This window comes from Chelon labrosus, assembly GCF_963514085.1.
Source record: "Chelon labrosus genome assembly, chromosome: 1".
NCBI classification, from domain to species: domain Eukaryota; kingdom Metazoa; phylum Chordata; class Actinopteri; order Mugiliformes; family Mugilidae; genus Chelon; species Chelon labrosus.
Window position 1 is genome coordinate 30,790,253 of NC_140337.1, and position 71,129 is coordinate 30,861,381.

At 42.6% G+C, this 71,129-nt stretch overlaps 6 protein-coding genes and 1 pseudogene across 7 annotated transcripts in view; all 7 read left to right on the forward strand.

Moving 5' to 3' along the window:
* Positions 1 to 4,755: 4,755 nt before the first annotated feature.
* LOC311492446 (uncharacterized protein) lies at positions 4,756 to 14,732 on the forward strand (the record flags this gene model as incomplete). The annotated part of the gene is made up of 8 exons (XM_084550728.1): positions 4,756 to 4,786; positions 5,031 to 5,072; positions 5,252 to 5,509; positions 5,592 to 5,837; positions 5,954 to 6,079; positions 7,402 to 7,461; positions 13,135 to 13,262; positions 14,226 to 14,732. The coding sequence occupies 8 exons, from the start codon at positions 4,756 to 4,758 to the stop codon at positions 14,730 to 14,732; spliced, it is 1,398 nt and encodes a 465-aa protein (XP_084406854.1).
* A 2,316-nt stretch (positions 14,733 to 17,048) lies between these two features.
* Positions 17,049 to 19,915, forward strand: LOC311499533 (putative high affinity immunoglobulin gamma Fc receptor IB; the record flags this gene model as incomplete). The annotated part of the gene is made up of 5 exons (XM_084560548.1): positions 17,049 to 17,079; positions 17,320 to 17,361; positions 17,541 to 17,798; positions 17,881 to 18,126; positions 18,222 to 19,915. The coding sequence occupies 5 exons, from the start codon at positions 17,049 to 17,051 to the stop codon at positions 18,509 to 18,511; spliced, it is 867 nt and encodes a 288-aa protein (XP_084416674.1). The 3' UTR covers positions 18,512 to 19,915.
* Positions 19,916 to 22,137: 2,222 nt separating this feature from the next.
* LOC311492453 (high affinity immunoglobulin gamma Fc receptor I-like) lies at positions 22,138 to 37,284 on the forward strand (the record flags this gene model as incomplete). The annotated part of the gene is made up of 6 exons (XM_084550742.1): positions 22,138 to 22,159; positions 22,212 to 22,253; positions 22,432 to 22,689; positions 22,772 to 23,017; positions 36,172 to 36,417; positions 36,508 to 37,284. The coding sequence occupies 6 exons, from the start codon at positions 22,138 to 22,140 to the stop codon at positions 36,768 to 36,770; spliced, it is 1,077 nt and encodes a 358-aa protein (XP_084406868.1). The 3' UTR covers positions 36,771 to 37,284.
* Positions 37,285 to 46,444: 9,160 nt separating this feature from the next.
* Positions 46,445 to 49,137, forward strand: LOC311499449 (uncharacterized protein; the record flags this gene model as incomplete). Its single annotated transcript, XM_084560426.1, has 7 exons — positions 46,445 to 46,475; positions 46,719 to 46,760; positions 46,928 to 47,185; positions 47,267 to 47,524; positions 47,631 to 47,762; positions 48,038 to 48,094; positions 48,187 to 49,137. The coding sequence occupies 7 exons, from the start codon at positions 46,445 to 46,447 to the stop codon at positions 48,546 to 48,548; spliced, it is 1,140 nt and encodes a 379-aa protein (XP_084416552.1). The 3' UTR covers positions 48,549 to 49,137.
* Positions 49,138 to 51,754: 2,617 nt separating this feature from the next.
* On the forward strand, positions 51,755 to 56,236 carry LOC311492464 (Fc receptor-like protein 1; the record flags this gene model as incomplete). The annotated part of the gene is made up of 5 exons (XM_084550757.1): positions 51,755 to 51,788; positions 51,968 to 52,225; positions 52,308 to 52,553; positions 52,646 to 52,714; positions 56,229 to 56,236. The coding sequence occupies 5 exons, from the start codon at positions 51,755 to 51,757 to the stop codon at positions 56,234 to 56,236; spliced, it is 615 nt and encodes a 204-aa protein (XP_084406883.1).
* A 1,554-nt stretch (positions 56,237 to 57,790) lies between these two features.
* The window catches only part of LOC311492476 (high affinity immunoglobulin gamma Fc receptor I-like), a 76,043-nt pseudogene continuing 62,704 nt past the window's right edge, over positions 57,791 to 71,129 (forward strand). Inside the window, exons 1-2 of the transcript in view lie at positions 57,791 to 57,821; positions 58,056 to 58,097. The product of the transcript in view is annotated as a high affinity immunoglobulin gamma Fc receptor I-like (transcript). The remainder of the gene's footprint in view (positions 57,822 to 58,055; positions 58,098 to 71,129) is intronic.
* Positions 66,423 to 68,720, forward strand: LOC311493833 (high affinity immunoglobulin gamma Fc receptor I-like). The gene is made up of 4 exons (XM_084552617.1): positions 66,423 to 66,807; positions 67,039 to 67,080; positions 67,252 to 67,509; positions 67,592 to 68,720. Exons 1-4 carry the CDS (start codon positions 66,747 to 66,749, stop codon positions 67,921 to 67,923), a joined length of 693 nt encoding a protein of 230 aa, XP_084408743.1. The 5' UTR covers positions 66,423 to 66,746; the 3' UTR covers positions 67,924 to 68,720.

The window sequence follows — 71,129 nt, forward strand, 5'->3', positions numbered from 1 at the left end:
AAGCGGTTACAAAAGAATGAATGAACTGCTGTGTAACATTTTTGCAAGACACCCCTGAAGCAGTGCCAGCTACACCCTCCATGACAGTGTTAATTAAACTATCTTATCCTACTTTACCTTTAAAAAATGTGTGTTTCTGTTTATAGCATGTGCTTCTCAAACCTTAGCCTGGCCAATACCTGACTTTGATGAAGGTAAATATATGATATTATGTGAATTATATCAGATGCATGCACACAGAGGTCATGCTCTCTCTCGACAACAGAAGGCAAGAAGGGATTTGAACAGGATGAGGAGCGATATTACCACTTAATCATCATACCGGACACGCCAGAGAAACAACAAAGAGATCCAGCTACTGGTAAGAATAATCTATCTGCAAATTTTATTTTAAAAGTAAATAAATGGCATCCGGTTATATTTAAAATCCATCTCTCTTCATTCTGAAGAGTCCAGACCCGAGCCGATCCGAAGGGCGACACGGTCGACCAGAAGGAGAGGATGATTTGCTTCTGGACATTTGTGCCGACCAAAAGGAAAGGTTCTGTTGTGGCTTGGGTGCAGGGTGGTCCCAAAATGCAGAGAGAATGGTCGGCAGGTTTAACAAAGGTTTATTTTCAGCTTTCTCAAACAGGCAAAAACTACAAACTCAAAAGACCGCTCAAGGTAGCGATGTGCAGCAGGCAGCGGCAACCGGAGGCTGGCTGACGGCAAGGAAACTGATGCACCTTGACAATGGAATCATCCGACATTGGTGTCGAGGGTGAACCGGGCTTTTGTGGGGTGGTGATGGAACTCGGGTATGCTCTGCAGTGATCCTAATGAAAAAGTGGGTCAGCCACGCCTCCAAGACACCACCTGCACTGCTGGAGATAAAAAAAAAAAAGGAAAACCTGAACATGGCCACAAACTATGAACATAAGACAAAAACTCAAACCACAACAGGTTCTCAAAGAATTCTGGAAGAAAGTTTCTTCAGCTTGAAAACTGGTTTCAGCGTCAGCTAGATGGAGTTGTATGTTTTAATTAAGAATAAAAATGACCAAGGGGACGATTCGGTTACACAGTCAGTTCTACAGTAATTTCATTTGGAAATTGAAGTTTTAAGACAAATCCTCACTGGCATCTTGATCACCTGCACTGGCAAACTTTTCAGCAATTACAGAATTTAAACTTTCAAAGGAGTCATGTAACAGAGATGCAAAGTCAACAATAAAAGATTCCAGATTCAAAGAGTTTACTGTCATGTGTACAGTGTAGAAAAATTTCCAATGAAATGTAAACAGAAACTGGAAACGTGCATTGTATGACAAGTAGTCCATCATTCTAGACTCCTGTCAGCTGTTTAGGAGTCTGATGGCAGAGGGGATGAAGGACTTCTTCAGTCTCTAGGTCCTACATGTCACATTCCTGTACCTCCAGTCTGAGGGCAGAAGTGTGAACAGTCTGGGTGGGTGGGGTCCTTGGTGACGGAGGCAGCTCTCCTCTGCTCTGGTAGATGTACTGCAGAGAGGACAGTAGAGTCCAGGGGCCTCATGTACAAAGACTTGCATGGATTTCCTACTGAAACGTGCTGCACGCTCAGATCCAGAAGCACATTTCCCCAGTCAAAGTGGAATTGAGCGCACATGTTGTACCTGACCCCGCTTTTATACCAATTTTTGTGCAGTCGATAGCTTCGATTACATTCGGAAAACTGTCTCTCGCTGGAAATTGTGCTTTAATTTTGACCTGTTCAGATGCATTGTATTGGAATTTGATATACCTGGCTGACATGCAGATAATTCTGTCCGACACGGCTGGCATAGCTCTGCTCAGGGTCGACCGGCACAGTCCAGATTGGTCTGACTAATTGTTTTCACATTTATGACAGTTTCCCAACATCACCTCTAAGTGTCATCAAAGGATCAGCAGCTGTAGAAGCCAGCGTACGCCAGCCGTGACGTTGGTGTGAAGCTCATCCATGTTCGTGGTCATTTCACTCTTGATACATCTGAACTTTTCTGTGAACAAGAACGTACAGAATGTTTTTGTGCGCATGCACCCTTAATACATGAGACCCCTGGTGATCCTCTCAGCAATCTTCACCACTCTCTGCAGGCATCAGATGTCCATGGCTGTAGTGCTGCCATACCACAGAGTGATGCAGCTGGTCAAGATGCTTTGAACGAAGCAGCTATAGAAGTTGCAGAGTATCTTGGGCAACAAACTTCAGGGTGGTGTTAACCTTGTGGGAGGCGATACAGTCGTGGGTGAACAGGGTGGGGCTGAGGACACAACCCTGTGGGGTGTTCAGTATTCGTGGAGATGCTGGCTTAAGTCCTATTCCCAGTCCTGACAAACTGGGGTCTGCCAGTCAGAAAGTTCAGGTGCCAGTCGGATTGAAGACAGCTTGTGGGTGAGTTTGGCCATGATGAAGGCGGAGCTGGAGTCAATAAAGCACATCCTGATGTAGGAGTCTTTATTTTCCAGGTGAGAGGGGGAAATATGGAGGGTAGCAGCAAAGGCGTCCAAGGTGGACCTGTTGGGATGGTAGGCATACTGCAGAGGGTCCAGTGTGTCCAGTATGCGCCTCTGGATGTGGGCCAGTACCACTCTCTTGAAACACTTCATCATGATTGGAGTGAGTGATATTGGCCTGTGGTCATTCAGGCTGGTTGGTGGACTCTCCTTGGGGAGGGGGACCATCATTGTTGTCTTGAAGTATGAGGGTACAGTGAGAGAGAGGTTGAAGATGAAGTTGAGAAAGTCCGTCAGCTCATTGGCACATGCTCTGAGGGCTCTTCCAGGGATGTTGTCCTTCCCTGCTGCTTTGTGGTGGTTGATCCTCCTCAGGCCTTTGTGTACCTGAGCTGATGAGAGAGTTGGTGGTGGGGAGGGGTGTTCTGTGTTGCTGGTGTGTGACTCCTCTCCGTGCTGGGGATGGTCTCAAAGCGGGTGTAGAAGGTGTTGAGGTGGTAGTCCTGTAGTCTGTGATGTGCTGCAGGCCCTGCCTTATCTGCCTGAAGTCAGTAGTAGAATAGAAGCTGTACAGCTTCTCTCTGTACTTTAACCAGTTTGGTGAATGGGTTTGTTTGTTTGAGTCTTTGTCTGTAGACTGGGTACAGGAACAATGAGAACTGGTCCGAGTGTCCACAGTGTGGCCTGGGTGCAGACCTGTATGCCCCCCGTATGTTACTGTACACATAACCCAAAGTTTTTTTCTTGCACTGAAGTCACCGGCGATGATAAAAATGGCATCAGAATTAGCCGTCTCTAGGGCACTGATGAAATCACGGAGCTCCCTGAGTGCTGCCATGAAGTTGGCTCACACGGAATTCCAATAGATAGTAAGGGCAGCAGTTCAGCAAAAAACAAACAAACAAACAAAAAAAAAACGCTCCACATCTGGTGAAAATTGCTAGTAATCAGTCTGTATATTTCCACACCACGCATTGTTAACAAACAGACACACCCACACACCTCCCCCTTACTGGAGGCCGCAGGGTGGTCCCCTTGGTGTAAGGAGTCTCTAACTGAACGGCAGGTTCCGGGACTTTGTTAGAAAGCCAGATCTCAGTGAAAATTAGAGTGCAACACTCTCTTATTTCCCACTGTGTCGTAATCCTCGCTCTTAGTTTGTCGAGCTCGTTCTCTAGAGACTACACGTTAGTTAGCAAGATGCTTGGTAGTGGTGGTCGGATAGCACAGGCTTTTAGTCTGGCATGGAGCCCCCTCCGTCCATATCTCTCCTGGGATCAACTGGCTCACTCAAGATTGGTGTTTCGGGACCTTCCTGGTGGTGGTGGCTGCGGTGGAGGCTTAAGGAGCGAACAATGACTATATAATCAAATAGAACAGTATATGTTTAAATGTCTCAACATTTAAACATATACAAAAACAATTGTCAATAAATATTGTTTTTATTACCTTTTGTGGTCCATTTGAGCTGATTCACAGGATTCTCCATCAACTCTGCAACACATGGTGACCTGTCTGATAGAATCTGGGCCCTGTGCCTCAGTTTCATACATAGTAGTTTGACTACATCTAGTGGGCTAATGGTGGTACTATAGATAGTAAACACATTATATTCGTCTTAAAATGAGGTATTTAAAACAATGCACAACACACCTTGGTGACTTGTTTCAAAACTGTTATGGATTCTATATGTGCAAAATGTCAGAATTTGATCATGTACAGGGTAAATAAAATGACCAAAGGTTTAATTGTGTGTACACTGTCTCCTGTAGTGAGAATCAGTAGTATTTTGTACAAATGGAGATTGGGCCTGGTTCTATTTTTACTAGAACCTTTGTAGAATATGTGTGCTTTGTGGTATTTCTATAAACTCTTGATCCAGTTCTAGTCAAGGGGTTGCTGAATTAGAACAGAATGATATCATTGCTATCAGGGTGTTTCCTACTATCTAATCTCGAACACATTTTAAACTTTGTCCTTTAAGGCGAGTTTCATCTCCAGCACTTTAGGGACTCAGTGGTTAAATGTGTGCACTGTTTTCAAGATGACTTTCCTCTCAGTCTCAGTACTGTACTGTACTTTACACTTTGTGCTAATAAGTATATATTAGAATGCTAATAAACCACAAACCAATATGGAGGACAGCAAGTGAACGCACATTCGCACCACCCACTGATATTCAACTAAAGCACTGAGGCTATTTCCACTACAACAGTTCTCAGCAGTTGAACAGGAAGAGACCGCTTCTCACTTTACACTTCAGTCTGATGATCAGTCAGTCAGCGGCAAGACAACATGGAGGTCAGAGCTTTCTGCATCGCACTGTGTGAGTACTGGCTCCTTTCTAGATTAAAACTTAATGATAAATGATTATTTACAATTAAAAGCTCATGCACATGAAAGTGAATGTTTGAATGTTATTTTGTAAGTGAAATTAAATTCAACACTTTTAACTCAAGTTTTATTCTTCACCAGCTACGTCATTTAATAGCAAATATGATGAACATCTTGAGCAGCTGTAGGAGATGACAAATCTTTTATTGATTCATCTATTTTCTTTGCGTCTTCAGTGACTGTGATGATCCTGCTGTGTGCACAGGACCAGGAAGTTGGTGAGTAGATGTTTTGTTGGGCAGTTGTAGAAAAGAGGCAAAAATATCTTGAGATTGGTGTGTTTAACCATCACAGGAGTTCCTCTATTACTTTTCTACTTTTAAACGTTGTAGACGTCGTCCAGCGGTTCACAGGAGTAAATGTCTAAACGAAATTTCTCTGTTTTTCTTTGTCTCAGATGCAGCCTTTCTTCGTATCTCTCCAAACAGACTGCAGTTCTTAGAGTATGAGTCGGTCACTTTGTACTGTGAGGGAGTCTTTTACTGTGATGTTGAAGATAAATTGAATGGAGAGAAGCCCTCATGTTGCACCACTAATGACAGAACATCAAGAGGACCTAACTGCACCATTAAAAGTGTCTATGCAGATGACACTGGAAGGTATTGGTGTGAGGAAGGAGGAGAGAGAAGAAACATCATCAACATCACTGTCACTTGTATGTTTGCAGTGAGGCAGTGATATTTTGTGATTATCTCAACTTGATTTGAAGATAAATTAAATATGATCATGTTCTTCAGCTGGTTCTGTGATCCTGGAGAGTCCTGCTCATCCTGTGATGAAGGGAGAAGATGTGACTCTGAGCTGCAGAAGCAAAATATCTTCCTCCAACATCACAGCTGATTTCTATCAAGATGGAGTCCACAAGGGGAGAAGCTCCACAGGAAATATGAGACTCAAAACAGTCTCCATGCTTGATCAAGGATTCTACAAATGTAACATCTCTGGAGTTGGAGAATCACCACAGAGCTGGCTGTCTGTTGAAGGTGAGACATGTAGGTTTTTTCAAAATAAGATTCATAAAGTACTGATCATGTATGTGTTTATTCTCAGAAACAATTCCCATTTCCTTCAATTTCAGCCTTTCCTACCGTCGATACAGAAGATCACAAACACTCTTATCCTGCCTGCTCTTCCTCCACAAGCACACCATGGATCATCATCTCCGTCTTGTTGATGCTTCTTTTGTTGGTTCTTCTTCGCTTTGGCAGATTTCCCTATGGCAGAGGTGAAGAATACACAGTCAACTTTACTGGTTTTGCTTCGTCAAAATACGATTCTTCCATGTACACAAAAGTAATGGAGGAGTTCCTTGGGGTTAGATGCTAGGGCCGAAGCGTTTCACATTATAAATGCTTCCGTTGGGCAATAACTTCAGAAAACATGACACAATTTTCCAAATTAAATGAACTTCCCTCTTGAGTAACTATTGTAACTCAAATGAATGTCATTCATTCATCTTCTGTACCCGTCTATTCCTGTTAAGGGTTGCAGGGTTTGCAAGAGCCTATCCCAGCTGTTATCGGGCGAGAGGCGGGGATACACCCTGGACAGTTTATTGCAGGGTTAACACAGAGAGACAGACAACCATTCACACTCACATGCACACCTACGGCCAATTTAGAATCACCAATTAACCTAATGAGCATGTCTTTGGACGGTGGGAGGAAGCTGGAGTACCTGGAGAGAACCAATGCAGACACAGGGAGAACATGCAAACTACACACAGAAAAGCTCAGTTGGCCCATGGATTCGAACCCGGGACACGAGAAAATCATTGCTAACCACCTCGCCACTGTGCCGCCCCACTTAGAAAGTCAGTTCTCAGATTACTTTAGTTCCACCACCATATTCACTTTTTTTTTCTTACAGATATTTGTTCACAGTCATCGACTGTGTCTGATTCAGACTCATCAGAGCATCAGACAGGTAGGTTTAACGTTAGAGATTCAACATTTAGCAGAAAGGATATTAAAAAAAATATACACATATTAATTGCTTTGTTTTTTCCCAGTCTCTGTACAGGCACCTGAAGCAAGCAAAGCAATGTATGCTACTGTAACAAAGAACAGGAAGAATAAAGGTATTTCCTCTAACCATATATATATATATATATATATATATATATATATTTATTTTATTTTTTTTGGTGCTGGTCTTAACTTTAGTGTCCTGCATAATCAAATCCACAGCGTCAGCTCTAACGAGCCACACATAGGTGTTCATACAACTTGAGACTTATATTTAGTTACGTGTCTGTATCAATTCATATTTTTTCTATTTGAAACATTTTTGACCTCAAGCACAAGTTATTGATCCAAATTCAACAACTGATCATATTATAAAATGTGGAACAAGCCAAAGCTCCAGATGGTTATTGAAATTCTGGAGTTAGATGTTAAATCGAGCCTGGTGGTGTGTTGCTTAGTTTAGGACTAATACAAACAAATGCAAGATAATAAAGAAAAGTTGTGGATTTAAACAACTGCAATGCTGTAAAGGAGACGTTATGTTGATATGTTACAGCTGTGATTTTTTTCTCTCTGTCAGATGAAAATGGAGAGTTGCCCATGGACTACGCTTTGGGTCGGAGTGGCACTCCACAGCTGGGTCAGAATTAAAATTATTCATAACATTGTTAATCCCAATATCTGTGAATGATTTATTGTTCTAATTAAAAGGAGACGTGTAGTAGGGAATATTTCATTTGTCTTCAAAGCAGCAGAGTCCAGTGTTCCCTTCACCAGCCCGAGACCCCATTGACAAAGACGTCTACTATTCTACAATTGAGATTGTGAGTCAAATATAGTCTTTTATCTCCTCATTGCTACACAGTTGTCTTTCTATGAGCACGGTCTGATGTTGGCATCTGCTGGTATCGCCACATCTATTACCACCGCCTTCTTCTGCTCTTTGTCAACCACCACTATGTCCAGTTGGTTAGCCAGGACCTGTTTGTCAGTCTGGAAGTCCCACAGCACCTTGGCCCTGTTGTTCTCAGCCACCTTCTGTGGTGCGGCCCATTGGGATTTGGACACTTCTATTCCATACTGGGTACAGATGTTCCTGTACACTATTCCTGCCACTTGGTTGTGTCTCTCCATGTACGCTGACCCGGCTAGCATCGTACACCCTGCTATTATGTGCTGGACTGTCTCAGGGGCATCTTTGCACAGTCTGCACCTTGGGTCTGATCTACTCATGTAGATCTTGGCCTCTATGGCTCTTGTACCTAGGGCCTGTTCTTGTGCTGCCATGATCAGTGCCTCTGTGCTGTCTCTGAGTCCAGCCTTTTTCAGCCATTTATAGGTCTTCTCGATATCAGCCACTTCTTCAATTTGGCGGTGGTACATGCCGTGTAGGGGCTTGTCCCTCCAGGTGGTCTGCTCCTCTTCCTCTGCACTCTTATCGGGTTTCAGTTGCCTGAGGCATTCACTTAGCAGTTCATCCTTAGTGGCCATTTTTCTGATGTACTCTTGGATTTTTGATGTTTCATCCTGGATAGTGGCCTTGATGCTCACTAGTCCTCGGCCTCCCTCTTTCCGCTTAGTATACAGTCTCAGGGTGCTGGATTTGTGGTGAAACCCTCCGTGCATGGTGAGGAGCTTTCTTGTCTTGATGTCTGTGGCTTCTATCTCCTCCTTTGGCCAGCTTATGATCCCAGCGGGGTATCTGATGACTGGTATTGTGTACATGTTGATGGCTTGGATCTTGTTCCTGCCATTTAGCTGACTTTTCAGGACCTGCCTCACTCTCTGGAGGTATTTGGTTGTGGTTGACTTCCTTGCTGACTTCCTTCCTCATGGTTTCCATTAGCCTGTGGGATGCAGAGGTACTTGTAGCTGTCTTGGATATCACCTATGTTGCCCTCTGGTAGGTCAACCCCTTCAGTTCTGATCATCTTGCCTCTCTTTGAGACCATCCGGCCCGATCCGAATGACATCCCTATGACGTTGCTGTAGATCCTGGTGGTGTGGATCAGTGAGTCGATTTTTCGCTCATTCCTGGCGTACAGCTGCTCTATCGACCAGTAACTGGTGCTAAGCTCCTCTGGTGTTGCTACCAATTCCCTTTAGAGCCCCGCTCATACGTGCTTACTCATCTTAGCCACAGTGATGCCTGACAGGGCCTTCCATGTTGTGGAGAGACAGGTTATTGGCCAGTAGTTGGATGGGAAAGGCCCCTTGTGGGGGTCCTTCAGGATTAAAACCATCCTGTCCTGGGTTAGCCACTCTGGGTGGGACCCATCCCTTAGTAGCTGGGTCATCTGTGCTGCTAGGTGTTCATGGAGTGCCGTTAGCTTCTATAGCCAGTAGGCATGGATCATATCCTTCCTCGATGTCTGCCATTGAGATGGGTACTGGTTCTTGTTCTGGGAGGTTGCTGTGGTCTGCTCTTAGGTCTACTAGCCATTGGGCATATGGGTTGTGTGATGCCTCTTTTCCCCATATACCCTTCCAGTATTCTTCCACCTCAGCTCTTGGTGGGTCTGACCGGTTGTTATTTCCTCCCTGCCACTGAGAATACACCTTGGCTGGTTCAGTGGAGAACAGCTTGTTTATTCTCCTGGCCTCTGCCTCCTTGGTGTATATATATGTGTGTGTGTGTGTGTGTGTGTGTAAATCTCTAAGATGTCATTTATGTGGTTAAGGGCTTCAGAATACTTCCTGGTAGAGGGGTAAGGGTAGTGATTTTAAGTAATTATTTCCTTAGTAAAGTAGATTTCTGCAACAACTTCTTTTCTTTCTATAAACTACAACGTCCTTGATATTTGTCTTCTGTGTCCTATGTGTTACAGGTTGCTGAGTGCTGACTAAAAAGAGGAGCATCATGATCTACATGAAAACCAGCAAGTGACACAGTTAGGGCCAGTACTGTTGTTGTTACTGTACAAGCTAAAAAAGAAAAAAAAAAAAGGTCTCAGGTCTGTTTGCTGTGTTACAAATTTAAAATAGTTTCTGTGCAAAAACAAACATGTGGAGTTTGACAGCGTGTGCGCTTTAACCAACACATCAGAGAAGTTTTGGTTTATTTTCATCAGGCAGTTAAACCAACTTGTTCCATTAGCTCAGTCTGTTCACGCAGTTGCTCACCAGATGAGCACTGCTACTGTTTCTAAACTTGTCGCTGCGTGTCTGACGTTGTTGCATTGTTTTTTTTTTTTTTTGAAGTTTGAGGTCAGGAAAAAGACGAGAGTTTCTTGTGTTTCACTAATGAGAATAAAAGTCATGTCCTACACGTCAGAGTGTCTGAGTTTGTTCTGTGGTACAAAATGTCAGCGTTTTCTCGCATGTGTCATGATAATTATAACTATAGAAGAACATTCTTAGGTTTTATGAGTGAAAATCATGCACATCATCATGAAATAACCTGTGTTCACACTGACAATGGTCTTGAGGGTTATGTCTTCTTAAACCGAAGTGAGTCGATCTTCCTACATTCTGACAGGAAAGTCAGAGATGGATCCATTACTCTGAATTTCTTGGGTCATCAGCCTTGGTCAACGAAAAGGACATTCTTTGACCTCACTTCCTGTTTTATTTCTGACTGTTGTACTTCACCACCAAGACACCTCACCTGTGTCTTGTCAACTCTTCTTCCTTGTCTGTGGTTTGCTTGCTCCTCTGTTATAAGTTTCACTTCATTACTTTGTTTATTTAGATATAGTCCTGTCTTATCCCTTGTCACTTTGTTATGTGGAAGTACCTGTTGTGTTTTCCTGCTATTCCTTGTGTTCCTTTTCTTCTTGTGTCCTTGTGTGTGTTTGGTTTTTGGATTACTTTGCTTCTTCTGCTTCAGTTACCATGAATCCAAAAAAGATAGACTGGAACTTTTGTTGGACTTTAGCTAATGGACTTCCTGTCATGCCGCTGCAGTGCTTGTTGTTCTCCGTTATACAAATATCCATTAACATTATTTGTTTCCTCCCTTTCTCCCCTGCTACACCCTGTGACAATTTTAGTATCAACTCAAAAGCCCAGGCCAGTGATCTCCCCCTTATGGTGAGGAAATGTGTAATACAGACTGGCAGGGCCAAGTTAGGTTTAATCAAACCACTTATGATGATACATATTTCTCCTTCTGTCTTGCTGGAGACCCAAACTATGTACCAAAGATTTTGAGGCATGAAGTCTGGTTGTAGGGCTAGTTGGTGAAGAGAGGAGACCACTCCTTTCATCAGAGAGTCTGTCCCTGAAATCATCACATTGTCGATGTGTGGATCATCCACATCCTCTGGTGCCCCCACCATGATGGCTCTCAACTGTGACATTTACAGTAGCGTGGAAAGCGCCATCTGTCAGGCTTTCTGTGATATCACTGGAGGAGGCATCCCGTAAGAGTTACACCTGAGGTCACAGAGACCATAGTGAGAGAGATCATCAATGAGATCAACTCTTCCCTAACTCTGACCACACAAGATGCTAAAGTGAAAGGACGACGGTCCACGAGAACCTTGGGTGGAGCTATTTCAACCATGAAGATCTTCCTCACTGGACGTGGCTCTGCACTAAAGAAAAAGGTCAAAGAGACACTAACAGATCTTGAGCCTTTCAATGTAGAGCAGAGAATGAGGATCCATCTTGTCTCAAGTGAAGACTCTGGCCAAAGCAGAAAGAAAGTGATGACCAAAATACCACCTACCTGTCTCTTTAACAAGGATCTCACTGGGCCAGAGGCAGGACTCAACCAGGCTGCAAGCGGGTTTGTCCGCACTCTCGATAGTTGCCCCATCTATGAATGCCCATATGGGGCATAAGTGGGATCTAACTGGTTTTCAGGAAGTCCCCACCCATGAAGTATCTGGGCCCCTGGGCTGAGCTTTCACATAAACCCAGCCCCCTCTTCTTCTCACTTTACACTTCAGTCTGATGTTCAGTCAGCAGCAAGACAACATGGAGGTCAGAGCTTTCTGCATTGCACTGTGTGCACAGGACCAGGAAGTTGGTGAGTAGATGTTTTGTTGGGCAGTTGTAGAAAAGAGGCAAAAATATCTTGAGATTGGTGTGTTTAATCATCACAGGAGTTCTTCTATTACTTTTCTACTTTTAAATGTTGTAGACGTTGTCCAGCAGTTCACAGGAGTAAATGTCTAAACTGAATTTCTCTGTTTTTCTTTGTCTCCAATGCAGCTTTTCTTCGTATCTCTCCAAACAGACTGCAGTTCTTTGAATATGAGTCTGTCACTTTATACTGTGAGGGAGTCTTTTACTGTGATGTTGAACATAAAAAAAAATAAAAAATTGGGGAGATGCCCTCGTGTTGCACCACTAATGACAGAATATCAAGAGGACCTAACTGCACCATTAAAAATATTTATCGAGTTGACACTGGAAAGTATTGGTGTGATCATCAACATCACTGTCACTTGTATGTTTGCAGTGAGGCAGTGATATTTTGTGATTATCTCGACGTGATTTCAAGATAAATTAAATATGATTGTGTTCTTCAGCTGGTTCTGTGATCCTGGAGAGTCCTGCTCGTCCTGTGATGGAGGGAGAAGATGTGACTCTGAGCTGCAGAACCAAAATATCTTCCTCCAACATCAGAGCTAATTTCTATAAAGATGGAGTCCGCAATTGGAGAAGCTCTACAGTAACTCTGAGCATCAAACCAGTCTCCATGCTTGATCAAGGACTCTACAAATGTCACATCCCTGGAGCTGGAGAATCACCACAGAGCTGGCTGTCTGTTGGAGGTGGGATGTGTCAATTTTAAGATTTATATTGAATAGTGTATACATGATGTAAGTTCCTGTTCTTCAACTACACCATATTTTCACAAACCGATAAATGTTACCTCCTCACATCATTCATTCATTCATTCATTCACCTTCTATACCCGTTTGGTCCTGTTAAGGGTCACGGGGGTCTGCTGGAGCCTATCCCAGCTGTCACCGGGCGAGAGGCAGGGGTACACCCTGGACAGGTCGCCAGTCCATCGCAGGGCCACACACAGAGACAGACAACCATTCACACTCACATGCACACCTACGGCCAATTAGAATCACCAATTAACATAATGAGCATGTCTTTGGATGGTGCGAGGAAGCCGGAGTACCCGGAGAGAACCCACACAGGGAGAACATGGAAACTCCACACAGAAAGGCCAGCCGGCCCATGGATTCGAACCTGCAATGTCTAATTGTGAAATCACTAAAATAAACTGGAAACCATCCTGTTGGATACAAGGCCTTTTGACACATTAATGGATTACTCTTTGCTTCTATTTAGTCACAACCACTTTATCAACAAGCGTGTCTCATAATGTCTTTTCTCTCTTCAGAAACTCTCACAGAACATCGTCCCTCCTCGGATCACGGCTGTCACTTCTACCCCATCCTAAGGACCGCGTTCACCATCATCATGGTGGTGGTGCTGCTGCTGCTGCTCGGATGTCTTCACTGTGTGATAGTCAGAGTTATAAAACATGACCCAAACGTGTGGACTGTCACAGTGTGTCACCACCATTTGGTGTCTTGTCTTGTAAGTGTAAAAATCTAAATAAAAATAAACTTGCATTACTCTACTCTTTAATGTGGTCAAGTCTCCATTACTGCAGAGACACATTTGAACATATATGTTGTTTATGCAAAGTGTATCAGATTTTATGCACCCTTGGCTAGAAATATTTTGATTTGTAAACTGCAAATATACCAAAAGCGTCAAAGATTTATTTGTCACAGTTTTTCAAGGATAGGTAGGACCCAAATGCTGGACAATAGGTGAGGAGGCAGGAGTAGGCAAAAGCTGAATTTAATTAAACAAAAATGAAACACGATCAAAGAGAAAACACAGCTGAGACAGCAGGTATTCCAAAAACAACAATCAAAACTTTCAAAAAGACAAAAAAAAATGTAACATCACAAGACTTGAAATCAATAACACTGGGAGCACAGCAACGATAAAAAAGAAACAGTATGATGCGGCAAGCAACAAAGGCGAAGGCAGGGCTATATATACACACAAAGGGAAGAGGGGGTGATGAGACACAGGTGAAACAAATCATAACACAAGGAGAAAGCAATGACCTAATCATTCATTCATTCATTCATTTTCTATACCCGGTTATTCCTGTTAAGGGTCGCAGGGGTCTGTTGGAGCCTATCCCAGCTGTCATCGGGCGAGAGGCAGGGGTACACCCTGGACAGGTCGCCAGTCCATCACAGGGCATGACTTAATCAAAAGGGAGAAAATACATGGAGTAACACAACAGAAAATCAAGAACTTAACAAAATAAAACAGGAAAATGGAAAACATGACACATGAACGAAACTCAAAACATGAACACAGGAATCAAAAAAACAGAACCATGACAGTATTTTCTCAAGGGATGGATCCCAGACGTCCCTAAAAAAACAAAATCCTAAACAAAAGTCTAAACTCGACAGGGCTGGTGGAGGTGGGATCCAGGGTGACTGGGAGGCTGGGCAGACAGGGCCGAAAGTTCTGGGGGACGGCCGGGAGGCCAGGCAGACAGGGCCGAGAGTTCTAGTGCCAGGACAGGAAGGGCCTTGGGAAAGGCCATGGGAGCCGCAGTCCTGGGGGGCGGCCGGGAGGCCAGGCAGACAAGGGCTGAGAGTTCTGGAGCCGGGACTGGTAGGGCCTCGGGAGTCCTACCCACCTTGGGAATGGGAGCAGAAGCCGGAGTCCGAGCCACCTCGGGAACAGGAGCAGGAGCTGGAGCCCGAGCCACCTAGGGAATGTGAGCCAGAGAGGAGGCGGCCCTCGGAGCCGGAACAGGAGCCAGAGCGGAGGCAACCCTCGGAGCTGGAACAGGAGCACAAGGAGCCAGAGCGAAGTCCACCCTGGGAGCTGGGACAGGAAAACAAGGAGCAGGAGCACAAGGAGCACAACCTGAGGCCTTCCGGGGGGCAGGCATAGAAGCACGGGAACAGGTCACTGGAGGTTGGCTGGCCAATGGTCACCAGGCCAGAGAGCCACCACTGGATGGCTGGCAGACCATTATGCCAGGGGCTGACGGCCTGCAGGCCTGTCTCCATGGTGTCCATGAGGGCCTGACCTCCCTGTCAGGACCCTCATGGCTAAACGTGTGCCCGAAAAAAAAGGCAAAAAATCAGTCCATATATTTCCACACCACCCGTTGTTGACAAACAAACACACACACACACACACACCTCCCGCTTCATCCTTACCGGAGGCCACAGGCTGGTCTCCTCGATGTATGGAGTCTCTAACTGAACGGCAGGTTCCCGGACTTTGTTAGAAAGCCAGGTCTCAGTGATAATTAAAGTGCAACACCATCTTATTTCCCACTGTGTCGTAATCCTGGCTCTTAGCTCATCAAGCTCGTTCTCTAGAGACTACACGTTAGTTAGCAAAATGCTTGGTAGTGGTGGTCGGCTTTTAGCCTGGCATAGAGCCCCCTCCCCCTTTGCCTCGCCTGAGGTGCCATCTCCAGAGCGCTCTCCTGGAATCAACTGGCTCACTCAAGATTGGTTTTTCGGGACCTTCTTGGTGGTGGTGATAGCTGCGGTGGAGGCTGAAGGAGCGAACAATGAGTTGACCATCAGCTCTGGTGGTATCAAGCCAGTAAATTCAAAATGACTGTTCGAGCTGTTGATGTTCACCACTGCCTGCCTGTTGTATGTTAAGAGTGCTTGACATCAGCACTGCAGGAAAAAAAAAAAAAAAAAAGCACACAAAATAGAAGAAAATGCCGACAGTCAAGAGCAAAGCAAGCAAACATGTCCGCCTCATGGGGCACCATGGCTATATAACCACATGGCTGAATTTCTCAATATTTAAACATATGGAAAACAATTGTCAACTAATTTTGTTGTGTTTTTTTTTTATTGTCGTTTGTGGTCCATTTGAGCTGATTCACAAGATTGTCCATCAACTCTGCAATAGTTGGTGACTTGCCTGACAGAATCTGGGCCCTGTGCCTCAATTTCATACATGGTTCTTTGCCTCCGTCTAGTGGGTTAATGGTGGTAGGCTACCATAGATAGAGACCTATACAACATGCGACACACCTTGGTGAATTGTTCTAATATTTTTATTGATTCTGTATGTGCACAATGACAGAATTTGATCATGTACAGGGTAAATAAAATGACCAAAGGTTTAATTGTGTGTACATTGTCTCCTGTAGTGAGAATCCATTATAGAATATTATAGAACAGTGGTTCTCAAACTTTTTACACTTGGTACCACCTGAGAAAATACTTGGCTCTCCAAGTACCACCTAATGACCAACATTAAAGTACAGTAGCGGAGTAGGCCAAAGTTTTCATGAAAAACATTTTAAAAGTTTTATTTAACAAGTTTATTTAATATTGTTGGCCACGGTAACAATCATACACAGATGGAACACTGTGTTTAAAATTGGAAAATCATAAACTTTACTTAAATAAAAAAATCAATTAAAATGCACTGCATATGAAAATTAATCATTGTAATAAAATAAATATAAAACAAATCTTCAATGTTATTTGAAACTGTACTTAAAATTTAAATAAAACTGTGCTGTGCTGAAATGTTACTGTACTTGACTTCAAAAAACAAAACACAAAAATCAAAACAGGCTATGCCTAACTGCAGTTCTTGTTTCTCAGCTTTAGTGACTCCTTTCTGAAACAGAGACACCTTTTAAATGTATTTTATTTTATTTTAGTATAAGTATTATTTTGCGTACCACTAGAGGGAGCCCGCGTACCACTAGTGGTACGCGTACCACAGTTTGAGAAAGGCTGTTATAGAATATGTGAGCTTTGTGGTATATCTGGTATATCTAGAAACTTCTGGTCCAGTTCTAATCAAGAGGTTGATGAATGATATAACTGCTATCAGGCTGTTTTCTACTATCTAATCCATAAAATAGTTTAAACTTGTCTTTAAAGCGAGTTTCACCTCCAGCACTTTGGGGACTCAGTGGTTAAATGTTTGCACTGTTTTTAAGATGACTTTCCTTCCAGTCTCAGCTGTGCCTTGGACTTTGTGCTAATAACTATATATTAGAATGCTAATAAACCACACACCAATGTGAAGAACATTAAGCAAGAATAGCAGTGAACGCACATTCGCTCTGCCTTTGCTCTGAGCACCACCCACTGATATTCAACTAAAGCACTGAGGCTATTTCCATCACCTCTGCTTCTCAACAGTCACACAGGAAGAGACCACTTCTCACTTTACACTTCAGTCTGATGTTCAGTCAGTCAGCGGCAAGACAACATGGAGGTCAGAGCTTTCTGCATCGCACTGTGTGAGTACTGGCTCCTTTCCAGATTAAAACTTAATGATAAAGACTTTATTTATTATTGAAAAGCTCATGCACGTGAAAGTCTTTGAACATTATTTAGTGAGTGAACCTAAATTTAACACTTTTAACTTAAGTATTATTCTTCACCAGCTACGACATTTAATAGTAAATATGCTCAACATCATGAGCAGCTGTAGGAGACGACAAAACTTATTGATTCATCTATTTTCTTTGCGTCTTCAGTGACTGTGATGATCCTGCTGTGTGCACAGGACCAGGAAGTTGGTGAGTAGATGTTTTGTTGGGAAGTTGTAGAAAAGAGGCAAAAATATCTTGAGATTGGTGTGTTTAATCATCACAGGCGTTCCTCTGTTACTTTTATACTTCTAAATGTTGTAGACGTCGTCCAGCAGTTCACAGGAGTAAATGTCTAAACTGAATTTCTCTGTTTTTCTTTGTCTCAGATGCAGCTTTTCTTCGTATCTCTCCAAACAGATTGCAGTTCTTTGAATATGAGTCGGTCACTTTTTACTGTGAGGGAGTCTTTTACTGTGATGTTGAAGATAAGCTGTCTGGGGAGATGCCCTCGTGTTGCACCACTAATGACAGAACATCGAGAGGACCTAGCTGCACCATTGAAAATCTTTATCGAGATGATTCTGGAAAGTATTGGTGTGAGGAAGGAGGAGAGAAAGGAAACATCATCAACATCACCGTCGCTTGTATGTTTGCAGTGAGGCAGTGATATTTTGTGATTATCTCAACGTGATTTCAAGATAAATTAAATATGATCGTGTTCTTCAGCTGGTTCTGTGATCCTGGAGAGTCCTGCTCGTCCTGTGATGGAGAGAGAAGATGTGACTCTGAGATGCAGAACCAAAATATCTTCCTCCAGCATCACGACTGATTTCTATAAAGATGGAGTCCACAATTGTACAAGCTCCACAGGAAATCTGAGCATCAAAACAGTCTCCATGCTTGATGAAGGACTCTACAAATGCCACATCTCTGGAGTTGGAGAATCACCACAGAGCTGGCTGTCTGTTGAACGTGAGATGTGTAGGTTTTTTCAAAATAAGATTCATAAAGTATTTATCACGTATGTGTTTACACTCTCAAACAATTCCCATCTCCTTAAGTTTCAGCTTTTCCTACCGTCGCTAAAGAAGATCACAAGGACTCTAATCCTGCCTCATCTTCCTCCACAAGCACACCGTGGATCATGATCTCTGTCTTATTGATGCTTCTCTTGTTGGTTGTTGGACTACTTCACTTTGGCAGATTTCCTTGTGGCAGAGGTGAAGAACATAAAGTGAACTTCAATCAATGCACTCAATGGTTTTGCTATGTCATAACACAATTCTTCCATGTACACAAAAGTAACAGAGGAGTTCCTCAGAGTTGCGTGCTAGGGCCAAAGTTTTTCACATTATAAATGCTTCTGTTGTTTAATAATTTCAGGAAACACTTTCCAAATTAAATGAACTTCCCTGTTGTTTAACTATTGTTACTTAGGAAATCAGTTCTCAGGTTACTATAGTTCCGCCACAACGTTCAAAATATCTTCTTTTTTTACAGATATTTGTTCACACTCACTGGCAGTGCCTGATTCAGACTCATCAGAGCATCAGACAGGTAGGTTTAATGTTAAGAAATGTAACATTTAGCTGAAAGGATGTTAAATATATATATCTTATTGTTTTATTTTTTTCCAGTCTCTGTACAGGCCAGTGCAACTGAAACAAGCCCAGCAATGTATGCTAATGTAACAGAGAACAGGAACAAGAAAGGTATTTCCTCTAACTTTATATTATTTTGGCCCAGATCACAGTTAGCATGCTACTCAGCATTTACATTGTTTGGCGTGACGGTGCTGATGATAAAAGTCTTGGTGCTGGTGTTAACTTTAGCATCCTGCATAATCAAATCAAATCCATATATTTCAGCTGTGATTGTTTCTCTCTCTAAGATGAATATGGAGAGTCATCTGTTTACTACGCTTTGGTCCAGAATGTCGCTCCACAGCTGGGTCAGAATTAAAATTATTCATAACATTGTTAATCCCAACATCTGTTAATGACTTATTGTTCTATTTAAGAAAACACTCAGGTAGTAGGGAATATTTCATTTCTCTTTAAAGCAGCAGAGTCCAGCATTCCCTCACCAGCCCTTGACCCCGTTGACAATGACGTCTACTATTCTACAATTCAGGATGTGAGTCAAATACAGTCATTTATCTCCTCGTTGCTACACAGTTGTCTTTCTTTGAGCACATTCTTGCTGTCCACTTAGAGTTGCTGAAAGAAAAGTCAAAAAGCAACTCAAAAACCCTGAACCATCGAGCTCCTCATCTTCTGTCAGTGCAGTGTCTACACATCTTGTATGAATGTCCAAAACTAATTAGGATTAGCCTGTCTCCAAACACTGATTCTAGTATTATATATATACATATGTAAACCTGTAAGATGGTGTCATTTAAGTGGGTTAAAGATTTTAAGTCATACTTTGCTTAGTAAAGTAAATTTGTGCAACGACTTCTTTTCTTTATCAACAACTACAACTTCCTTGATATGTGTCTTCTATATCCTGTCTGTTACAGGTTCGTGAGCACTGACTGAAAGGAGGAGCTTCATGATCTTCATGAAAACCAGGAAAACACAGTTAGGGTCACAGTTGTTGTTGTTATTGTACAAGCTATAGAAGAAAAAAAGAAAAGTTAACATTCTTTTGACCTCACGTCGGTTTGCTGTGTATCAAATTTAAAATAGTTTCTCTGCAAAAAACAAACGTGTGGAGTGTGACAGCATGTGTGCTTTAATCAACACATCAGAGAAGTTTCGGTTGATTTTCATCAGGCATTTTAACCAACTTGTTCCATCAGCTTTTTCTATTCACACAGTTGCTCACCAATTGAGCGCTGCTGCTGTTTCTAAACGGGCTGTGGTTAGCTGCATATCTGACGTTGTTGCATTGCTGTTTTAAGTTTGTGGTCAGCACTGAGACAAGAGTTTCTTGTGTTTCACCAATGAGAATAAAAGTCATGTCCTACACGTCAGAGCGTCTGTTTGAGTTTGTTCTGTGGTACAAAATGTCAGCGTTTTCTCACGTGTGTTATGATAATTATAACTACAGCAGAACGTTCCTTGGTTTTATGAGTGAAATTCATCCACGTCCTCATGAAATAACCTGTGGTACAGTCACGTTTACACTGACAATGGTCTTGAGGGTTATGTCTTTTGAAAGCACAATCAGTCGATCTTCCCACGTTGTGACAGCGTTTTAACCGGCAACCGGCTTCTAGACGCCGTTCTTTGTTCAGGGATTCGCTGTGGTCGTGACGCGCTCCAAGTAAAACAGTCACTGCCTCTTTTGAGTCATATATGGCGTTTTATTTGCGTCTGGTTCTCAGTGTCCACAATCATTATCAATAAGAAGAAAAAACAAGAACAAAAACAAAAAGGGCGGTCAAAAAACATTATGGCTCTCCCCTGTCTCATCTGAGACACCTGTGCCACTCTCCAATTTTGTCCTCATTTCCTGGGAGGAGGCATCACAACTATGCATAATCAAAACAGTCAAATGAAATTGTAAACTTCATCTAAACAGTTATGCTCCAGTTCAAATGATAATAATAATCAAACCAAATATACAAAAATGTCTCTAATACACGTTCTGACAGGACAGTCAGAGACGGATCCATTACTCATCTTTTTTCATCTTTTGAATTTGTACGGTCATCAGTAGTTTGAAGATTCTCCAGCCTCGGTCAACGAAAAGGTCATTCCTTGACCTCACTCCCTGTTTTATTTCTGGTGGGTTTACTTCAAGACACCGCACCTGTGTCTTGTCAACTCTTCTTCCTTCTCTGTGGTTTGCTTGCTCCTCTGTTATTAGTTTCACCGGTCTCTCATTACTCTGTGTACGTATATATAGTCCTGTCTTATCCTTTGTCACTTTGTCTGTCCAGTTAATGTGGAAGTATCTGTTGTGCTCTCCTGCTATTCTCTGTGTTCCTTTGCTTCTTCTGTTTCTCAGCGTCCTTTGGTTTTTGGATTACTTTGCTGCTTGTGCTGCAGTTACCATGAATCCAACAAAAGATAGACTGGACCTTTGGTTTGACTTTAGCTAATGGACTTCCTGCGATGTCGGTGCAGTGCCTGTTGTTCTGCGTTATTCAAATATTCATTAAAGCCCCCCCGCTACACTGATGTCCTCTGAACATCTGATGGAGTTTTCAAACACAATATTTACAGTAGCGTGGAAAGCTAGGAGCGTGGGAACCTTGGGTTGAGCTATTTCAACCATGAAGACCTTCCTCACTGGACGTGGCCATGCACTAAAGAAAAAGGTCAAAGAGACAGATCTTGAGCCTTTCAACGTAGAGCAGAGAACGAGGATCCATCCATCACTGAGTCAGAGGCAGGATTAAACCAGGCTGCAAGTGGTTTTGTTTGCACTCTCCATAATTGCCCCGTGTGTGAATTTCCATAGGCATATCAGTGGGGGAGCTGTGAAGTAGTGGCTAGAGATGCAGCTTGAGACCAGTGGGTCCTATGTTCACTTCCCCCCATGTCCATGCCTGAGGCACCTTGAGCTGCACAAGTGACTGCTCTGTCCTCCATGGAGGTATACACCACTCAGTGAGTGAACGACTGGATGGGTCAAATGCAGGAAAAAATAAAAAATTCCCATGCGGGATCAATAAGGGAATAATAATTATTAATTATTAATTAATTGTATAGTCCCCACCCATACATTGAAGTAGCTGGGCCCCTGGGCTGAGCTTTCACATAAACCCAGCCCCCTCTTCTTCTCACTTTACACTTCAGTCTGATATTCAGTCAGTCAGTGGCAAGACAACATGGAGGTCAGACCTTTCTGCATCGCACTGTGTGAGTACTGGCTCCTTTCCAGATTACAACTTAATGAATACAGACTTTATTTACAATTAAAAAGCTCATGCATGTGTAAATCTTTTAACATCATTTAGTGAGTGAACTTACATGTAGCACTTTTAACTTAAGTATTATTCTTCACCAGCTACGACATTTAATAGTAAACATGCTGAACATCGTGATCAGCTGTAGGAGACGACAAAACTTTTTTTGATTCATCTATTTTCTTTGCATCTTCAGTGACTGTGATGATCCTGCTGTGTGCACAGGATCAGGAAGTTGGTGAGTAGATGTTTTGTTGGGCAGTTGTAGAAAAGAGCCAAAATATCTTGAGATTGGTGTGTTTAATCATCACGGGAGTTCCTCTATTACTTTTCTACTTTTAAATGTTGTAGACATCGTCCAGCAGTTCACAGGAGTAAATGTCTAAACTGAATTTCTCTGTTTTTCTTTGTCTCAGATGCAGCTTTTCTTCGTATCTCTCCAAACAAATTGCAGTTCTTTGAATATGAGTCGGTCACTTTATACTGTGAGGGAGTCTTTTACTGTGATGTTGGACATAAAGTAATGAGAGGGAAGCCCTCGTGTTGCACCACTAATGACAGAACATCAAGAGGACCTAACTGCACCATTAAAAACGTTTATAATGGTGATACTGGAAAGTACTGGTGTGAAGAAGGAGGAGAGAGAAGAAACATCATCAACATCAATGTCACTTGTATGTTTGCAGTGAGGCAGTGATATTTTGTGATTATCTCAACGTGATTTCAAGATAAATTAAATATGATCGTGTTCTTCAGCTGGTTCTGTGATCCTGGAGAGTCCTGCTCGTCCTGTGATGGAGGGAGAAGATGTGACTCTGAGCTGCAGAACCAAAATATCTTCCTCCAACATCACAACTGATTTCTATCAAGATGGAGTCCACAAGTGGAGAAGCTCCACAGGAAAAATGAGACTCAAAACAGTCTCCATGCTTGATCAAGGATTCTACAAATGTCACATCTCTGGAGTTGGAGAATCACCACAGAGCTGGCTGTATGTTGGAGGTGAGACACTTCAATTTTATGATAAGTTGAATAAAGTGCATACATGTGATCTTAGTTCCTGTTACTGTGTTTTGTTTTAGTTTTTCTGTCTTCAACTACATCATATTTTCACGAGGAGATGGATCTAACCTCCTCCTGCAAGTGTAATGGTAAGAGGACTTAATCTGAACAACACTGTCTAATTGTTAAATAACGAAGAAATAATTTGGTCACTGTCTTGTTGGATGAAAGGCCTGTTGAGAGATAAATGGATTGCTCTTTGTTTCTTTCACTTCTATTTAGTCACAACCACTTTCTGACTCATAATGTTTTTTTCTCTCTTCAGAAACTCCCACAGAACATCGTCCCTCCTCAGATCACGGCTGTCACTTTTACCCCATCCTAAGGACCGTGTTCACCATCATCATGGTGGCGCTGCTGCTGCTGTTGCTCGGATGTCTTCACTGTGTGATAGTCAGAGCTATAAAACATGACTCATCTCCAACAGAAGAGAGAGCTTTCTGTTATATTAAAGAAAAAGATGGCCTGGACGACAACCAACAGAAGAATAAAAGCTAGCTTAGTCGCTGAGATGGTGGAGTTAATATTTCATCATACCTACTCTCACATTTCATCTAAAGTTAAGTCTGCTGCTATCAAGCCGCTTTCTATGCTTCTAGACACAGGGTTAGATGCTGTAACTGGATCAGGAAATGAGCGTCTTGCTGAGAAACTTGTCTAACGTGTCTGTAAATGTGGTTTTTAAACGTTTCACACTGGCCATAAATCTGACACATGGTGTTTAAAATATGCACAGCGCTTCTGTTAATTGATGCTGGATTGTAGAAACATGTTAGGTCTGACAGTGTGTCAGTACCATTTGGTGTCTTCTGCTGTTTGAAATTTGTAAAATCAAAGGAAAAATAAACTTATAAATGCATTTACATGATGGTCTTTAATGTGGTGTTTTTTTATTTTCATCTCAATGTCATTTTTAGAGTATTTAAAAAAAAATATATATTAACCTGAATGGTGCACAGGAGATGAGTGAGTAAGGCAGAAGTGAGGTAAAGACAAATGTTAAAAGAAGGGATGTAAGACAAAATGAAAATCATGATATTATTAATCAATTCAACCCTTTTATTTCAGACTAAGCTTTTATGGATGAGTCTAGACTGAAGACGGAAGTCTGACAAGTCTCCATTACTGCAGAGACACTTATGAACACGTTATTATATTTATGCAAAGCGTTTCAGTTTTTACACACTCTTGGCTAGAAATCTTTTGATTTATAAACTGCTGGGGTGTAACGAAATTATTTCCATACATGTAATATATACAGGAAATGGAGGCCTGTCCAGCAATCTTGACTGGAATCTTGACCAGCAAGGTATACAAGAAAGTACACTCATAAAATTAAATTAGTTGTGACAACAGGAGAAATAACCTATGTGGGCAGCTCTATTCTCTATATTCACCAAAAAGTCTGGGATCAAAATCTTCGCCTTCCCAACCGTATGTTTGTGCATGTTTATATTTCTCTTGTTTAACATTACTCTGAACACCATTGTTTATGTCGTTGCTTAGCTGCTTTTTTTGAAAACAGGTTTTTTAAACTCCTTCAAGCCTTCTTAATCACTTGTCTTTTTAGCTCTTACTCCAAACATCTTTATTTCACTAAAGTTCATATAGTACTTGGGTACATGTCTTTCTTCAACACAAGTTGTCTGTGTTACTTGTGCAAACAACTTAGTAAAAGTCATAATGTCATTTAATTTGTCTTATTCACAACAGTGTAATTTGAAACTAGAGAAGCTACTCTTTCCATTGGCATAAAGCATCACATAACTGGAGCTAAACACCTCGCCTCAGCCAACAGAGAAAACACCAAAACTTTGACTTGCAAAGTCAACATGGCAGAATTCTTCTTATGATATACAGTAAATGAAAAAAAAACTATCAACTAATATTGTTTTTATTACCGTTTGTGTCCATTTGAGCTGATTCTCCATCAATTCTGCAACACATGGTGACTTGCCTGACAGAATCTGGGGCCTGTGCCTTAATTTCATACATGGTCCTCTGCCTCCGTCTAGTGGTCTGTTGGTGGTACTATAGATAGTACATGCATCTTGTATAAAATGAGATGAATCTGATCTTTGTAGGTGCCCCTGTCCTGTCAATCTCTTCCCCTTCTCTGGAAAGTAAATTTAAGAGGTTGCCCTGCTGAAGAACCCTTCGTATCAACCAATATTTACACCTTAGCAGTTAAGGTGCCAGTTTCTAATGCAGGACTTGTTAAGGGTCCTCTCTGAAGTCTGGACCTCGACTGAGTCAAAAGATGTTGATTTACAAGTCTGTGGAATTTCCCACTCTTTTTTTCTGATCTAATTAGTCTTGAATTGAAAGACCATCAACAGAATCTCTGGGACGAAAAAGGACAGATGAGAGGAGTTACCTCTCCTATTTCATATGGACATAATCTTGAAACCTTAATGTTATACTGTTATACTCCATAACATTTTAAATTTGAGATTCATTTATTCTTCCTTTTCAGAGATACACATATGCCCTTCTCTCCCCCTCTCACCAGAGTGACCAGAGGAGTTAATCCAGATAAGGGTCGTAAATTGCTCACCTCCCAGAGCAAAATTCTGATATGTTCTCCTCTGTATAAGTCAAAGCTTGATACAGTGTCTATCGAAATTGTAATTATCTGGTAACTCATATATTTTTTTTCAGGAAGTACATAGGATCACAATAAGGTGATTTTGTTCCTTGTACGATAAAGTTTAGACGATCTAGCCCAAATTTAAATAATTTGCCACAGTAAAGATGGATGAACAGTGCCCTCAATCCTTAAAAACATTTTTTCTTTCTTTTAAACCATTGTTAGAATTAAAGTGTGGTGAATGTTCTTATACTAATAGTAGCTGTAACTAATGAAACTGTTATCACAACCTTTCCTTTATTAGCAAAATATCTCATATAAGGAAGAACCTGATGTTATTAACTTACTGATGCTTGTAAGTTATTTGATTTTGTAACATTCATGATAACATTCAGACATGTCATGTTGTAATATTGTAATGTTGAATATTGCTGCATCGGCAAAAACATTACTAACAAACCATGGTGAATGATTAAATTAGCTAATATAAAGTAGGTTAAGAAGATCAGGTAACAGGATATTTCAATTCAATTCAATTTTCTTCATATAGTGTCAATAACATTACAAATCGTCTCAAGACGCTTTACAAAACCCGGCCTGAAACCCCCAGAGCAAGCCTGAAGGCGACGGTGGCAAGGAAACACTCCCTTTTAACAGGAAGAAACCTTGAGCAGAACCCAGCTCACATGGAGGGACCCATCTGCCTAAGGCAAGCCGGGTACAGACAGAAGAAAGAGAGAAGAGAACAGCAAGATAAACATACATCTGTCATAGATACACATATCTGACTAAAGCGTACATGTGGAATCTTATGATAAAAACTGATGATGTTACATGACAGTTTGAAAATGTAAGAGGAATCACAGGCAGGTTGGAGAATTGTTCATTCAAGTCGGAGTGGATAACTGCAGGATTCCATGAAGACTGGGCAGGCTGATGAGACCACGACAACAGATGTAGTATAGAGCTCCACAGGACACACACAACTCCAGGCCAGAGACACTCACAAGAAGATGGAGGAGGGGAGGGGAGGGGAGGGGAGGGGAGGAGAGGGACACACAGCAGTGAACATTCTATACAGTAATAGCACAGAATAGCATGACTAGTAGTAGATAGGAAATTAGAGGGCACGAGCTCTGTGCCAGAGAAAATAAAGTGGAGAATGAGAGAGAGGAGAGAGAAGAAAGAAGGAGGACATGTGTTTGGCACATCGTCCCCCAGCAGCCTAGGCCTATAGCAGCATAAACTAAGGGATGGTTTAGTCCAGCCCTAACTATAAGCTTGATCAAAAAGGGAAGTCTTAAGCCTGACATTAAAAGTAGAGAGGGTGTCTGCCTCCCGAACCCAAACTGAGAGCTGGTTCCACAGGAGAGGAGCCTGATAGCTGAAAGCTCTACCTCCCATTCTACTTTTTGAAATTCTAGGAACCACAAGTAGGCCTGCACTTTCAGATCAAAGTGATCTGTTGGGATGATAAGGTACAATGAGGTCTTTAAGATATGATGGAGCTAGGCCTTTAAGGGCCTTGGATGTAAGGAGGAGGATTTTAAATTCTATTCTAGATTTTAAAGGGAGCCAATGAGGAGAAACTAAAACTGGAGTAATATGATCTCTCTTGATAATTCCTGTCAATGCTCTTGCTGCGGCATTTTGAATCAATTGGAGGCTTTTTAAAGAGCTATTTGGACAGCCAGACAGTAATGGATTACAGTAAACCAGTCTGGACGACACAAATGCATGAACTAAGTTTTCAGCATCACTTTGAGACAGGATGTTCCTAATTTTGACAATATTAGGCAGGTGAAAGAAGGCAGTCCTGGTTACTTGCTTTATGTGTGAATTAAAGGACATATCCTTGTCACCCATCCTTTTCACAGTAGTACTGGAGGCCAAGGTAATGCCATCCAAAGAAACCGCGTGATTAGAAAATGAATCTCTGAGATGCTTAGGACCAAATACAATAACTTCTGTTTTGTCTGAGTTTAAGAGTAGGAAATTACAGGCCATCCAAGCCTTTATGTCTTTAAGGCATGCTTGGAGTTTAACCAGCTGATTAGTTTCATCTGGTTTCATGGATAAATAAAGCTGGGTGTCGTCTGATAGATAGATAGATAAATAGGTTTTATTTGTCACATGCACAGTTATACATAGTACAATGCACAGTTAAATGTATTGTTGTACCTGCAGCCAGTAGTAAAAAAAAAATATATATACATATATAAGTACTACCTACAGTAAACAGTAGTTTGCACTCAAGGTAAGCAATATAAGTGTAATGTACACCTATAGATAATTAAAATATAAAAAAAATAAAAAAATAAAAAAAATAAAAATAATAATATAGACTGAATAGAAATATAGACTGGTAAAGCAGCTACATGAATAAAGTGCAGTGATATTTAAGTCCAGTTAAGGCTCAGAGTTGACGGATGGCATGGGGATAAAAACTCTTCTTCAGCCTCTCAGTCCTGACAGGTCCTGTGAGATGGTCACTCCCAGGTATCTGAAAGTGTCCACTCTTTCCACCTCAGAGCCACAGATAATAAGTGGAAATGAGGAACGCTTCACGAATTTGCGTGTCATCCTTGCACAGGGGCCATGCTAATCTTCTCTGTATCGTTCAAATTTTAGTATATATTCTACCGAAGTAACACTGCATAGCAATGAAAGTTTATGTCATGTTTTCTAATAATCTTGCCTAATGGCAACATGTATAACGTGAAGAGTATTGGTCCTAGCACAGAACCCTGAGGAACTCCGCAACTTACTTTTGCACAAGTAGAAGAATCATTGTTGACATGCACAAACTGGAATCTGTCAGACAGATAGGATTCAAACTAGTCTAATGCAGTTCCTTTAATCTTGATCTCACTTTCATGTCTCTGTAGTAAAATATTATGATCAATAGTGTCAAATGCAGCACTAAGATCTAGCAGAATAAGTATAGAGACAAGTCCACTGTCTGAAGCCATGAGGAGCTCATTGGTAACTTTAACCAGAGCTGTTTCTGTACTATGATGAACTCTAAAACCTGACTGAAACTCCTCAAACAGACCATTCCTGTTTAAATGGTCACACAACTGATTAGCAACAACTTTTTCTAGAATTTTGGAAATAAAAGGAAGGTTGGAAATTGGTCTATAGTTGGCTTAAACATCCAGATCTAGAGTGGCTTTCTTGAGTAAGGGCTTAATTACAGCAAACTTAAAAGACTGAGGCACATATCCTGTTAATAAAGATAAATCTATCTGGTTCAATATGGAGGTGTTAATTAATAGAAAAACTTCTTTGAGCAATTTAGTTGGGATTGGAATCTAGAAGACAAGTTGATGGTTTAGATGCTGCAAGTGTTGAAGAGAGCTCAAGAAGATCTACTAGGGAGAAGGATTCCAGATATTGATAAGGTCTTACAGAAGTTTCTAATGCCACTGTACTTACATCTTTAACAGCTGTTGGAAGGATGCCTTGAATGTTTTCTCTAATGCCAACAATTATATTAGTAAAGAAGCTCATGAAGTCATTACTACTAAGGGCTAAAGGAATAGATGGCTCAACAGAGCTGTGGCTCTTTGTCAGCCTGGCTACAGTACTGAAAAGAAATCTGGGGTTGTTCTTGTTTTCTTCTATTAATGATGAATAATATGCTGTTCTAATACTACTGAGAGCTTTTTTATAAGTTGTTAAACTATCTTTCCAGGCTATGCGAGCTTCTTCAGAATTAGCGGAATGCCAAATTCTTTCTAGCTTTCGGACTGCCTGTTTTAAACAGCGCAACTGTGAATTATACCATGAAGCTAGCCTCCTCCGATTCATCGCCTTCTTTTTCAGAGGAGCAACTAAGTTTAGAGTTGAACTAAGCAATGCTGCAGTGCCATCGACAAAATAATCTATTAGTGCAGGAGTTAAATTGTGGTTACTGTCGTCCACATCATTGGCACATGGCACTGAGGTAAATAAAGAAGGAATTAACTCCTTTTATCTAGTTACAGCATCATCAGATAAACATCTACTGTAATGAAATGTCTTTTCAGTTCCTGTGTTATCCATTATTGTAAATTCAAAAGTTATGAGGAAATGATCAGACAAAAGAGGGTTATGAGTAAATACTGTTAAACCTTCAGTTTCTATGTCAGGACAAGATCTAAGTTGTGATTAAAACAGTGAGTTGATCCATTTACATTTTGAGAAAAGTCAATTGGATCTAATAATGATGTAAATGAGGAGCTAAGGCTGTCCACTGACAACATCAACATGGATGTTAAAGTCACCTACTATACTCAGCTAATTCAGCTAAAAACTCAGAGTAAGGAGCAGGTGGGTGATACACCACAACAAAAATAATTGTTTTTTGTGTTTTCCAGTCTGGGTGAGCAAGACTAAGAGTGAGACTTTCAAATGAATTAAAGCTCTCCTTAGGTCTAGGATTAATAGATAAATCAGAGTGGAAGATTGCTGCCACTCCTCCTCCTCTACCTGTGCTTCTAGGAATATGATAATTGCTATGACTGGGTGGAGTAGACTCATTTAAACTAACATATTCATCATCCTGCAGCCATGTTTCAGTCAAACTAAATAGATCAATCTGATGATCAGTTGTCAAATCATTCACTAAAAGAGATTTGGATGAGAGAGATCTGACATTTAAAAGACCACATTTAATTTTCCTATTCTTCTGTTCTACCAATGAACTGGTACTGATTTGTATAAGGTTAAAATGAGTAACTCCTCTTTTGTTGTTTTTTGGTTTAAATAATCTGGGAGCAGACAGAACATCTATGGAGTTTATAGAGTTCTTGGTGTGAGACAATCCTAGAGAAGTGGCAGAGAAGTGTGTAAGACTACAACTCCGCCTCCTGGTCTGAACTCGGGGTTGTCATGGTTTTGGGGGGTTAATAAAATCGGCCATATTCCTAGAGATGAGAGCAGCACCCGCTAAAGTGGGGTGGATGCCATCTCGCCTAATCAGACCAGGCTTTCCCCAGAAAGTGTGCTAATTGTCAATGAAGGCCACATCGTTTGCCGGACACCACCTAGATAACCAGCGATAGAATGACGACATGCGACTAAACATGTCATCATTAGTCAGATTGACTGATGTTATTGTTCTTTAGAGAAAGAACTATAGGCATTGCCCTTCTCTTTCCGTATTTGGAAACCCGCACCGGGAAATGACATATAAAACTAGCTGGACGTCTCTTAGTTCCCCTCTCAGTTCCACTTGTGTCTCTTTCTATTTGATACACACATATGTACATATATCCTATTAGTACCTCATTTATTCATAGTTCATTCATTCACACTTGAGAAGTTGTCTGGGACGAATTAATGGTAAAAATTGTGTTAAGAATTAATTTATTCATTTCATTTAGTTATTAAATATATTTAATCGAGACTAATAAATTGACTTAAATCGTGTTCTTCCTACGAGAAAAAGGAGGCAGTGCCCTAACGAGACATTTAAAAGGTATAACAAACCCTACACCTTACTCTGGACACCATTAAACGGCACTGTTGTAGGTTGATGCCTGTTGCAGCAGCTACTGAATGTGTGCATATTTTTGTGTTTCTTTCATCACTTTTTGTTTTTTGTCTTTGACTCTTTGTCAGAAATATAGTGCAGGAATGGTTTCCGTGTGCCTTAAAACTTTATTTTACGTTTACTGCTACTTTAGTTACTTTTTGTAACAGAGTGTTACGCACAAGGTGGCATGGTCATTGTTTACACACATGACCAGCTGTTAGCACTATGTAAACCTGTACTGCCTCCTGGAGATACGGAGGAGGGCTGGAAAGAAAGTGAAGGCAAGGAAGAGGAGATATAAGCCTGCCGTTCCCGCGATTATCATGGGGAACATGCGCTCTCTCGCAAACAAGACAGTTGAACTGGCGGCGCCGTTCAAGACCCAGAGGGAATTCTGGGAGTGCAGCTTATTTGGTTTTATGTGACATGGCGGCACTCGCACATCCCGGACCACAGCGTTTCAATACCTGGCTTAGTGATTGTGCAGGCAGACAGAGACATGACTGCTAATGGTAAGAAGAGGGGATGAGCAGTGGTGCAATCTCAGACACATCTGTGTGAAGGTGCATATGTGTATATCTGAGTAGCCCAATGTGGAACTGCTGGCTGTAGGGTTGCGTCCCTATTATTTGCCAAGATACTTCATGTCCACCATTGTGATCACCATCAACATCCCCCCATCAGCTGAGGCCGTAGTTGCTGCTGATGTCATCAACACCGCCATCTCTTCTCTGCAGATGCAGCAGCCAGACACCTTTATTGTGATGAATGGGGACATTAAAGGTGCAGTAGGCAGGATTGTGAAGATACAGGACTTAGCCAAAAAATTTGAACATCGACAACTTCTCAGTCCCTCCCTCCTTTCCGCTAAAGCCCAAAACGGTCTCCCAAGTCCCTCCCCCCACAAGGTAGAGCTATGAAATGCGTGTGCATGAGCAGTGACTTACACTCTGTTAGATACACCCCTGGTCTTGATTGGTGCATCTGAATATGGAGTGTTGGATGTCTTGTAAATCGCGCTACAGGCTCTAGGTGGGGCCAGAGGAGCCGAATTTTTTTTAAAATGACCTGCTGCACCTTTAATCATGTCACCGTTGACAGAACTTCACCCAGTATGTGGATTGCCACACCTGTGACAACAAAACTCTGGACCTGCTGTATCCAGATGCACTCAATGCATACAATACCACTGCCTTTCCTGCCCTAGGCAGGACAACTTTGTCGTGTTCACTCCAAAGTATGTCCCTCTTGTTCAATGGCAGTCTGTGTCCAGAAAAACTGTAAGGAGGTGGACACAGAAGGCTGAGGAGGCCCTGCAGGACTGCTTTGAGTACACTGACTGGGAGGGACTCTGCCAGTCTCATGGAGAGGACATCAGCGGCATGATTGACTGCATCACAGAATACATCAAATTCTGTGAGAATACTATAAAGCCCTAACAGACTGCTCATTGTTTCTCCAAGAACAAGCAGTGGATCACTAGCGATCTGAAGAGTCTTCCAAGAGACAAGGAAGAGCTAAGGAGGGTACAGCACCAACGGCTGAGGGAGTGTAAAGACTACAGGAGGCAGCTGGAGGCCAAACTTCAGCAGAAGAACATTAGTAGTTTTTTGTTATATATTACGTACAGATCCTCTCATTTAATGTTTTTTCTTTATTTTCATGTCTATTTACATTGTAGATTCTCACTGAATACATCACAACTATGAATGAACACATATGGAATTATGTAGGAAACAAAAAAGTGTGAAATAACTCCATATATGATTCATATTTCAGAGTCCTCAAAGTAACCAACCCTTTGCTTTGTTGACAGCGCTGCAAACGCTTGGACTTCTCTTAATGAGCTACATGATGTAGTCACCTGAATTGGTTTTCACGTTACAGGTGTGCCTTGTCAGGGTTCATTTGTGCCTTCTTAATGGGGTTGGGACCATCAGTTGTGCTGTACAGAAGTCAGGTTTGACAACTGTTAGAATTCATATTATGGCAAGAACCAGTCAGCTAAGTAAAGAGCAGAGGTGGACAAAGTACACACCTTCATTACTTGAGTAAAAGTACAGATACTCCTGGTCAAATATTACTCCAATACAAGTAAAAGTAGCTTAGTCAAAATATTACTTAAGTAAAGTACTAAAGTATTTGCTTGAAAAAATACTTAAGTAAAAGTATTTAAAAAGTATCTCAGGAAATACAGGAAAGGAAAGTAGCTTTATTGTCATTATACAATCCACTCTACAATCCACAGCCTCACTCTTTCTCTTGCAGACAGCTTCTCTCTCTCTCTCTCTCTCTCTCTCTCTCTCTCTCAGCAATTTAACAAACATTAAGCTAGCTTACGTCAGTAGCTACTTTCCATACCGCGACGTGCTCTTTCAGGTTGGAAGACGAGTTATTGTAGGCTGTGATATAATTTGTTCGCGGTAAGCATAACAAACATTGAAACTGAAATGAATCAGTTTTTGTGGCAAAAATCTCAAACATGGGTCTGAGATAAGGCCGCGGGTGCTCGGTGGGAGTTTCTCCAGGTGTTTCTTCAGTTTCTTCCTGCATTGTATGGATTGTATATGGCATGACGTAGTACAGGTACGGCAATACGACTAAGACAAACCATATGCGAATCAGCAGTTTATTTTGTCAGAATTTTGAAAAAAATAAGATAAAATAAAAAATGTAGTGGAGTAAAAAGTACAATATATGTCCTTCAAATGTAGTGGAGTGAAAGTAAAAGTATCCCCCAAACATAAAACTCAAGTAAAGTACAGATACTCAAAAACTGTTCTTAAGTACAGTACTCAAGTAAATTTACTTCGTTACTGTCCACCACTGGTAAAGAGAAACAACAGTCCATCATTACTTTAAGAACTGAAGGTCAGTCAGTCAGACTTTGAATGTGCAGTTGCAAAAACCATCAAGTGCTACAATGAAACTGGCCCACATGAGGACCAGCCCAGAATGGGATGACCAAGAGTCACCTCTGCTGCTGAGGATAAGTTCATCAGAGTCACCAGCCTCAGAAATCGCAAGTTAACAGCACCTCAGATTAGAGCCCAGATCAATGTCACACAGAGTTCTAGTAGCAGACACATCTCTACATCAACTGTTCAGAGGAGACTGTGCCAATCAGGCCTTTATGGTCAAATAGCTGCTAGAAAACCACGACTAAGGAAAAGCAACAAGCAGAAGAGATTTGTTTGGGTCAAGAAACACAAGGAATGGACATTAGACCAGTGGAAATCTGTGCTTTGGTCTGAGTACAAATTTGAGATTTTTGGTTCCAACCGCCGTGTCTTTGTGCGACGGATGAACGGATGGTCTCTACATGCATGGTTCCAACCGTGAAGCATGGAGGAGGAGGTGTGATGGTGTAGGGATGCTTTGCTGGTGACACTGTTGGGGATTTATTCAAAATTTAGGCACACTGAACATGCATTGGTTCCCACAGCATCCTGCAGCGGCATGCTATCCTATCCAGTTTGCGTTCCAGTTTGATGCCTTCAGTGAGAATCTGCAATGTAAATAATCATGAAAATAAAGAAAAAACTATCTATCTATCTCATTCGACAAAAGGTTGAATTGTGTGTACATTACCTCCTGTAGTGGGAATCAGTCGTATTTTGTTGCCAGATTCCCTTTCAAGAGGTAAAAACTCAATGTGGGTACTTTGATTTTATCCAAATGGAGAGTCGGTCTGGTTCTAGTTTTATTAGAACCCTTGTAGAATATGTGTGCTTTGTGGTATTTCTATTAAATCTGGGTAAACTCAGTTTTAGTCAAGTCCACTATCTAATCGAGAAGACATAATACATTTTGACTTTTTAGGCAAGTTTCACCTCCAGCACTCTAGGGACTCATTGGCACAAATTCTAAAGTACAGCTGAGACTGAAAGGAAAGTCATCTTAAAAACAGTGCATACATTTAACCACTAAGTATATGTTAGAATGCTAATAAACCACAAACCAATGTAGAACAGGAAACTTCAGATTGTATTGAGCGCTCTTTGGCTGTTTCGCTCTGCCTTCGCACCCCCCACTGCTGTTTAGGCCAATTCCACCACTTCTGCTTCTCAGAAATCTGCCACACAGGAAAAGACCGCTTCTCATTTTACGTTTCAGTCTGATGTTCAGTCAGTCAGGGGCAAGACAACATGGAGGTCAGAGCTTTCTGCATCGCACTGTGTGAGTACTGGCTCCTTTCCAGATTAAAACTTAACGATAAAGACTTTATTTACAATTAAAACATGACTGTGAACATGAAAATGAATGTTTGAATGTTATTTAGTAAGTGAACTTAAATTTAACTCTTTTAACTTAAGTATTATTATTCACCAGCTACAACATTTAATAGTAAATATGCTGAACGTCGTGAGCAGCAGTAGATGACAAAACTTTTATTGATTGGTCTATTTTCTTTGCGTCTTCAGTGACTGTGATGATCCTGTTGTGTTTACAGGATCAGGAAGTTGGTGAGTAGATGTTTTGTTGGGCAGTTGTAGAAAAGATGCAAAAATATATTGAGATTGGTGTCTTTAATCATCACAGGAGTTCTTCTATTACTTTTCTACTTTGAAATGTTGTAGACGTCGTCCAGCAGTTTGCAGGAGTAAGTGTCTAAACTGAATTTCTCTGTTTTTCTTTGTCTCAGATGCAGCTTTTCTTCGTATCTCTCCAAACAGACTGCAGTTCTTTGAATATGAGTGGGTCACTTTTTACTGTCAGGGAGTCTTTTACTGTGATATTGAAGATAAGTCGGTTGGGAAGAAGCCCTCGTGTTGCACCACTAATAACAGAACATCAAGAGGACCTAACTGCACCATTAAAACTCTTTATCGAGATGATTCTGGAAAGTATTGGTGTGAGGAAGGAGGAGAGAACGGAAACATCATCAACATCAATGTCACTTGTATGTTGTCCCCAGTGAGGCAGTGATATTTTGTGATTATGTCAATGTGATTTCAAGATAAATATGATCATGTTCTTCAGCTGGTTCTGTGATCCTGGAGAGTCCTGCTCGTCCTGTGATGGAGGGAGAAGATGTGACACTGAGCTGCAGAACCAAAATATCTTCCTCCAACATCACAGCTGATTTCTATAAAGATGGAGTCCACAATTGGACAAGCTCCACGGGAAATCTGAGCATCAAAACAGTCTCCATGCTTGATGAAGGACTCTACAAATGTCACATCTCTGGAGTTGGAGAATCACCACAGAGCTGGCTGTCTGTTGAACGTGAGACATGTAGGTTTTTTTCAAAATAAGATTCATTAAGTATCGATCATGTATGTGTTTACACTCTCAAACAATTTCCATCTCCTTAAGTTTCAGCTTTTCCTACCATTGATACAGAAGATCACAAAGACTCTAATCCTGCCTCCTCTTCCTCCGCAAGTACACCATGGATCATCATCTCCGTCTTGTTGATGCTTCTCTTGTTGGTTGTTGGACTACTTCATCTACTTCATCTAATCTACTTTGGCAGATTTCCCTGTGGCAGAGGTGAAGAACATAACTTGAACTTTACTCAGTACGATTCTTCCATGTACACAAAAGTCACGGAGGAGTTCCTCAGGATTCTGTACTAGGGCCAAAGCTTACAATTTAAATGCTTCTGTTGTATAATAATAACCGCACAACTTTCCAAATAAAATGAACTTCCCTCTTGTGTAACTCCCACCACCATGTTCAAAATATCTTCTTTTTTTCAGATATTTGTTCACAGTCACTGGCAGTGCCTAATTCAGACTCATCAGAGCATCAGAGATGTAGGTTTAACATTAAGAAATAAAACATTTAGCAGAAATAATATTATATATATATATTTATTGTTTTGTTTTCCAGTCTCTGTACAGGCCAGTGCAGCTGAAGCAAGCCCAGCAATGTATGCCACTGTAACAAAGAACAGGAAGATGAAAGGTATTTCCTCTAACCTAATATTATTTTGGCCCAGACCACAGTTAGCATGCTACTCAGCATGTTAACTCAGCATGCTCACAAACGACGTTTGTCGTTACAGTGCTGGTGTTAACTTTAGCATCCTGCATAATCAAATCCACGTGGTGTGTAGCTCAGCTTAGCATAAATACCAACGACTGCAAGCTAATAAAGAGATGTTGTGGATTTAAAAACTTGCAGAACCAATCCTGTAAAAGAGATATTAAGTTGATATGTTTCAGCTATGATTGTTTCTCTCTGTCAGGTGAAAATGGAGATTTGTCTGTTTACTACGCTTTGGGCCAGAGTGGCGCTCCACAGCTGGGTCAGAAATAAAATTATTCATAACATTGTTAATCCCAATATCTGTGAATGATTATTGTTCTAATTAATTAAAACACAGTAGTAGGGAATATTTCATTTGTCTTCAAAGCAGCAGAGTCCAGTGTTCCATCACCAACCCTAGACCTCGTTGACAATGACATCTACTGTCCTACAATTCAGGATGTAAGTCAAATACAGTCTTTTATCTCCTCGTTGCTACACAGTTGTCTTTCTTTGAGCACGGTCTTGCTGTCCACTCATAGTTGCTGAAAGAAAAGTCTAAAAGCAACTCAACAATCTTGAGCCATCGAGCTCCTCTAATTAGGATTAGCCTGTCTCGAAACACTGACTCTAGTATTATATATATGTAAACCGCTGAGATAGTGTCATTTAAGTGGTCGAGGAGTTCAGAATTTTTTCTGGTAGAGGGGTAAGGGTTGAGATTTGCTTTGTAAATTTATTTTTCCAACGACTTCTTTTTTTTCTATACAGTAGTCCCTCGCTATAACGCGGTTCACCTTTCATGGCCTCGCAGTTTCGTGGATTTTTTTAGTGCAATTTTGCATGCTTTTTTTTTTTTTTTTTTTTAACAGCGCATTGTTTTCTGCGTCCTGATTGGCTAAGGGACTGTAGACCATTGTCAATCAATCTCCTCCGTACGGTGTCTCTTGTACAGTACAGAATGTGTTCAGCTTGCCAAATTTACATCTACAGTATCTTTGATCGCTGGCAGTGTGAGTGAAGTGCGGTATGTTTGCAAGTTATTGAGAAAAGTGTATAAAGTGTGTAGTGAGGGGTTTTGCAACCTTAAAACATTTATGATCATTGTAAAAAATAAAGCTGACTACTTCGCGGATTTCGCCTATCGCGGGTTATTTTTAGAACCTAACTCCCGCGATAAACAAGGGACTACTGTAATCTACAACTTCCCTGATATTTGTCTTCTATATCCTGTCTGTTACAGGTTGCTGAACGCTGACTAAAAGGAGGAGCTTCATGATTTTCATGAAAACCAGGAAGTGACCCAGTTAGGGCCAGTATTGCTCTTGTTATTGTACAAGCTAAAAAAGAAAAAAGAAAAGTTAACATTCTTTTGACTTCAGGTCTGTTTGCTGTGTATCAAATTTAAAATAGTTTCTGTGCAAAAACAAACATGTGGAGTTTGACATCGTGTGCGCTTTAACCAACACATCAGAGAAGTTTCGGTTGATTTTCGTCAGGCAGTTTAATGAACTTGTTCCATCAGCTTTGTCTGTTCACACAGTTGCTCACCAGATGAGCACTGCTGCTGCTTCTAAACGGGCCGTGGTTAGCTGCGTATCTGATGTTGTTGCATTGCTTTTTTTAAGTTTGTGGTCAGCAATGAGACGAGAGTTTCTTGTGTTTCACCAATGAGAATAAAAGTCATGTCCTACACGTCAGAGCTTCTGTTTGAGTTTGTTCTGTGGTACAAAATGTCAGCGTTTTCTGACGTATCTCACGATAATTATAACTACAGCAGAACGTTCCTCGGTTTTATGAGTAAAATTCATGCACGTCCTCATAAAATAACCTGTGACTCCTGTAGACTCATGTCAGCTGTTTAGGAGTCTGATGGCAGAGTGGAAGAAGGACTTCTTCAGTCTCTAGGCCCTACATTTCACACTCCTGTACCTCCAGCCTGAGGGTAGAAGTGTGAACAGTCTGTGCTGGGGGTGGGTTGGGTCTTTCGTGATGGAGGCAGCTCTCCTCTGCTCACTATCGCTATCTGAGTGATTCTCTGTTTAAGAACCCACAGTGGCATCTGAGTACGCCACATTGGCACCCAACGTGCTTCAACAGGAAGACAAAGACAAGACATGATGGAGCCGCAGCAACCTCGAACTACGCTCGCGCAAATGCTGGCAGAGGTGGCTGCAACGAACCGGGACCAGGCTGTGCTCAGCAGGCAACAGCTGGCAGCACTCCAGTGCCAGGCAGAGAGACAAACCCTGCTGCTGGAGGTGATGGTGAGGGGCAGGGGCAGCTTCACCAGCCCCCTCGCTCGCCGGTCTCACGCTCCATAAGGTGTCAGCACAGGATGACCCTCAAACGTTCCTGGAGATGTTTGAGGCGATGGCATGCGGCCGGCCTGGGACGGAGTGGGCCGTGCAACTGCTTCCCCTATTGTCAGGGGACGCACAAACTGTGGCGCTCGGCCTGCCTGCCCCCTCCCGAGGACAGTATGGAGAAGTCCGCAGGGCGATCTTCGATCGACTATGTTTCTTCGCAGAAGACCATCTCCACAGGTTCAGGGGGACCAAGCTTGGACCCGCCGATTGGCCATTCGTCTTCGTCTAGCAGCTGAAGGACGTGGTGACCAGGTGGTTGCAGCGTTGGGATTCCGCTGGCGAGGGGCAGCTGCTGGACAAGATTGTCTTGGAGCAGTTCGTGGAAGGGCTCCCAGCTGCCAACTCGGACTGGGTGCGCTGCCACCGCCCGGCGGACCTAGCTGTTGCCATCACCCTGGTGGAGGACCATCTGGCCGTCCTCTCCCGGGGCCGGACACATGAGGGGCGGCCAGCCTCTCCCACCTGTCCCACGCCGGCACCCCGCAGAAGACCCGCACCAGGTCGCCTGCAAATCACACCTGCTCAACCCTCCCCTCTCCCCCGCACTAATCCTCCTTCTCCCTCCTTTCCACCCCAGGTTCCAGCCGCTACAGGTGCTGCTCTCGACTCACAGAGAGTTCCTCAGGTGGCAGGGCAGGAGTGCTGGAGGTGTGGACAACCCAGACACTTCCACCGTAGGTGCCCGCTCATGGAGATCGGTCAAGTGATTCTGTTGTCGGCCCTCCAGCACCCTCCCCCTGGTCCACGAAGGACGTACAATGTTCCGGTAAGGATTCAGGGGGGTACACATCAGGCGATGGTGGACTCAGGCTGCATGCAGTCTGTAGTACACCAGAATCTGATCCAACCTGGGGCTTTGATAAAGGCAGGATGGGTGGATATAAGATGTGTGCATGGGGATATTCACAGATACCCTGTAGTATCAGTGGAAATTCGGTTTAAGGGTAAAAAGGCTTTACCAATCATTACCACTGATTGAGGTCCCGTTTGAATGTATTCGGATGGACCTCATCGGGAGCGCACGTGGTTATTGCTTTGTGTTAGTTCTTGTGGATTACGCAACGTGGTATCCAGAGGCAGTGCTGCTGCGCACCATCTCTGCAAAGAGTGTCGCGCAGGCACTGTTTCAAGTTATCTCCCAAGTTGGGATCCCGAAAGAGATCCTGACTGACCAAGGCACCTCATTTAGGTCACGAACACTTAGAGAACTATATGGATTATTGGGCATCAAGTCAATTTGAACCAGTGTTTACCATCCTCAAACTGACGGTCTTGTTGAATGCCTGAATAAGACCTTGAAGTCCATGATCCGTAAGTTTGTTCACGATGATAGTTGCAATTGGGATAAGTGGCTAGATCCTCTGTTGTTTGCAGTGCGCGAGGTACCCCAGGCCTCCACGGGATTTTCTCCCTTTGAACTGCTGTTTGGCAGGAAACCACGCGGGGTTTTGGACCTGGTTAAAGAAAGCTGGGAGGAAGGTCCAAGCCTCAGTAAAAACGAAGTTCAATACGTCCTGGACCTGAGAGCAAAACTCCACACAGTAGGACAGTTATCACGTGAGAATTTGCTCCGGGCCCAGGAATGTCAGCAGCGGCTCTATAACAGAGGATCTAGGTTAAGACAGTTTTCACCGGGAGATAAAGTGCTTGTATTGCTCCCATCGTCTAACTCCAAATTACTCGCCATGTGGCAAGGACCCTTTGTGGTCACACGGCGAGTGGGTGACGTTGACTATGAGCTTGTGTGATCTGACTGGGGAGGGGCGACACAGATTTATCACCTCAACCTCTTTAAAGCTTGGAGAGAGACTGAGTCTGTTTCTCTGGTGATGGCAATTACGGAGAGAGATGAGTTGGGGCCTAAGGCACCAAAATCAACCAATCCTGCCTCGCTCCTTTGCGAAAGCCATCTCTCACCGTCCCAGAGAGCAGACATAGTCAGGTTACAGCAGCATTACACTGATGTGTTCTGCCCCCTGCCAGGACGCACAAGCCTTATTCAACACCATATTGAGACTCACCCGTGCGTGACGGTGCATTCACGGCCCTATTGGTTACCTGAGCACAAGAGAAAAGTGGTTCAGGCCGAATCGAAAGCTATGTTGGAGATGGGTGTAATAGAAGAGTCCAACAGTGCCTGGTGTAGCCCCATAGTTCTTGTAGTCAAGAAAGATGGGATTGACCAAAGGCTACTGGCAGATTCCCTTGTCTCCAGAGTCTAGGCAGAAAACGGCCTTCTCCACTCCGTTTGTACCAATTTGTTACACTTCCGTTCGGATTGTTCGGGGCCCCAGCTACATTTTAGCGCCTCATGGACCGAGTGCTGCATCCACATGCTGCATATGCTGCCGCCTACCTGGATGACGTTATCATCCATAGTAACACCTGGGTGGAGCATGTGCAGCAGGTGGCTGTGGTGCTCAAGTCACTGAGGCGGGTGGGGCTCACGGACAACCCGAAGAAGTGTGCAGTTGGACGGAGGGAGGTACGGTATCTGGGGTACCACTTGGGCGGCGGGCAGGTGCGTCCACAATTAGATAAGACAGCAGCGGCAGTTCTGTCCCAGCAGGTACGGGGCGTCGACCACCCAGTTCTCTACATCAGCCAGAAGCTGTCTGAAAGGGAGGCTAGGTACAGCACAGTGGAGAGGGAGAGCCTGGCCATAGGGGCATAGGTTAGGTCGGACAGCTCCCCGGCCTAAGTCAGGCGGTGGAGGTGTGTGGGGGGGGCGTGGTGCATCAGCTGCAGGAGAGAGGTGTGGAGAGGGCTCAGGAGAGCAGCCCCAGGTGAGAGTGATTAGCACACCTGCATCCCGTTGAGCTAATCACTCTGTCCTTTTAATACAGTAGCGTGTTGGACCTAGAGGAGAGACCAGACACAACCGAGTGAGACACACACATGGCTGTCGGCAGTGAGAAAGCATCGGTACTCCTGCGAATGACACAGAAGGATGTGTGTATGTGTTGTGATTTAAAATAGAGAAACTAAACGTCATCGCTGGGCCATGGCTGTCTCCAACCAGCGCCCTGAATTACACTCAATTTACAGGCTATTTACCAGAGAAATGAAGCTGGTTTTCGATCACCCGGTCAGAGGCAGAGAGGCTGAGGGGCAGCCACTGGATCTGAGACAGGGTGACCAACCAGTGGCCCAGTTCACCGTCACCTTCCACATTCTGGCGGAGGAGTGTGGGTGGGATGATGGTGCTCTTTGGGCCATTTTTCGGAGAAGCCTGAGTGACCAATTAAGAGACGAGCTGGCGGTAAGGGACAATTCCACCTCCCTGGAGGATCTTATTCGCTAGCCATCAGTTTAGATAATTGGCTTAGGGTAAGGCGCAGGGAAAAATCCAGCAACTGATTGCAACTCCTCGACCCTGCTCCTCACCCCCAACTGGACAAAGGGCTGCCATTCGCTGCCACTGACTCCATGGAACCCGACTGCCAGCCTCAACCCACAGCGATGGGATCACCAGGGGAACCAAAGCAGCTAGGGCGCACCCGCTTGACTCCGGCGGATCGGCAGCAACGCCTAAGACAAGGTCTTTGTATGTATTGTGGCAACAGGGGGCACATAATGGTCAAGTGCCCGGAACTTCAGCACTCCGGAAACTCTTCCCCACGCCAGAGAATCCCGGTGGTCCGGTCCATGGCTACTTCGGCCAGAACTGGCTCCCGCACTTACCACAAAGGTATGTTGCTCCGGCCCCATCTTGCCATTCCAGTCCGTGTGCTGGTGGACAGTGGGGCCGACGAAAGTTTAATTGATTCGGGCCTGGTTCATGCAACATAATCTACCTCTGCGGGAATTAGACTCGCCCAAGGAGGTTTTAGCCATAGATGGCCAACAACTGACATTGATCGCACACAAAACAGAACCTCTGAAACTGTTGCTATCTGGTAATCATCAAGAACATATTGAACTTTATGTTATCTCCTCTCCTGTAACCCAGGTGGTGGTGGAGTTACACTGGCTGAAGACTCATAACCCTCATGTGGACTGGGGAACGTCGATGATACGGAGGTGGAGTCACTACTGCCACGGCCACTGCCTCCAGTCAGAAATCCCCGGTCCAGACTCCAGGAACCCCACCACACCGGAACAGATTAGCTTGGCCAACGTACCCCAGGAATATGTGTTTTTGTCTATTTAGATGATATTTTGGTGGTCTCCCGCAACCCCAGGGAGCATATCGAACACGTCTGGGAGGTGCTCCAGCGGTTGCTGGAGAACAGACTGTTTGTGAAGGCTGAGAAGTGTGAATTTCATGTCACCAAAATGACCTTCTTGGAGTATGTTATTGAGAAGGGGCAGCTTCACCCAGACCCAGTGAAGGTTAAGGCAGTGGCAGAGTGGCCTACACCCGAGTCTAGTAGTCGGCGATTCATTAAGGTAGCTGCCCCCCTTACTCAGCTAACCTCTGTTAAGTTTGGATGCCCAGTTAGCTTTCGATCGTTTGAAGAAAATGTTCATGCCACCTGCCACCCTGGTGCTCATTGGTTAATCTCTTTGGTCCGACAACAATTCTGGTGGCCCTCCATGTCTGCAGATATTAGAGTTTGTCCGCAACAAAGCCTCACATTGCCCCCCAGCCGGCATGTACATTGCCCCTCATGCACAGCAGTTGACTTTGTCATGGGTCTTCCTCCATCTGACGGGAACACAGAGAACCGGCCTACGATGGTCAGTATAGCTAAGGCTGTGCATCTGATTCCCCTTCCTAAACTCCCATCAGCCTTAGAAACCACTAATCTGTTAGTACAACATGTGTTCTGCCTCCACAGCATCCCTGAGGACATTGTGTCTGACCGGGGTCCGCAGTTCTCCTCTCAAGTTTGGCAGGCTTTTTGTCAGTCCTTGGGCACCACCTGCAGTCTCATCTCCAGTGATCATCCCCAGTCCAACAGACAGGCAGAACGAGCATATCAGGATATGGAGACTTCACTGCGCTGCGTGGCATCACATCTCCCAGCTTCCTGGTCCACTCACCTGCCATGGGTTGAATACGCCCACAACTCCCTGGTCAGCTCTGCCACAGATTTGTCCCCTTTCATGGTCACCCATGGGTTACCCCCGCTGTTCCCGAGCCAGGAGGCTGAAGTGGCAGTGCCGTCAGTCCAGGCTCAGTTCCGCCCAGCCTGACAAGTTTGGTGGGAGGCCCGGTCCGCTCTGGAACGCACCACTGCGGGATCATCGCATAGCCAACAGACACCGTGTTCCAGCCCCAGAGTACCAAGTGGGACAGCAGGTCTGGTTGTCGGCCCATGATCTTCCCCTCCAGGCTGATTCTAGGAAACTTGCTCCTCGCTACATCGGCCCCTATCCCATCGAACGGATCATTAACCCCAGTGCCATCTGATTAAAGCTGCCAGCAGCCCTCAGGGTTTTAGTTTCTTACCATCCAGTGCCTCCCAGTGAGAGCCAGAGTCCTGCCCCAGCTGCCGTTTTTAGTTCTTTTTGTCTGTTCTCCTGGAGTTTCCAGCGACTTTTTTCTTTGCCTTTATGCATTTTTTGTTTTTTGTTTTTTTGTCCTGGGTTTTACATCCCAACCGAGTTTGTGAATAAACTCTACTTAATTGACTTCAATAGGAGGTGTTGTCTCCTGCTTTGGGGTCCAGCCACCGGCTGGACAAACCCTCACAGCTACACCTCAAACACACTGCTTTCTTGTTTGACATCATGGAAAAATCAAAAGAAATCAGCCAAGATATCAGGAAAAGAATTGTGGTACTCCACAAGACTGGTTCATCCTTGGGTACAATTTCCAGATGCTTGAAGGTGCCACGTTCATCTGTTAAAACAATTATACGCAAGTATAGACACCATGGGAATGTCCAGCCATCATACCGCTCAGGAAGGAGACGGGTTCTATGTCCCAGAGATGAACGTGTTTTGGTCCGAAATGTGTGAATCAACCCCAGAACAAAAGCTAAAGACCTTGTCAAGATGATGGCTGAAGCTGGTAAGAGAGTGTCATTATCCACAGTGAAACGAGTCCTGTACCGACATGGGGTGAAAGGCCACTCAGCGAGGAAGAAGCCATCAGTCCAAAAGCAACATAAAAAAGCCAGATTACAGTTTGCAAATGCACACAGGGACGACGACCTTAATATTTGGAGAGATGTCCTGTGGTCTGATGAAACTGAAGTGGAACTGTTTGGCCATAAGGACCATCGTTACATTCCGAGGAAAAAGGGGGAAGCTTGTAAGCCTGAGAACACCATCCCAAATATGAAGTGTGGGGGTGGTAGCATCATGTTGTGGGGCTGTTTTGCCACAGGAGGAACTGGTGCACTTCATAAAATAGAAGGCATCATGAGGCAAGAACATTATCTGGAAATATTGAAGCAACATCTCAAGAAATCAGCCAGGAAGTTAAAGCTTGGGCGCAAATGGGTCTTACAACTGGACAATGACCCGAAGCATACTGCCAAAATAGTTACGAAGCGGCTTAAGGACAACAAAATCAATGTTTTAGAGTGGCCATAACAAAGCCCCGATCTCAATCCCATTGAAAATTTGTGGGCAGATCTGAAAAGGTGTGAAATTAATCTAGAAAATATTTTAAACTTTGTTTTTTAAGGCGAGTTTCACCTCCAACACTCTCGGGACTCTATGGTTAAATGTGTGCACTGTTTTTAAGATGCCTTTTCTTTCAGTCTCAGCTGACTTTGTGCTAATAAGTTTATATTAGAATGCTAATAAACCACAAACCAACATTGGAGAAGATTAAGCAAGAGTAGCAGTGAACGCAGATTCGCTCTGCCTTTGCTCTTTGCACCACCCACTGATATTTAACTCAAGCATTGATGCTATTTCCACCACCTCTGCTTCTCAACAGTCACACAGGAAGAGACCACTTCTCACTTTACACTTCAGTCTGATGTTCAGTCAGTCAGCGGCAAGACAACATGGAGGTCAGAGCTTTCAGCATTGCACTGTGTAAGTACTGGCTCCTTTCCACATTAAAACTTAATTAATAAAGACTTTATTTACAATTAAAAAGCTCATGCATGTGTAAATCTTTTAACATAATTTAGTGAGTGAACTTACATGTAACACTTTTAACTCAAGTATTATTCTTCACCAGCTATGACATTTAATAGTAATTATGCTGAACATCATGAGCAGCTGTAGGAGACGACAAAACTGTTATTGATTTATTTATTTTCTTTGCGTATTCAGTGACTGTGATGATCCTGCTGTGTGCACAGGATCAGGAAGTTGGTGAGTAAATGTTTTGTTGGGCAGTTGTAGAAAAGAGGCAAATTGGTGTGTTTAATCATCACAGGAGTTCCTCTGTTACTTCTCTACTTTAAAATGTTGTAGACGTCGTCCAGCAGTTCACAGGAGTAAATGTCTAAACTGAATTTCTCTGTTTTTCTTTGTCTCAGATGCAGCTTATCTTCATATCTCTCCAAACAGACTGCAGTTCTTTGAATATGAGTCGGTCACTTTTTACTGTGAGGGAGTCTTTTACTGTGATATTGAAGATAAGTCAGTTGCGAAGACGCCCTCGTGTTGCACCACTAGTGACAGAACATTAAGAGGACCAAGCTGCAGCATTGAAAATCTTTATCGAGATGATTCTGGAAAGTATTGGTGTGAGGAAGGAGGAGAGAGAGGAAACATCATCAGCATCAATGTCACTTGTATGTTTGCAGTGAAGCAGTGATATTTTGTGATTATCAACGTGACTTCAAGATAAAATTAAATATGATTGTGTTCTTCAGCTGGTTCTGTGATCCTGGAGAGTCCTGCTCATCCTGTGAACGAGGGAGAAGATGTGACTCTGAGCTGCAGAACGAAAATATCTTCCTCCAACATTGAAGCTGATTTCTATAAAGATGGAGTCCGCAATTCGACAAGCTCCACAGGAAATCTGAGACTCAGAACAGTCTCCATGCTTGATCAAGGACTCTACAAATGTCACATCTCTGAAGTTGGAGAATCACCACAGAGCTGGCTGTCTGTTGGAGGTGAGACACGTGGTTTTTTAGAAAAAATAAGATTCATAAAGTAAGGTTCACGTATGTGTTTACACTCTCAAACAATTCCCATCTCCTTAAGTTTCATCTTTTTCTACCGTTGATACAGAAGATCACGAAGACTCTAATCCTGCTTCCTCTTCCTCCGCAAGCACACCATGGATCATCATCTCTGTCTTATTGATGCTTCTCTTGTTGGTTGTTGGACTACTTCACTTTGGCAGATTTCCCTTTCTCAGAGGTGAAGAACATCAAGTGAACTTTACTCAATGCACTCAATGGTTTTGCTATGTCATAACACAATTCTTCCATGTACACAAAAGTAACAGAGGAGGAGTTCCTCAGAGTTGCTCGGGCCAAAGTTTTTCACATTACAAATGCTTCTGTTGTTTAATAATTTCAGGAAACTCTTTCCAAATTAAATGAACTTCCCTGTTGTGTAACTATTGTTACTTAAGAAATCAATTCTCAGGTTACTTTCCGCCACCACGTTCAAAATATCTTCTTTTTTCACAGATATTTGTTCACAGTCACCGGCAGTGCCTGATTCAGACTCATCAGAGCATCAGACAAGTAGGTTTAACGTTAAGAGATAAAACATTTAGCAGAAAGGATATTATATGTGTGTGTATATGCATATATATATAGTTTTTTTTGTTTTCCAGTCTCTGTACAGGCCAGTGCAACTGAAGCAAGCCCAGCAATGTATGCTAATGTAACAAAGAACAGGAACAAGAAAGGTATTTCTTCTAACTTTATATTATTTTGGCCCAGACCACAGTTAGCATGCTACTCAGCATTTACATTGTTTGGCATGACGGTGCTGATGATAAAAGTCTTGGTGCTGGTGTTAACTTTAGCATCCTGCATAATCAAATCAAATCCATATATTTCAGCTGTGATTGTTTCTCTCTCTCAGATGAAAATGGAGAGTCGTCCGTTTACTACGCTTTGGTCCAGAATGTCGCTCCACAGCTGGGTCAGAATTAAAATAATTCATAACATTGTTAATCCCAATATCTGTTAATGACTTATTGTTCTATTTAAGAAAACACTCATGTAGTAGGGAGTATTTCATTTGTCTTCAAAGCAGCAGAGTCCAGCGTTCCCTCACAGGCCCTAGACCCCGTTGACAGTGCCGTCTACTATTCTACAATTAAGATTGTGAGTCAAATACAGTCTTTTATGTCCTAGTTGCTACACAGTTGTCTTTCTATGAGCACATTCTTGCTGTCCACTCATAGTTGCTGAAAGAAAAGTCTAAAAGAAACTCAAAAACTTTGAGGCATCGAGCTTCTGTTGGTGCAGTGTCTACACATCTTGTATGAATGTCTAATTAGGATTAGCCTGTCTCCAAACACTGATTCTAGTATTATATATACATGTAAACCTGTAAGATGGTGTCATTTAAGTGGGTTAAAGATTTTAAGTCATACTTTGGTTAGTAAAGTAAATTTGTGCAACAACTTCTTTTCTTTATCAAATCTACAACTTCCTTGATATGTGTCTTCTATATCCTGTCTGTTACAGGTTGGTGAGCACTGACTGAAAGGAGGAGCTTCATGATCTTCATGAAAACCAGGAAATGACACAGTTAGGGCCACAGTTGTTGTTGTTGTTGTTGTTGTTGTTGTTGTACAAGCGATAGAAGAAAAAAGAAAAGTTAATATTCTTTTGACCTCAGGTCTGTTTGCTGTGTATCACATTTAAAATACTTTCTGTTCAAAAAAAAAAAAAAAAAAACGTGTTTGACAGCGTGTGTGCTTTAACCAACACATCAGAGAAGTTTCGGTTGATTTTCATCAGGCAGTTTAACCAACTTCATTAGCTTTTTCTGTTCACACAGTTGCTCACCAGTCAAGCGTTGCTTCTGCTGCTGTTTCTAAATGCTCCCGCGGTTAGCTGCATATCTGACGTTGTTGCATTGCTTTTTTAGGTTTGTGGTCAGCAACAAGATGAGAGTTTGTTGTGTTTCACAGATGAGAATAAAAGTCATGTCCTACACGTCAGAGCGTCTGTTTGAGTTTGTTCTGTGGTACAAAATGTCAGTGTTTTCTCACCTGTGTCATAATAATTATAACTATAGCAGAACGTTCCTTGGTTTTCTGAGAGAAATTCATGCACGCCCTCATGAAGTAATCTGTGGTACACTCACGTTCACATTGACAATGGTCTTGAGGGTTATGTCTTTTGAAAGCACAATCGGTCGATCTTCCCATGTTCTGACAGGACAGTCAGAGACGGATCCATTACTCATCTTTTTTCATCTTTTGAATTTCTACAGTCATCAGTAGTTTGAAGATTCTCCAGCCTCGGTCAACAAAAAGGTCATTGCTTGGCCTCACTTCCTGTTTTATTTCTGGTGGGTTTACCCCTCACCTGTGTCTTGTCAACTCTTCTTCCTTGTCTGTGGTTTGCTTGCTCCTCTGGTATTAGTTTCACCGGTCTCTCTTTACTCTGTGTATGTATATATGGTCCGGTCTTATCCCTTATCACTTTTTCTGTGCAGTTAGTACCTGTTGTGCTCTCCTGCTATTGCCTGTGTTCCTTTGCTTCTTGTGTTTTTCAGTGTCCTTTGGTTTTTGGATTACTTTGCTTCTTGTGCTCCAGTAACAATCAATGGGTCATTGAGCTCCCCCTTATGGTGAGGAAAGGTGTAATACAGACTGGCTGGGCCATGTTGAGTTTAATCAAACCACTTATAATGATGCATATTTATCTTTCTGTCTTGCTGGGCCCCCACACTATGTGCCAGAGATTTGGAGGCATGAAGTCTAGTTGTAGGGCTAGTTGGTGAAGAGAGGAGACCACCCCTTTCATCAGAGAGTCTGTCCCTGAAATCATCACATTGACGATGTGTGGATCATCCACATCCTCTGGTGCCCCCACCATGATGACTCCGATGTCCTCTGAACATCTGATGGAGTTTTCAAATACAACATTTACAGTAGCATGGAAAGCTCCATCTGTCAGGCTTTCTGTGATGTCACTGGAGGGGACATCCCTGTCAGAGTTACACCTGACTTCACATAGGCCATAGTGAAAGAGGTCATCAATGAGATTAACTCTTCCACAACTCTGACCACACAAGTTGCTAAAGCGAAGGGAGGACGATCCAAGAGAACCTTGGGTGGAGCTATTTCAACCATGAAGACCTTCCTGTGGCCGTGCACTAAAGAAAAAGGTCAAAGAGACACAAACTGATCATGAGCCTTTCAATGTAGAGCAGAGAACGAGGATCCATCCATCACTGAGTCAGAGGCAGGATTCAACCAGGCTGCAAGTGGTTTTGTTTGCACTCTCCATTATTGCCCTATGTGTGAATTTCCATGGGGATATGAATGGGGGAGCTGTGGAGTAGTGGCAAGAGATACAGCTTGGGACCAGTGTGTCCTATGTTCACTTCCCCCCATGTCCATGACTGAGGCACTTTGAGCTACACAAGTGACTGCTCTGTCCTCCATGGAGGTATACACTACTCAGTGAGTGAACGACTGGATAGGTCAAATGCAGGAAAAAAAAAAAGAAAATTCCCATATGTGATCAATAAGGGAATTATAATTATTATTATGTGGGATCTAACTGCACTTTAGATGGTGGCAATCTGGGCAATTTGAATTAGACCCATATGGGTCCCACTTGTGCCTTAAACAAGGATCTCACTGGGCCATAGGCGGGACCCAGACAGATTGCAGTATGGGTTATCAGTGGGTTTGTCCACAGTTTCCACAGCAGCCCAACCTGTGAATTCCCATACGGGGTATAAGTGGGATCTAACTGGTTTTCAGGTGAGGCTAATCCAGGTTTTTTTAACATCAGATACTTGAAGTCCCCACCCATACATTGAAGTAGCTGGGCCCCTGGGCTGAGCTTTCACATAAACCCAGCCCCCTCTTCTTCTCACTTTACACTTCAGCCTGATGTTCAGTCAGTCAGCGGCAAGACAACATGGAGGTCAGAGCTTTCTGCATCGCGCTGTGTGAGTACTGGCTCCTTTCCAGATTAAAACTTGATGATAAAGACTTTATTTATTATTGAAAAGCTCATGTACGTGAAAGTCTTTGAATGTTATTTAGTGAATGAACTTAAATTTAACACTTTTAACTTGTCAACGTGTTACTCTTTACCAGCTACGACATTTAATAGTTAATATGCTGAACATCTTGAGCAGCTGTAGGAAACGACAAAACTTTTATTGATTCGTCTATTTTCTTTGCGTCTTCAGTGACTGTGATGATCCTGCTGTGTGCACAGGATCAGGAAGTTGGTGAGTAGATGTTTCGTTGGGCAGTTGTAGAAAAGAGGCAAAAATATCTTGAGACTGGTGTGTTTAATCATCACAGGAGTTCCTCTATTACTTTCCTACTTTTAAATGTTGTAGACGTCGTCCAGCAGTTCACAGGAGTAAATGTCTAAACTGAATTTCTCTGTTTTTCTTTGTCTCAGATGCAGCTTTTCTTCGTATCTCTCCAAACAGACAGCAGTTCTTTGAATATGAGTCGGTCACTTTGTACTGTGAGGGAGTCTTTTACTGTGATGTTGAACATAAATTGATTGGAGGGAAGCCCTTGTGTTGCACCACTAATGACAGAACATCAAGAGGGCCTAACTGCACCATTAAAAGAGTCGTTGCAGATGACACTGGAAAGTATTGGTGTGAAGAAGGAGGAGAGAGAAGAAACATCATCAACATCAATGTCGCTTGTATGTTTGGAGTGAGGCAGTGATATCTTGTGATTATCTCAACGTGATTTCAAGATAAATTAAATATGATTGTATTCTTCAGCTGGTTCTGTGATCCTGGAGAGTCCTGCTCGTCCCGTGATGGAGGGAGAAGATGTGACTCTGAGCTGCAGAACCAAAATATCTTCCTCCAACATTGAAGCTGATTTCTATAAAGATGGAGTCCGCAAGTGGAGAAGCTCCACAGGAAATCTGAGACTCAAAACAGTCTCCATGCTTGATCAAGGACTCTACAAATGTCACATCTCTGGAGTTGGAGAATCACCACAGAGCTTGCTGTCTGTTGAAGGTGAGACGCGTCACTTTTACGAAGTTGAATAACGTGTATACATGTGATCTTAGTTCCTGTTACGTTTTTTTATTATTTTTTTTTTATTTCAGCTTTACCATCTTCAACTACACCATATTTTGACAAAGAGATGAGTCTTACCTCCTCCTCCAAGCTTGATGGTAAGAAAATAATCTGAACTACACTGTCTAACTGTTGAATCACTGAACAAATAACCTGGGAACCATCTTGTTGGATCCAAGGCCTTTTGAGAGATAAATGGATTGCTCTTTGCTTCTTTCACTTCTATTTAGTCACAACCACTTTCTGTCTCATAATGTCTTTTCTCTCTGACGAAACTCCCACGGAACATCCTCCCTCCTCAGATTACGGCTGTCACGTTTTCCCCATCCTAAGGACTATGTTCACCATCATCATGGTGGCACTGCTGCTGCTGCTGCTTGGATGTCTTCACTGTGTAATAGTCAGAGTTACAAAACATGACTCATCTCCAACAGAAGAGAGAGCTGTCTGTTATATTAAACAAAAAGATGGCCTGGATGACAACCAACTGGAGAATAAAAGCTAGCTTAGTCGCTGAGATTGTGGAGTTAATATTTTGTCAAGGCTACTTTCACATTTCATCTAGAATTAAGTCCGCTGCTATCAAGCTGCTTCCTATGCTTCTTGACACAGGGTTAGATGCTGTAACTGGATAAGGAAATGAGCGTCTTGCTGAGAAACTTGTCTAACGTGTCTGCAAATGTGTTTTTTAAACCTTTCGCACTGGCCATAACTCTGACATAGGGTGTTTAAAATAAGCACAGCGTCTAAGCGCTTCTATTAATTGATGCTGGTTTGTCGAAAGTGTGTCTCCACCATTTGGTCTCTTCCTCTGTTTGCAATTTTGTAAACTATAAAGAAAAATAAACTAGAAATACGTTAAAAACGATTTAATGTGGTGTTTTTTTCATTTTCATAAGTATTTTTTAAAAAAGTAAAAAAAAAAAAGTTTTTAACCTGTATGGTGCACAGAGGCAGATGGCAGAGTAAGGCAGAAGTGAGGTAAAGACAGATGTAAAAAGAAGGGATGTAAGAGAAAATGAAAATCATGATAGTCATAATTGACCCTTTTTTCAGAAGAAGCTTTAATAGATGAGTGTGGATTCAAGACGGAAGTCTGACAAGTCTCCTTTATTGCAGAAAAACATATATGTTATAATGTTTATGCAAAGCGTTTCAGTTTTTATGCAGTCTTGGCAAGAAATGTTTTGATTTATAAACTATTATCAAAGGCCTTCAAGACTTATTGCCGAGAGCTTGCAAAAGTGGAAATTCTTTGCATAAATTCTTTGCATATACAATATTTACATGTGTGTCCGCAGGAATGGAGGCTTGATTACAATCTGCATTTGGAACTTTGACTATTTATAAAAGGAAGAGACCAGCAGTGATGTGGCAACCAGATAATTCGTTAATACCGAGGATTAGATCTTACAATCCTTTGTGCCAAAATCCCAGGCACAACACATTTAGAGGCCCTGTCCAACTGAAACTAACCAACAAGAAGATATCAGATACCTGGTCTAGTCAACGGCAGTATGCAGCATGTAATTTCAAACCTCATACTTCATACTTTCTCCTGCACCTGGCCATTTGATCCTTGGTTTCTGACCACTGATTTTCTCCCTCTTTGGCTGGCTGGCCTCTCTGTCTGCCTCAGTGCTAGTACCTGCCTCGATGTTAGGGGTGCTGATTTCCTGTGAACTGTGGGTTACTTTCTGTCGCTGGACTTCAACCGAAGACTTTATCATCATCATCAGAAATTTATTTAATAGGATAAACCCCTTGAGAGGAATCCTCTCGTTTTCGAGGGGGTAAATGGTAAATGGCCTTGCTTTTATATAGCGCTTTTCTACCTATTGATACTCAAAGCGCTTTACAGTCAGAGACACATCTACCCATTCGCTCACACAAGCACTCACACATTCACACACCAGTGCCACGCACTGGGAACAACTGGGGGTTCAGTGTCTTGCTCAAGGACACTTCGGCATGTGGCACATTCCGGGGCTCGGACCGCTAACCCTCTGGTTCGTGGACAACCCGCTACCTACTGAGCCACAGCCGCCCTTTACTTTACACACTTCTTAAGAAGTAGCTATCAATGTGGGGTCCCTGTGTTCCCTCTGCCAAGCACTGTTTCCTCCCCTGATGGATTCTGAGGCCCTTTACTGTTGTTACCTTTTGCCAGCCACAAACCTGCTGCTTCTTCCCACCTAGATTTGAACTAGTGGCTTCCAATAACATGCTTTGCCAACTCAGTGTCAAATTTGTTCCAGAGTCAAAAACCGTATTAATCGTGAGAACCGTGAGTCATCTTTCGCCTGTGCTCTCGCTGGCTCTAGGGGTATTTTTTTTTATTTATTTTTTTATCAGTATTCAAGTTTGTAGTGAAGTAGGGTGTAGCCAATGGCTTACTAAAGCCTGGGCTGCTGCCACAATGAGCTGCTAACCCATTTTGGCCCCGGACTGTTCCCTCCTGTCAAAATACATTTTGTCTACAGGGACTATTAATATGAATGAAATTTAATTAGTTGTGGTGATGATAGGAGAAAATAACCTTTGTGCTTTTGTATAATGTGCACAATGACAGAATTTGATGATGTACAGGGTAAACAAAATGACCAAAGGTTGAATTGTGTGTACAATGTCTCCCTTAGTGGGAATCAGTAGTATATTGTAACCAGATTCCCTTTCAAGAGGTAAACATGGCATTTGCTGTCAGCTCTGGGCCTGGATGAACGGAGAAAGAAACAAGCAGCTCGTAGGATGGGGGAGGAGGCGGAGAGAGCCTTGTGTTGGATGTGGAGTAAGCGAGAGGAGGAAAGCTGATGGCCAGTAGTAGACAGTTGGCCAACACTGTCAGACCCTCCAACTGGAGAGAGTTGTGGTTGAGGACCGAAACGCTCTAAAAAGGTTGTATACCATCTGATGATATCTGCTCTTTGCAAACAGCAACAGTTACCTATTAAGGTACCCACATGTGTATGTCACATGTAGTTCCATTACAATATTCAAAATACCTTTTTTTTTTTTTACAGATTTTCTTTCACAGTCACCAGCAGTGCCTGATTCACACTCATCAGACCATCAGACAGGTAGGTTTAACTTTAAGAGATTAAACATTTAACAGAAGTCATATTAAATTTATATTTATTTATTTATTTATTTATTTTTATTTTTTATTTTTTTCCAGTCTCTGTACAGGCCAGTGCAGCTGAAGCAAACCAACCAATGTATGCTACTGTAACAAAGAACAGGAAGATGAAAGTTATTTCCTCTAACCTTATATTTTTTTAGCCCAGACCACAATTAGCATGCCACTCAGCGTCTACACTGTTTGATGTGACGGTGCTGGTGTTTACTTTAGTTAACAATTCTAGGTAAGTTATTAACAAGCCAAAGCTCTAAAGAGACTCTACTACACTTTGGGAAATATGGTTATTGAAATTAAAGCCAAAAGTTGGATGTTAACTGGAACCTGGGGGTGGTTAGCTTATTCATAACATAGCTCTAATTAAAAAGACACACGTGCAGTGGGGATTTCATTTGTCTTCAAAGCAGCAGAGTCCAGTGTTCCCTCACTGATCACGTTGACAAAGATATTTGTCTTCTGTGTCCTATGTGTTACAGGTTGCTAAGTGCTGACTGAATAGAGGAGCTTCATAGTCTAGGTGAAAACCAGGAAGTGACACAGTTAGTGCCCATATTGTTATTGTCATTGGACAAGTTAAAACAGAAAAAAAAAATCTTTTGACCTCAGGTCTGTTTGCTGTGTTACAAATTTAAAATAGTTTCTGTGCAAAAACAAACGTGTGGAGTTTGACAGCGTGTGCGCGTTCACCAACATATCAGAGAAGTTTCGGTTGATTTTCATCAAGCAGTTTAACCAACTTTTTCCATCAGCTTAGTCTGTTCACATCGTTGCTCACCATATGAGCGCTGCTGCTGCTGCTTCTAAATGCTCCGTGGTTAGCTGCATATCTGAAGTTGTTGCATTGCTTTTTTAAGTTTGAGGTCAGCAACAAGACGAGAGTTTCTTGTGTTTCACCAATGAGAATAAAAGTCATGTCCTACACGTCAGAGCGTATCTTTGAGTTTGTTCTGTGGTACAAAATGTCAGCGTTTTCTCACGTGTCATGATAATTATAACTACAGCAGAACGTTCCTCGGTTTTATGAGTGAAATTCATGCACGTCCTTGCAAATAACCTGTGGTACAATCACGTTCACACTGACAATGGTCTTGAGGGCTATGTCTTTTGAAAGCACAATCAGTTGATCTTCTCACGCTCTGACAGGACAGTCAGAGACAGATATAACTGGTTTATAGATTGGGCCCAATGGTTTATTTATATGAGGCTCATGTCGGCCCCACTTATCACTTTAACAAGGATCTCACTAGGTACGACCCAACCAGGCTGTACAGGACTACAAGTGGGTTTGTCCGCACTTTCCATAGTTGCCCCACCCATGAATGCCCATATCAGGTATATATGGAATCTAACTGGACTTTAGATGGTGGCTATTTGGGGAATTTATATAAGACTCACATATGTCCCACTTATGCCTTGAAGGATCTCACTATGTCATAGGCAGAACCCAACCGGGATACAGTACGTTTAAAAGTGGATTTGTCCGCAGTTTCCACAGTGGCTAAACCTATGAATGCCCATATGAGGTATAAGTGGGATCTAACAAGTTTTCAGGTGAGGCCTATCCGGGTTTTTTCATATCAGAAACATGAAGTCCCCACCTATGCACTGAATTATCTGGACCCTTGGGTTGAGCTTTTACATAAATGCAGCCTCCTCTTTTAGCTTCTAACCTGTTTACGGTCAAAATCTACTGGTGTCATGCACTAGCAGCCATCTTCCTGACAGTATGTTAATGCCTGTTTACTTTCCTCTAGCCTGACCTCTATCTAGGTACCATTGTGTGTTGGTCATTGCTTAGCTGCTTTTTTAAAAAACAGGCAAAGGTTTTTAAACTCCTTCAAGAATTCTTAATGTGAACTCTTTCGAAGATGACTCGTAGATTCGCTCTGCCTTCGCTCTTTGTACCACCCACTGATATAAACTAAAACACTGAAGCTATTTCCACCACCTCTGCTTCTCAGAAATCTGCCACACAGGAAGACATCACTTCTCATTTTGCACTTCAGTCTGATGTTCAGTCAGTCAGCAGCAAGACAACATGGAGGTCAGAGCTTTCTGCATCGCACTGTGTGAGTACTGGCTCCTTTCCAGATTAAAACTTAATGATAAAGACTTTATTTACAATTAAAAAGCTCATGCATGTGAAAGTCTTTGAACATTACCTAGTGAGTGAACTTAAATTTAATGCTTCCACCTTAAGTATTGTTCTTCACCAGCTACGACATTTAATAGTAAATATCCTGGACATCACGAGCAGCTGTAGGAGACGACAAAACTTTTATTGATTCATATATTTTCTTCAGTGACTGTGATGATCCTGCTGTGTGCACAGAATCAGGAAGTTGGTGAGTAGATGTTTTGTTGGGCAGTTTTAGAAAAGAGACAAAAATATCTTGAGATTGGTGTGTTTAATCATCACAGGAGTTCCTCTATTACTTTTCTACTTTTAAATGTTGTAGACATCATCCAGCAGTTCACAGGAGTAAATGTCTAAACTGAATTTCTCTGTTTTTCTTTTTCTCAGATACAGCTTTTCTTCGTATCTCTCCAAACAGACTGCAGTTCTTTGAATATGAGTCGGTCACTTTATACTGTGAGGGAGTATTTTACTGTGATGTTGAAAGTTCATCTAAAGGGAGGAAGCCCTCGTGTTGCACCACTAATAACAGAACATCAAGAGGACCTAACTGCACCACTGAAAATCTTTATCGAGTTGACACTGGAAAGTATTGGTGTGAGGAAGGAGGAGAGAGAGGAAACATCATCAACATCAATGTTACTTGTATGTTTGCAGTGAGGGAGTGATATTTTGTGATTATCTCAACGTGATTTCAAGATAGATTAAATATGATTGTGTTCTTCAGCTGATTCTGTGATCCTGGAGAGCCCTACTCATCCTGTGATGGAGGGAGAAGATGTGACTCTGAGCTGCAGAACCAAAATATTTTCCTCCAACATCCCAGCTGATTTCTATAAAGATGGAGTCCGCAAGTGGAGAAGCTCCACAGGAAATCTGAGACTCAAAACAGTCTCCATGCTTGATCAAGGACTCTACAAATGTCACATCTCCGGAGTAGGAGAATCACCACAGAGCTGGCTGTCTGTTGGAGGTGAGACACTTCAATTTTAAAATTGAATAAAGTGCATACAGTTATGATCATAAGTTTACATACAACGGCAGACTTTGTGATTTTTTTGGCCATTTTTCTGAGAATATAAATGATAAGAGAAAAACTTTTTTTTTTCACTCATGTTTCATGATTTGACATTATATTGTCAAACAACTGAATTTACTCTTTTTAAATCATAATGACAACAGAAAGTACCCAAGTGACCCTGATCAAAAGCTTATTTTGGCATGATAACATGCACACAAGCTTACACAAATGAGTTTGAATGGCTACCAAACGTAACCATCCTCACCTGTGATGTGTTTGCTAGTAATCACTGTGTGCGTAGAAAAGGTCAGTCAGTTTCTGTGCTCCTGACAGACCCTTGCATGTTTCACCCAGTGCTGCACTGACATTTCTGAATTCTGAGTCATGGGGAAAGCTAAGGAATTGTTAAAGAATCTGCGGGAAAAGGCAATTGAACTGGACAAAACAGGAAAGGGATAAAAAAAGATATCCAAGGTCCAGCATTTGGAGGAGTCAACAAGGCCTTTGATGAAAGGATAGATAGATAGATAGATAGATAGATAGATAGATAGATAGATACTTTACTGATCCCGAAGGAAATTCAAACATCCAGTAGTACTGGATGCTTGAAAGGTACACCATTCCTACTGTGAAACACAGAGGTGGATCGCTGATGTTTTGGGGATGTGTGAGCTACAAAGGCACAGGAAACTTGGCCAAAATTGATGGCAAGTTGAATGCAGCTTGTTATCAGAAAATACTGGACGAAAATTTGCACTCATCTGCCCGGAAGCTGCGCATAAGACGTACTTGGATGTTCCAACATGACATTGATCCAAAACACAAGGCCAAGTCGACCTGTCATTGGCAGAATAAAATGAAGGTTCTGGAGTGGCCATCTCAGTCTCCTGACCTCTATATCATTGAGCCACTCTGGGGAGTTGTAAAACGTACAGTTCATGCAAGACAGCCCAAGAATTTACAGCAACCGGAGGCTTTTTGCCAAGACGAATGGGCAGCTTTACCATCTGAGAAGATAAAGAAGCTCCTCCACAACTACCACAAAAGACTTCAAGCTGTCATTGATGTTAAAGGGGGTAATACACGGTACACGGTATTAGAACAGAATAGAATAGAAATAGAATAGAAAGCCTTTATTGTCATTATACACAGTACAATGAGATTTAAGCAGCTCCTTAAAAGTGCACCCAGCGCAATATAAATACGTAAATAAAAGAAACTATAACTATCAAACACCTACTACGGTACACAGACAGACAAATAAAAACAGAGGTAGTGTAGAGGCAATTTCAGTGCAAATAATTATGTCAGTTTTTTTCAGTGCAAGTTTGAGTTCAGTATGGTGACAGCTTTGGGGAAGAACCTGTCCCTGAGTCTATTTGTTCTGGTGGATATGGACCTGTAACGCCTGCTAGAAGGCAACAGGTTGAAGAGATGGAAACCGGGGTGAGTATTGTCCTTTAGAATGTTCCTGGCCCTGCTGAGACAGCGGGAGTTGTAGATGGAGGTTATGGAAGGCAAAGGGCAGCCGATGATTTTTTGTGCTGTGTTGGTCACCCTCTGCAGCCTCTTCCTGTCAGCCTCTGTGCAGCTGGAGTGCCACACTGACACAGCATAGGTCAGCAGGCTCTCGATGGTGGCACGATAGAAGGTCACCAGCAAGCTTGTGTGTAGTTGCTGCTTCCCGAGCACCCTCAGGAAGTGTAGTCGCTGCTGGGCCTTTTTAACCATAGCTGAGGTGTTGACTGACCAGGAGAGGTCTGCAGAGATGTGGACCCCGAGGAATTTGAAGGACTCCACTCGCTCCACACGTTTGCCGTAGATGTACAGGGGGGCAGGGGCGGCTCTGTTCCGCCGGAAGTCCAGGATGAGTTCCTTAGTCTTGGTGATATTCAATGCCAGGTTGTTAGATGCACACCACTCACCAAGTTTCAGGACCTCATCTCTGTATGCCGCCTCGTTCCCCCCTGTTATCAGCCCCACCACCATTGTGTCATCAGCGAATTTAAGATATTATTAAGTATATTATTATATTATTATTATTAATATTAAAAACCAGGGTATGTAAACTTTTGATCAGGGTCACTTGGATATTTTCCATTGTCATTATGATTTAATAAAGGGTAAACACAGTTCTTTGACAATATATGGCTTCACCTAACCACTAACCATGGGTGGAAGAAAAGCTTTTGTGTTATCATTCATATTCTCTGAAAAATGGCCAAGAAATCATAAATTCGTCCAGGGTATGTAAACTTATGATCACAACTGTATGTGATTTTTTTTTTTTTTAGCTTCCGTGTCTTCAAACACACCATATTTTGACAAAGAGATGAGTCGTACCTCCTCCTCCAAGCATGATGGTAAGAAAACCTAATCTGAACTACACTAATTGTTAAATCACTAAACAAATAACCTGGGAACTGTCCTGTTGGATGCATGGCCTTTTGAGAGATAAATAGATTGCTCTTTGCTTCTTTCACTTCTATTTAGTCACAACCACTTTATCAACCACCATGTCTCATTATGTTTTTTCTCTCTGCCGAAATTTCCCACGGGACATCATCCATCCTCAGATCACCACTGTCACGTTTACCCCATCCTAAGGACCGTGTTCACCATCATCATGGTGGCGCTGCTGCTGCTGCTGCTCGGATGTCTTCACTGTGTGATAGTCAGAGTTATAAAACATGACTCATCTCCAACAAAATTGAGAGCTTCCTGTTACATTAAAGAAAAAGATGGCCTGGATGACAACCAACAGGAGAATAAAAGCTAGCTTAAACGCTGAGATCGTGGAGTTAATATTACATCATGCCTAGTCTCATATTTCATCTTGAATTAAGCCCGCTGCCATCAAGCTGCTTTCTATGCTTCTAGACACAGGGTTAGAAACTAACTGGATCAGGAAATCTGAGGTCCTGCTGAGAAACTTGTCTCACGTGTCTGCAAATGTGGTTTTTAAACCTTTCGCACTGGCCATAACTCTGACACATGGTGTTTAAAATAACCACAGTGTCTGAGCGCTTTTATTAATTCATGCTGCTTTGTAGAAACGTGTGTCAGCACCATTTGGTGTCTTCCACTGTTTGCAATCTTGTAAAATCTAAAGAAAAATAAACTTGCAATAACATGCTGTTCTTTAAAGTGGTTGTTTTTCATTTTCTTCCAAATTTCTTTTGTGTTCTTTTTTGAGTATTTTTTTAAAAAATGTTTTTAACCTGAATGATACCAGCAGATAAAAGAGTAAGATGAGAGAGTAAGGCAGAAGTGAGGTTAAGACAGATGTAAATAGCATGTATGTAAGAGAAAATGAAAATCAATTAATTTGAGCATTTTATTTCAAAAGAAGCTTTTATAGATGAGTCTAGACTGAAGATGGAAGTCTGACAAGTCTCCATTACTGCAGAAACACTTTTCATTCATTCGTTCATTTTCTGTACTCGCTTATTCCTGTTAAGGGTCCCGGGGGTCTACTGGAGCCTATCCCAGCTGTAATCGGGCGAGACAGGTTGCCAGTCTATCACAGGGCTAACACAGAGAGACAGAAAACCATTCACACTCACACACACTTAAAAAAATGTTTTTAAGGATAGCCACTGGAGGACACTGTTGATGCATCTTTCTGTGGAACAATTATTTAAATTTAGGTCTAGATTGTCTAAACTTTATCATACAAAGATTAAAATCATCTCATTGTGATCCTATGTACTTCCTGAAAAACAACATATGACTTACCAGATGACTACAATTTTGATTGACATAGTATCAAACTTTACAGAGAAGGGAAGACCAGGATTTTACACTGGGAAGTAAGGAATTTACGACCCTGGGGCCTCATGTACGAAGGTTGTGTGCGTACAAAAATGTTCCATCATACGGAAAAGTTCAGATGTATCAAGAGTAAAATGTCCGCTAACTTATGCCAACGCCATGGCTACGTGCACGATGTTGATGTTGATCCTTTGGCGACACTTAGAGGTGATACTGGGAAACTGTCATAAATGTGAAAACTATTACTCTGACCGTTTGGAACTGTGCCGGTCGACCCTGAGCAGAGCCATGCAAGCCGTGTGGGACTGAATTATCCTCCTTTCAGCCAGGTATATCAAATTCCCATACAATGCATCTGAACAGGTGAACATTAAAGCGCAATTTGCAGCGAGAGTCAGTTTTCCAAATGTAATCGGAGCTATCGACTGCACACACATTGATATAAAAGCTCCATCACATGATGAATTCGTAAATGTCAACAGGAAAAATTGTCATTCAATCAATGTACAGATCATATGTGATGCACAAATGCAATTAACCAACATTATGCCAGGACAGCTGCCAAAGAGTACATTTTTGTGCGCTTCCAATCCAAAGGAGTGCAAGTTCGGTCCGTGTAGCCGATAGTAAGTTGGACCTGTTCCCAGTGAGGGTTGGACTCCGCCAGGGCTACCCTTTGTCATGGTTCTGTTCATAATTTTTATGGACAGAATTTCTAGGGGAGGGGAGGGTGTTGGGTTCGGTGATCGGAGGATCTCGTCCCTTGCTTTTGGCGGATGACGTGGTCCTCTTAGTTTCATCGAACAACGACCTCTATCTCTTGCTGGGGCGGTTCGTAGCGTGAGTGTGCAGCGGCTTGGATGGAGATCAGCACCTCCAAGTCTGAGGCCATGGTCCTCAGTCAGAAAAGGGTGGATTGACCACTCCTGGTCGGGGAGGAGGTCCTGCCTCAAGTGGAGAAGTTCAAGTATCTCGGGGTCTTGTTCACGAGTGAGGGTAGGAGGGAGTGGGAGATCGACAGGCGGATCGGAGCGGCATCTGCAGTAATGTGGATGCTTAACCGGTCTGTCATAATGACGAGAGAGCTAAGCCGAAAGGTGAAGCTCTCAATTTACCGGTAGATCTATGCTCCAACTATCACCTATGGTCATAAACTTTGGGTAATGACTGAAAGAATAAGATCGCGCATACAAGCGGCCACTTGGTTAGGCTGCTTGTATACGCTTGTATTGACTACAAGCCTGGGTGACCTCTGTGCATGATATTGATGTATTCTTGCTGCAGGGAGTGTGGAATGACAGTTCTTTGACCCTTAACAACAATGCCATCCTCCATTGCTAACTCGTCTCTGTAGGGGAAGAAAGGACGAATGGGGAGTGGAAGCTCTTTGTGGTGATCATTGTCAGGCCAAGCCTGTTGAATGACAGTGTTGCGAGTCTGTAAGACTTGGCCTTGTGCTGTGTGGGCCCATAGCTCCTCTAGCCTGCTAGTTGAGATGTGGCTGACTGACATTACGTCAAATGTGTCACCTGTAACTGACGCTATGGAAGCACCTATGTCTGGGGACCGTGACAGGGTGTCGGCTAGGTACATGTGCTTACCCTTCTTGTATACCAGTGTGATGTCATAGGCTTGTAACTGCAGCAGCATTCTTTGCAGACGGGCATGACCTGCGTGGATCGGCTTCTTTAAGATTGTGACGAGAGGTTGGTGGTCAGTTTTGACGACTGTTGCCTTCCCATAGATATAGTCTCTGAACTTGGTGCATGCAAACACTACCACCAACAGCTCCTTCTCAATCTGAGCATAACGGGTTTCTGTGTCTGTGAGTGTAGGAGACACGTAAGCCTCCAGCCTCTCATCCTGTAGACATGCAGGTCCAAGGTGGTAACGTGATGCATCACAAGTCCATGCAGTGTCTCTGTGTGTGAGCTGTCTCAGAGGTGCTGCAAGCTCACTGAGTTTTGGGATAAACTTCCCAAGATAGTTCACCATGCCGAGGAATCCCTCTGGGACTGGCATTTTTGTAATCGCCTCTGTCTTTGCCCTTGAAGCCCTCTTTTGTCAACACATGACGCATGAAGCAGACCTAGTCAGGGGTCAAGCGTTTAATCTGAGTCTTATCTCTCGTGCAAAACCGTATGGCGTTTGACAGCGTGTGTATTTACACACATCAGAGAAGTTTCGGTTGATTTTCATCAGACAGTTTTAACCAACTTGTTCCATCAGCTTTGTCTGTTCACACAGTTGCTCACCATATGAGTGTTGCTGCTGCTTCTAAAAACGTGTCATGGTTGACTGTGTATGTGAAGTTGTTGCATTGCTTTTTTAAGTTTGAGGTCAGCAGCGAGGCGAGAGTTTCTTGTGTTTCAAAGATGAGAATAAAAGTCATGTCCTACACGTCAGAGCGTCTGTTTGAGTTTGTTCTGTGGTACAAAATGTCAGTGTTTTATCACGTGTGTCATGATAATTATAACTATAGCAGAACGTTCCTCGGTTTTATGAGTGAAATAACCTGTGGTACAAACACTTTCACACTGACAGTGGTCTTGAGGGTTATGTCTTTTGTAAGTGCAATCAGTCGATCTTCCTACACTCTGACAGGAAATTCAGAGACAGATCCATTACTCTGAATTCTTCTTCTAGAATTTGCAGGGTCATCAGTAGTTTGAAGACGCTACAGTCTCAGTCAACGAAAAGGTCATTCCTTGACCTCACTTCCTGTTTTATTTCTAGTGGGTTTACTTCAAGACACCTCAAGACACCTCACCTGCGTCTTGTCAACCCTTCTTGTTTGTGGTTTGCTTGCTCCTCCATTATTAGTTTCACCTCATTACTCATTGTGTACGTATATAGAGTCCTGTCTTAGCCCTTGTCAGTTTGTTTGTCCACTTACTGTAGAAATACCTGTTGTGCTCTCATGCTATTCCCTGTGTCACTTTGCTGCTTGTGTTTCTCAGCGTCCTTTAGTTTTTGGATGACTTTGCTTTTTCAGCTGCAGTTACTATGAATACAACAATAACAACAAAAACAAAAATGGACCTTCTGTTGGACTTCCTGCCATGTCGTTGCAATGCCTGTTATTCTCCATAACACAAATATTCACTAAGGTTTTGTTTTTTCCTCCCCTTCTTCCCCACTACATGTTGTGACAATCTGAGTAGCAACTCAAAAGTCCGGGTTATTGAGCTCCCCCTTGTGGGGAGTTTATTCAAACCACTTATAATGATTAATATTTATCATTCTGTCTTGCTGGGGACCCACACTATATAGAGCTGTTTTGATGAAGAGAGGAGACCACCGCTTTAATCAGAGAGTCTGTTCTTGAAATCGTCACAGTGTTCATGTGTGGATCATCCACATCCTCTGGTACCCCCACTATGATGGCTCCGATGTCCTCTAAACATCTGATTCAGTTTTTCAACTTTGACATTTACAGTAGCGTGGAAAGCTCCATCTGTCAGGCTTTCTGTGATGTCACTGGAGGGGACATCCCTGTCAGAGTTACACCTGAGTTCACAGAGGCCATAGTGAAAGAGGTCATCGATGAGTTCAACTCTTCCCCAACTCTGACCACACAAGCTGCTAAAGTGAAAGGAGGATGGTACAAGAGAACCTTGGGTGGAGCTATTTTAACAAATGAAGACCTTCCTCACTGGACGTGGCTCTGGACTAAAGAAAAAGGTCAAAGAGACAAAAACAGATCTTGAGCCTTTCGGTGTAGAGCAGAGAATGAGGATCCATCCTGTCCCAAGTGAAGATTCTTGCAAAAGCAGAAAGAAAACAGGTCCAACTTGTGCCTTAAACAAGATCTCACTGGGCCATAGGTGGGACTCAACCAGGCTGCAAGTGGGTTTGTTCACACTTTCCATAGTTGCCCCACCTGTGAATACCCATATGGGGAATAAGTGGGATCTAACTGGTTTTCATGTGAGGCCTACCCAGGTTTTTATCATATCAGATTCTTGAAGTCCCCACCCATACATTGAAGTATCTGGGCCCCTGGGCTGAACTTTCACATAAACCCAGCCCCCTCTTCTTCTCACTTTACACTTCAGTCTGATGTTTTCAGTCAGTCAGCGGCAAGACAACATGGAGGTCAGAGCTTTCTGCATCGCACTGTGTGAGTACTGGCTCCTTTCCAGATAAAAACACAATGATAAAGACTTTATTTATTATTGAAAAACTCATGCACGTGAAACACTGAAAGTTATTTATTTAAATTTAACACCTTTAACTTAATTATTATTCTTCACCAGCTACAACATTTAATAGTAAATATGCTGAACATCGTGAGCAGCTGTAGGAGACGACAAAACTTTTATTGATTCATCTATTTTCTTTGCGTCTTCAGTGACTGTGATGATCCTGCTGTGTGCACAGGATCAGGAAGTTGGTGAGTAGATGTTTTGCTGGACAGTTGTAGGAAAGAGACAAAAATATCTTGAGCTTGGTGTGTTTAATCATCACAGGAGTTCCTCTATTACTTTTCTACTTTTAGATGTTGTAGACGTCGTCCAGCAGTTCACAGGAGTAAAATGAATTTCTCTGTTTTTCTTTGTCTCAGATGCAGCTTTTCTTCGTATCTCTCCAAACAGACTGCAGTTCTTTGAAAATGAGTCGGTCACTTTTTACTGTGAGGGTATCTTTTACTGTGATATTGAACATAAATTGATTGGAGGAAAGCCCTTGTGTTGCACCACTAATGACAGAACATTAAGAGGACCTAACTGCACCATTAAAAGTCTTTATCGAGATGATTCTGGAAAGTACTGGTGTAAGGAAGGAGGAGAGAGAAGAAACATCATCAACATCAATGTTGCTTGTATGTTTGCAGTGAGGCAGTGATATTTTGTGATTATCTCAATGTGATTTCAAGATAAATTAAATATGATCATGTTCTTCAGCTGGTTCTGTGATCCTGGAGAGTCCTGCTCATCCTGTGATGGAGGGAGAAGATGTGACTCTGAGCTGCAGAACCAAAATATCTTCCTCCAACATCAGAGCTGATTTCTATCAAGATGGAGTCCGCAATTGGAGAAGCTCCACAGGAAATCTGAGACTCAAACCAGTCTCCATGCTTGATCAAGGATTGTACAAATGTCACATATCTGGAGTTGGAGAATCACCACAGAGCTGGCTGTCTGTTGAACGTAAGACGTGTAGTTTTTTTCAAAATAAGATTCATAAAGTATTTATCACGTATCTGTTTACACTCAAACAATTCCCATCACCTTAAGTTTCATCTTTTTCTGCCACTGATACAGAAGATCACGAAGACTCTAATCCTGCCTCCTCTTTCTCCGCAAGCACACCATGGATCACCGTCGTGTTGATGCTTCTATTGTTGGTTGTTGGACTACTTTGCTCTGGCAGATTTCCATGTGGCAGAGGTGAAGAACATAAAGTGAACTTTACTCAGTGCGCTCACTGGTTTTGCTTTGTCACAAAACAATTCTTCCATGTACACTAAAGACATGGAGGAGTTCCTCAGGGTTCGGTGCTAGGGCCAAAGTTTTTCACATTATAAATGCTTCCACTGGGTTATAATTTCTGGGAACACTGCACAATTTTCCAAATTCTGCTCTTTTATCTCCTCGTTTCTCACAGTTGTCTTCCTATGAGCACTGTGCTGTCCACTCATAGTTGCTGAAAGAAAAGTGAAAAAGCAACTGATAAACCTTGAGCCATCGAGTTCCTCATCTTCTGTCAGTGCAGAGTCTACATATCTGTATACATCCGTATGAATGTCCAAAACTGTAATTAGGGCTAGCCTGTCTCCAAACATTGATTCTAGTATTATATATACATGTAAACCTCTAAGATGGTGTCATTTAAGTGGTCGAGGGGTTCTGAATATTTTCCAGTAGAGGGGTAAGGGCAGAGATTTTAAGTCATGCTTTGCGTAGTGCAGTAAATTTTCTGGTACAGAGTTCTTTTCTTTCTATAATCTACAACTTCCTTGATATTTGTCTTCTGTGTCCTATATGTTACAGGTTGCTGAGTGCTGACTTAAAAGAGGAGATTCATGGTCTACGTGAAACCCAGGAAGTGACACAGTTAGGGCCAATATTGTAGTTGTTTCTGTACAAACTAAAGAAGAAAAAAGAAAAGTTGTTTGCTGTGTTACAAATTTAAAATAGTTTCTGTGCAAAAACAAATGTGTGGAGTTTTACAGCGTGTGCACTTTAACCAACACATCAGAGAAGTTTCGGTTTATTTTCATCAGGCAGTTTAACCAACTTGTTCCATCAGCTTAGTCTGTTCACACAGTTGCTCACCAGATGAGCACTGCTGCTGCTACTGTTTCTAAACGGGCCGCGGTAAGCTGCATATCTGACGTTGTTGCATTGCTTTTTTAGGTTTGAGGTCAGCACTGAGACGAGAGTTTGTTGTGTTTCACCAATGAGAATAAAAGCCATGTCCTACACGTCAGAGCGTCTGTTTGAGTTTGTTTTGTGCTACAAAATGTCTGTTTGCTGACGAGTCTCATGGTAATTATAACTACAGCAGAACGTTCCTCGGTTTTATGAGTAAAATTTATGCATGTCATTATAAAATAACCTGTGGTACAGTCACATTCACACTGACAATGGTATTGAGGTTTATGTCTTTTGAAACCAAAGTGAGTCGATCTTCCTACTTTCCGACAGGACATTCAGAGATGGATCCATTACTCTCAATTTTCTTCTTTTAAATTTCTTGGGTCATCAGTAGATTGAAGACACTCGAGCCTCGGTCAACGAAAAGGTCACTCCTTAACCTCACTTCTTGTTTTATTTATGGTGGTTGTACTTCACCACCAAGACACCTCACATGTGTCTTGTCTGCTCTTCCTCGTCTTTGGTTTGCTTGTTCCTCCATTACTAGTTTCACCTCATTGCTTTGTGTATGTTTATCATTTGTCACTATGTCTGTCCACTTACTGTGGAAGTACCTGTTGTGCTCTCCTGCTATTGCCTGTGTTCCTTTGCTGCTTGTGCTGCAGTTACCATGAATCCAACAAACAATAGACTGGACCTTTTGTTGGACTTTAGCTAACCGACGACCTGCCATGTTGCTGCAGTGCCTGTTGTTTTGCGTTATACAGATATTCATTAAATTTCCTTTGTTTCCTCCCCTTCTCTCCCGCTACACCTTATGCCAGTCTTAGTAGTTTCAAGGGGTTAGTGGGTAATGAGGTAGGACCCAAACTCAGGTCAGGGTGGGCTGAGGTAGGAGTTGGCACCAAAACATATTTAATACTTGACGAGAACAAAAAACTACTTTGGGACATGTATCCAAGAATGTGACGATAAAAAAACTTCTATGCGACATGAACATGCAAGGAAACAAGTGACAAGTATGCGGACAGGTTCAACGTGACAGAGAACAAACGGGAATGCAGGGCTATTTTTACATACAGGAGACAGAGGGGTGACGAGACACAGGTGAAACAAATCAGTGCAGAGCACACAAGGAGAAATCTATCAATCAATCAAAGACGGGGAGTAACACAAGACAGGAAACCACTTATAGTGATGAATAGTTATCATTCTGTCTTGCTGACGACCTTCGGGAAAGCCCCCTTGGACAGGGCTTGGGGGAGAGACGGATCCTAGGGCCGGCTGCAGGGGGCGGCAGGGAGACATCCCTGCCGCTGCTCCACCACTCGGAGATGTTCCGGGATTAAAGGAGCGAAACATCAGTGAAGGGTGGCTCCTGGCTGACGACCCTGCAGCAGGAACTACAAGGCACTGGCGGAAGTGCGTCAGGCAGAAGTGCCTAGCAGGTGGTCTCACCTGTGCTAACAACTATTTACCCTGGCTTACCAGTGACTACTGTGAATAGAGCAGTTGGCTTCCAGGAAAGACTGGTGGGCTGCCAGGGAAGACTGCACGAAGGGCGGAGGGGCTAGTTACCCTGCCCGCACGTTTGTGAAGCAACAACCTCGCAGACTCCCTAACTAACTACAAGCAAAGCAAAGAGAAAACAGCCCGATGGTCCACTGAGAGGCGGGATGGAAGATGGACCAAACAGGACGGATAACACGGCTACGACTGCAATGGACACTACGAACAAGGAAAGGATCCTAAGAGAATGTGGCTGTGGATGGACCAAAGTGACCACATACCTTGGCCTGCAGATCCATCAGGGGAAGGCAAAGTGCGGCGGAAACACCCAGGCGCAAACTTGCACTGCAGTAGCAGATCAGACAAGGAGGAACAGTAGCCTGGTTGAGCACCACAGCACTACAGAGCCCACCATTGCACCTGGGAGAACAACGCCAGACTAGACCCTGCAAGAGGATACGCATCACCCGTCACAAATCCAGCAGCCAGAACATCTTGACACCGCAAGCGACGAGCCAAGAAGAGCTACCAGCACGAAATCTTGCCAAAAAGCCAAGGTCAAATGGCCGAAAGCCAACGAAAAGGACAAGTGGAGAAGCTTCGACGAGAGCCT

Excerpts from the sequence above, each read along its gene's own strand:
- LOC311493833 (XM_084552617.1), top strand. The coding sequence starts at position 66,747 with ATGTTTTCAGTCAGTCAGCGGCAAGACAACATGGAGGTCAGAGCTTTC. Across the intron at positions 67,081-67,251 it reads TGCACAGGATCAGGAAGTTG|ATGCAGCTTTTCTTCGTATC; the intron begins GTGAGTAGATGT and ends TCTTTGTCTCAG. Across the intron at positions 67,510-67,591 it reads CATCAACATCAATGTTGCTT|CTGGTTCTGTGATCCTGGAG; the intron begins GTATGTTTGCAG and ends CATGTTCTTCAG.